At 44.8% G+C, this 70,722-nt stretch overlaps 6 protein-coding genes and 1 long non-coding RNA gene across 8 annotated transcripts; 3 read left to right on the top strand and 4 right to left on the bottom strand.

Moving 5' to 3' along the window:
* Positions 10,790 to 14,447, top strand: LOC8082506. Its single transcript, XM_002458071.2, has 6 exons — positions 10,790 to 11,321; positions 11,417 to 12,649; positions 12,741 to 12,859; positions 12,952 to 13,177; positions 13,638 to 13,681; positions 14,346 to 14,447. The coding sequence occupies exons 1-6, from the start codon at positions 10,790 to 10,792 to the stop codon at positions 14,445 to 14,447; spliced, it is 2,256 nt and encodes a 751-aa protein (XP_002458116.2).
* On the bottom strand, positions 15,094 to 17,284 carry LOC8082212 (protein VAC14 homolog). The gene is made up of 8 exons (XM_021457049.1): positions 17,055 to 17,284; positions 16,532 to 16,626; positions 16,411 to 16,439; positions 16,169 to 16,311; positions 15,993 to 16,087; positions 15,740 to 15,826; positions 15,560 to 15,630; positions 15,094 to 15,445 (listed from the first exon to the last, which is right to left on the bottom strand). The coding sequence occupies exons 2-7, from the start codon at positions 16,580 to 16,582 to the stop codon at positions 15,610 to 15,612; spliced, it is 426 nt and encodes a 141-aa protein (XP_021312724.1). The 5' UTR covers positions 16,583 to 16,626; positions 17,055 to 17,284; the 3' UTR covers positions 15,094 to 15,445; positions 15,560 to 15,609.
* LOC110433455 lies at positions 20,836 to 23,047 on the bottom strand. 2 transcript variants are annotated; one of them, XM_021455626.1, is made up of 4 exons: positions 22,571 to 23,047; positions 21,744 to 21,880; positions 21,340 to 21,402; positions 20,836 to 21,193 (listed from the first exon to the last, which is right to left on the bottom strand). In XM_021455626.1, exons 1-3 carry the CDS (start codon positions 22,892 to 22,894, stop codon positions 21,399 to 21,401), a joined length of 465 nt encoding a protein of 154 aa, XP_021311301.1. In that variant the 5' UTR covers positions 22,895 to 23,047; the 3' UTR covers positions 20,836 to 21,193; positions 21,340 to 21,398. The 2 variants fall into 2 exon arrangements, with proteins under 2 accessions (XP_021311301.1, XP_021311300.1); XM_021455625.1 differs by lacking the exon at positions 21,340 to 21,402.
* Positions 34,492 to 35,325, bottom strand: LOC110434052. The gene is made up of 2 exons (XR_002451510.1): positions 34,935 to 35,325; positions 34,492 to 34,744 (listed from the first exon to the last, which is right to left on the bottom strand). It is a non-coding gene; the product is annotated as an uncharacterized LOC110434052 (long non-coding RNA).
* LOC8082211 (translation initiation factor IF-2) lies at positions 37,193 to 39,887 on the top strand. Its single transcript, XM_021456242.1, has 3 exons — positions 37,193 to 37,355; positions 38,640 to 39,235; positions 39,336 to 39,887. Exons 1-2 carry the CDS (start codon positions 37,193 to 37,195, stop codon positions 39,155 to 39,157), a joined length of 681 nt encoding a protein of 226 aa, XP_021311917.1. The 3' UTR covers positions 39,158 to 39,235; positions 39,336 to 39,887.
* LOC110433723 lies at positions 57,878 to 58,712 on the top strand. The gene has a single exon (XM_021456241.1). The coding sequence runs from the start codon at positions 57,878 to 57,880 to the stop codon at positions 58,517 to 58,519; it is 642 nt and encodes a 213-aa protein (XP_021311916.1). The 3' UTR covers positions 58,520 to 58,712.
* Positions 61,277 to 65,385, bottom strand: LOC110433722. The gene is made up of 2 exons (XM_021456240.1): positions 65,241 to 65,385; positions 61,277 to 62,982 (listed from the first exon to the last, which is right to left on the bottom strand). The coding sequence occupies exons 1-2, from the start codon at positions 65,383 to 65,385 to the stop codon at positions 62,531 to 62,533; spliced, it is 597 nt and encodes a 198-aa protein (XP_021311915.1). The 3' UTR covers positions 61,277 to 62,530.

The following is a 70,722-nucleotide window of genomic DNA, read 5'->3' as shown; positions in this document are numbered from 1 at the left end:
GATAACTTGCATGCTTGGAGAAATAGTTAGTGGAGTTTAGGATTACAAGAGTTATAGACACTACTACAAATTTTATTTTGCACAACGTTTCACATAAGCCCTTCGAGGCGGGCGTTGGTTTCGCCCGCCACGGTTATTCACTGCCGGTTCAAGCCGGCCAGGCCAGAAGACAACCGCCACGGTTAATAATTAACCGTGACAGGCAATATAAGACAACTGCCACGGTTAATGGGTATTGACCGTGGCGGGCAATGTAACACAACCACCACAGTTAATAAATATTAACCGTGGCGGTTTCTTATATAGCCCGCCGCGGTTAATAGCTCATTAACCGTGGCGGTTTGCTTACAATGCCCGCCTCGGTTAAGTACAGCTGCACCCACCCTTCTTCCCCGCGGCTGCTCCTCCATTTTTTAGGGTTTTGACCTCAAATCCCTAAAAATGGCTATTTTCTAGAGGGGAAGATTTTGCCCTTATATTTAGTGAAGGAGGACACAACAAGAGGTTGATTTACGTTCTCAATTGCTCGATCCTATCTCTTTTCTATGATTTGGAACCTTTTTCTTTAATTCTAGATCTAGATCTATTTTGAGTTGTTTATTTTCTAGATTAGTATGCTTACATGTGTTATTCTTGTTGTCTCTGCAAGGGAGCGAGAGTCATGGACAGGGAATGGATGTATAAGATGTCAAGATTGGATCCAGCTTACATTGAACATTTGACAATGTTTATTTCCACCGCCAAAAGTCATCATCTTAGTCTGAAGCGAGAACTCACCATCTGTCCATATAAGAGTTGCAAGAACCTTTATGCCCATGGAGATGACACGGTGAAATCTCATTTGGTCCGATACGGTTTTGTCAAAGATTACACTGTTTGGAAGTTTCATGGGGAAATAGAAGATTCAAGTGCATTTGATGGAGGCCGAAAGTCGTCATCAACAACGGCTAATAAGGCGGCAGTGAATACCGAACCACATACCTCATCAGTAGCGGACGACGGACATGGTAGTGCTACTACCGAGCATGACTACATCACGATGGCTGATATGCTCCAAGACATGGCTGACGGCGACGAAGGATACGATGATAGTGATGAGCCAGTGAGGGATCCTGATACTGTGGAGCTGTTTGAGTCAATTCCTAATCATCTTTATGATGATGACATTTTATTTGGGAGCCCAAGGTGGTTGGAGAATTTTAGAGAGATGAAGCAGGAAGCCATTGATCCCCTCTATAAGGACTGTCTGAAGCACTGGACAACACTACGTTTTAACCTCCAAATGCTAATGGTAAAGGCTCGTCATGGGTGGTCGGACAGTAGCCTTAACGACCTATTACGTATCCTTGCTGACACATACCCAGAGGGAAACAAGGTGCCCCCCAACACCTATCGGGCGAAGAAGCTCATTCGGCCAGTGGTGATGAAGCTTAAAAAGTTTCATGCTTGTCCTAACCATTGTATCCTCTATCGAGGCAAGTATGAGAAATTGCAGAGTTGTCCGCACTGTGGCGCGAGTCGGTACAAAAGGAATGCTGGTTGTCGCACGGAGGCAGACGATGAGAGAGCGCTGAAGAAGAAAAAGCCTACCGCGAAGAAGCTGATCCCATCGCAGGAGGATGAGGAAGAAGAGGGTTACATGCAGAGGAAGATTCCAGCTTTGACGATGTGGTACCTACCCGTGATTGATTGCCTACGTGCTATATTTGGGAATCCTGAGGATGCTAAGCTGATGTCGTGGCATGCATCTGATGAGCAGGCTGCGGCACCCCACCGATGGCAAACAATGGAAGCGTTTTGATGCTAAGTTTCAAAAGGAATTTGGTAATGACGCAAGGAACGTTAGGTTCACACTGAGTACCGATGGGATGAACCCATTCAGTGACCTTAGCAGCTCACACGACACTTGGCCAGTCATCCTCACCATATACAAATTACCTCCCTGGATATGTCAAAACCACAGGTATCTTTTACTAACCTGTATTATTTCTAGAACAAAGCAGCCAGGCAATGATATAGATGTGTTCCTCGAGCCACTCATGGAGGACATAAAGATACTATGGGAAACTGGGGTCACCATGATGGATGCTTCAGAAAAGAAGAAGTTCACCCTAAAAGCCATTAATTTTGTGACCATCAACGATTACCCTGCTCTTCTTTCCCCATCAGGGCATATCAAGGGTAAGTCAGGTTGTGTAGTTTGCATTGATGGTACCTGCTACACTTATCTTAAATCATCCAAGAAGTTAGTGTACATGAGGCATAGGCGATTTCTATCCAAGAACCATAGGTACCGGGCAAGTACGATGAATAAGTACTTTGACTACAACGACGAGCCTGAACTTGACAAGGCAGAAAGAACAAAGTATGGGCAAAAGGTGTTTGAAATGGTGAAAGGTATAGAAATTGAGTTCGGGAAGAAGAAGAAAGAGGAAGCCGGTACCACATCAAGGAAGAAGAGCAAACGAGATAAGTTAGAGGGTGAACCACCTGTCGCCCCAATCCTTTTCAAGAAGCAGTCATGTTTCTTCAAGTACCTTTCGTATTGGAAGGAGCTAGACACGGCTCATGCAATCGACTGCATGCACCTGGAGAAGAATATCTTCGAAAGCACCATTGGCACTCTGTTGGACATCAAGACTAAGACAAAGGATGGTCTGCAATCACGGATGGATCTTGTCAACCAGAACATCAGGACTGAAATTCACCCAACACAGTCACCACAGAGTGGTAAAGTGGATATTCCAGGCGCAAGCTACAACCTCACGAAAGATGAGAAGAGGGCTGTGTGCCAATGGCTTAGGAGTGTCAAGGTGCCGACTGGTTTCTCTTCAAGCATCAAGAGCTTGGTCTCCATGAAAGACCTTACACTAACTAGCTTCAATGCACATGACTGTCATGTCATGCTCACAGTGTTCCTTCCCATTGTGATCAGGGCTATCGGTCCAGAGTATGTGAAGATGGTCATCACACGCCTTGGTTACTTCTTTAACTTCATCACACAAAAGGTGATCGATAAAGCTGAGCTGCCTGACCTAAAACAGTTCATCGCAGAGACTCTTTGCCAGCTCGAGATGTGCTTCCCACCATCTTTCTTTGATATTATGACACACTTGATGATGCACATGGTTGATCAGATACCATATAAACGTCTTCAAATTGTCGTTGACACTAGTATTTTTTGGTACAGTGCTTATAAGAAGTACGTGGAAGATCCTGAGTGCTATGATCGGAGATCTGAAAAGTCGAAGATCAAGAATGGTAAAAAACTAAAAATCAAGCGTGATTTCTCGGTAAGTAGCAATACTAATAATGTACTACTACACTACTACTACAACCACTACTACTACACTACTACTACTTTTACAATACTATACTCTACTCACTACTAGTTGTATCGTGCAGTGCGTCAAACAACCCTATGGCTCAGTTTCATATGGATTCTATGTTTGTGAGTATCTGAGGACGTGCAGCAGATATAGCAGTAGTTGGCGACAACTTAAGAAAGCACAAGGTTGGTGGGAAAAGGAGAAGGTCGACCCTAGTTCAGACAAACTGTAGCAGATATATGTAAGTTTGTCACCGAGGGCGCACATGAAGGTTGAACATTCTTCAACAAGGAAGATGACTTAGCTCTAGATCCAAAGCTCGAGAGAATCAGAAACTGGAGCGACAAGGAAAAAGGGTTCCAAATGAAAGATTATTTGTTGCCCTCCTTAGATGATATGTAGAACCATGTATGCACGAATGATGTGAATGATATGTGTTTATAAAAAACAATGATGTGATCACTAATATTGGTTGTTTTAAATTAACATGCATGAATGTATGTATATATATATGTCGTCTATTTGCTTCTATTAACATTATCAAAATTTTGCTCAGAAAATAACATTAGCAACATTGAAATCTGAATTTAAAATAGGTTTTGAATCCGAATTAAAAATAATTTTTTTTAAATGTGAAACAAACATTAACAGAGTCGGGTAGATAGAAACAACCGCCTCTATTAAAATTTTAATAGAGGCGGGCAACATAAGACAACCGCCACGGTTAGAGACTTAATCGTGGCGGGCTGCGTAAGGCAACCGCCACGGTTAATGCTTATTTACCGTGGCGGTTGCCTTATGTAGCCCGCCACGGTTAAGTCTTTAACCGTGGCGTTTTCGGAAACCGCCTCGGTTAAGCCATGATTAACCGTGACCTTATGTCCGTGGCGGTTGCAAAAACCGCCATGGTAAATGAAAATGCCCGCCATGGTTAAGTTTTTGTGTAGTAGTGAGATAGATTTCACTTTTTGGTCCCTGCATATATATATGAATTCTAATAATAATAGTAATATATGTACGGTGGACTATATGGCACTTTACTATCTCTCTAATTTCAGCTTCATCTGCATGCAGCTTTCACCGAGCCTACAGGTAATCTCTTGCTTCTTGGTTTCTCTTTTTTTTTAATTTGATATATAAATATAAATGGACACAAGCTTGATTGTTGCTGTTGCCTCAAACGCTACTCTTTGTTTAATAATTATTTTATTATTAGTTGTCACAAGATGTGGAACACATATGCTTCAGTTAGTATAGTGCGCCATTGTTACCTCGCTCTACTTGTGGACTTGTGCCACATAAATTCTTCATTTTTTATTTTTTTATTTTTTACGACGAAAAAAGAATTATCTTTCTTTAATATATAATTATCAAAATTTCCGTCCACCGTAAATTCTGTCCACCAATCTATATCTTCGGTGGAGACTCATAAAAAATAATAACATATTTTTATATAATCTATATCTATTAATAAAGAGACAAAATTTCTAGTATTTTTTTTGTCCAGCCCATTCGGTCCGACCATCCCGGTCCGCTGAATTCGATCCGGCCACTCCCATCCAACGAGTAGCGCACCACACGTCGGACGTCACCCTGTTAATTAAAAACAAAAAACATCTCCCACTATGCCTGCCAGCACCATCCATGCTCACTACCGGATTCAGGTACTTTGCCTAGTGCCAAAGACACAAGGTAAAGGCACTAAAAGACTCGGCAAAGATTTTTGCCGAGTGTAGCACTCGACAAAGCCTAGACGGCAAAAAAAATATCGGCAAAGAAAACTTTGCCGAGTGTTTTTGTAACACTCAAAATTTGCTTTTCAATTAATAGAAATTAATTTGATTTAATTAAGTATTTTTGTGAGCATTTAAATTTAGCACTTAAATAATTTTTGTGGAAAATAAAATTTATCATAAGCTTAGCAACATGTTTTTTTGCATTCATGCTAGAGCACATTTTATTCTATGCTTGTTGTTTTGGAGAGAATTTATTTGCAATCAAAATTCTTTTTGGAAAAGGCTTTGGAAAATGAAATAAAAAAGAAAACAAACCACCCCCAGTGGCCCAGCACGCCTCGGCCCAGGAGCGCGGCCCATCTTTTTTTTTTCCCGCTCGGCCTTGATCTCCCGCCCCGGCCCAACTCGCTGCGGCCCAAGCCGAGCAGCGGCGCACCCTTCCCCTCTTCTTCCTTTTCGCTGACACCCCGGGCCCGCGTGGCAGTGTCCTGTTCATCTTCTCCGCGCCGTCACCGAACACGGCCGGGGAGCAAACCCACCTGGATTCTTTGGGATTTCCTCGCCCTAAGTACAAAACCGAGCACTATAAGGCGTGTTTCCCCACCCCGCAGTTCCCCTTTTACATCTAAGGCGCCGAATCAAGCCCAGACGCCCCGTCGCGTGCTCCGTGGATCTCGCCGAGCGCAAAGCGAACTTCCACCGCAGCGAGCCTTCCCTGTCCTCTCTCGGACCGAACCAGGCGCATAGACGTGCTCGCGGAGAGCTCCTCCCCCGCCTGGTTCTTTCTTTTTGTTTCCTAGCGCTCAGAATCGTAGGATCCGTTATCTCCGGCGAGCTCGGCCTCCCTGGCCATGGCGCCACCGCGCCGTAGGCCAGAGAGCCGGCCGGCCGCCGCCTGGTTTTCCCTGGATTAAATCGCGACCGTTGGATCGAAGATCAACGCCCCAGAAAGAAGGATACCTCTTCGCTGCGTTTTTTTCTTAAAGAGACCCTGGAATTCTTGATAATTTAACCCGCGGTCCTTGGAGGCTTGCGCAGAATACGTTTTCTCTGTTTAAAAGCGTATTCCGGTTTGGCTTAGGCAGATTACGTTTTCTCATAATTACATAATTGTCATTCAAAGTATTTTGCTCATAATATATTTGTTTTAAATCCGATTTGACCCGTTCAAATTGCGTTGGATTCGTCTTAGAAAGATCTACATGTTGGTAAAATTGTTTACTCAGTTTGAAACTTTTTAATTTCATGACCCTATTTAATTAATTATTTTTCTATATAAAATCTTAGAAAATTCATAATTTATACGTTTTAACTCCGATTTTCATGATCTTTACGTTTGTGAGATCGTAGCGATGCGTAGAATCATTTTATAAACTTTTCATACTGTTTTATATGATTGGTGTACTGTTCTAATTGTAGCCTTGTTTGCTTCGTGTATGTTGTCTCCGATTGTTTGTGTGTTGATGATCGAAATTAGACGGTGAGCAATTCGTGGTGAACAAGAGTGCTTCAGTGATCAAGATCAGTACTTGGACAACTAGCAAGATCAACAAGAGCATTTGGATCAAGGCAAGTATAGCATTTGGGTTTTATTTCTGTGACCATGATCTTGTGGCTAGATTAATGTTAAGTAATAAATGATAAAAATGACTTTTTAGTAACTTGATGATTTGTCTGTACGTGATCACCCGGGATAACAGTGCAAGCATGAGGACTATAATGGCTCTGGCTTTAGTTAAGTATGAGTAATTTTTCTAGCTCGTTAGCGGTTATTTGTGTGGCGCAATTGGGGAATAGTAGACCGTAGATTCCTGCGGGTGGATCACACGGACTGACTAATGAAACCAAGCAGTCCTAACTTGTTAGATGAACCTTTGAAAGACTTCATAGTGATCCCTGCCGACCTTCCTTGGTAGTGGGTTAAGAGGCTGATCACCTCGGGCGAAAGGATAAATCATGACTCATGGGTAAAGATGTACAACCTATGCAGAGTGTTAGAAACTAGTATACTAGCCGAGCTCACGGTCAGGAGCGGCCTTGGGGACATCTACATTAAGGGTGATGATTCTTGTGTGTTAACTATACTCATTATTTATTGTTTAATGCTCTACATTATTTATGTCACATTGATCATGAGATTGTGGGAGCTATACAATCTAGTTGCTATACTTGTGGAGTTCGACATGGACTCACTCTTGCTATTTCCCCATACTTCAAGAGATGTTTTAGACTTGTGATCAACCAGTCAGTTGGATCCTGTAGAGAGAAGTTAATACTCGAAGTTTGGAGTTGTCTATCCGTTGTTTGCTATCAAAGGTTATATCTTTTATACTGAGTACGTTATATATTTATGCACTGTCTTTTGATATTACCCCTTATTTGTAGCTATATGTGAGATTTGACTTCTAACACTCATATATGGTGCATATCTAGTTTTGTCCAATAAATTGGGTATTACAGTTTTTCGTCGAACGCTCGACAAAATATTTTTTAAGTGCTGTTGTTGTGACCCTCGGTCGGCAAAAAAAGCGACACGAACGGAGACCAAACGGCTAACAGAGACTTTACCGAGTGCTAACACGTCGAGACATTCTTTTTTTTGCAGAAATTCTTTGCCAAGTGCCTTAGGGGCACTAGGCAAAGAAATTATTTTTTATTGCAGAAATTCTTTGCCGAGTGTATTTTCTCTTGAACTAGGCAAAGCCTATATCTTTGCCAAGTGTCTTTGCTCTTGCACTAGGCAAAGCCTACATCTTTGCCGAGTGTCTTGGTTGCTGCACTCAGCAAAGCAACTTTCTAGGACCATTTTTTTTTGTTTTTTCATTCCAATGAATCAAAATAATTTGTACATCACACATATATAACAGATATCACACATATCACATATATATCACATTTGTGACACATATATCACATTTATCACACATCACATATAAGCAGAAGTGCAATAAGTATATCACCAAGTGAACCAAACAATCCAAGTGCATCACCAAGTTAACCAAATATTCTAAGTCCAAGCACAAGTGAACCAGTAATGCAAATCTAAGTCTCCAAGTACATAAGCACCAACACAATAAGCATGAACCATTCACTGCCAAGCTGGCCACCCCGGCTGATGTGGTGGCTGATGAGGCATATTATTTGAAGCCACCGATTGATTCTGCAAAAAAAAAAGAGAAGGTTACTTGCCTGTGTGAGATTGCATGGTTTTTGTATTGTATTCTAATTGCATAGCTAATCTAGGAATTATTTGGATAGCTAATCTAGGCCATACAAGCAAAGCACAAGCAAAAGTATTAAATATTTACTCACAGGAGTGCCTTTAGGAGGAGGCAATGGAGCAAGTAGCTCAGGTGGAGGAGATTAACCCATACTCGCGCCAAGATTTTGCATCCACTGAAACATCAACTCCATCCTCTGTCGATCGGCCTCCATCCTCTGTCGCTCGGCCACCATCCTCTGCTGCTCATGCTCCGTCCTAACCTCCATCTCCTCCCGTTGCCTCTTCTCTTCTTCCAACTGGGCCTAAATATTTTACCCCAATATTACAATGTAAAGCAAAGGTATGTAAAAATCAATGAACGATGAATAAAACAGAAATAACCTGGGTTGTCTCCATCCGGTGCTGTGCAGTGCCTGGTCGTGGGCGTATAGGCGGGCATGAGCTCGTGCTCCTTGCTCGAATCTGAGCTAAAGTGGGAGTAGTAGCCGTGTCGAGCGTGCTGTCGGCAATCCAGTATCTTCCATGCTTCTTGCCTCCTCCCACCCTCATGATGACTTCTGGATCAAGCTCAGCGGTGGTCGGATCGTACTCTGGCCCATGGACCGACCTTGCCATCTCAGTGTACTGACTGAGGCGGTTGTGGACAGTCTCATTGGTGTATGTTGAGGGCGGGTCCTCTGGGTTGTAGTCGACGTCGGACGTCGTCTTGCCCTTGTGGGTCATAGCCCATGCCTTGAACTGGGAGCAAGGCTGGCCATCATGTGCGGCCGACTGTGAAAAGAACAAGATGATTATAAGTTATGCATAATTGAGCGTTAGAATGAATAAATGAATTGTTATACCCATCTAGCCGCGTATTGGTCGAGGCTAAGGTTGCCCTGATGGTCTGGTGCACCCGGCATCATCAAACGCCACTCCCGACAAGCGTTGTGCATCTCTGCCCACTCGGCCCCACACCACTTGTGCACCATCTGTTCCCAGCACTGGGGATGGCTATTGCACCACCACGGAATCGCCTACACATCATCAAGTTTGTGACAAAAAGATAAAATTAAGCATACTTAATCTCAGAAGAAATCAGTATTAATGTTCTTTATATAATTTCAGTCTTCAGAAGCCACCAACGATAATAACCTATCTACTTGGAGACTAATCTGAACTTACATAATGCCGCAGGACCATATCACTACAAGCTACCTCATTTTGATTGATAAATCAAAGTAAGAACCAAAACAATAAAAAAGATTCAGAAGCACACCCCATCCTGCTGATAGTTGTAGATTTAGATAATAGTCTTTTATTCTTTCTGGACCAAAACATAACTGCAATCACTGAATAGGCAATATAACAGTGGTTTTCAAAGGAACAGACCTACTGCAAACAAAGAACTAAAACAAACATTCAGATAGCTCTTTCACCAGCAAATAGAGATAGATAGCTAGGAATTAATGCAAACATTCAGATAGCTAGGAATTAATTCAGATAGTTGTAGATTTAGATAATAGTCTTTTATTCTTTCTGGACCAAAACATAACTGCAATCTCTTTCACCAGCAAATAGAGATAGATAGCTAGGAATTAATGCAAACATTCAGATAGCTAGGAATTAATTCACATAGTTGTAGATTTAGATAATAGTGTTTTATTCTTTCTGGACCAAAACATAACTGCAATCACTGAATCAAGGTTCAGCTAGGCGCTCGCCTAGGCGCGACTAGGCGCGACTAGTCGCTAGTCGAGACCCGTCGCCTGGCCTAGGGGGTTAGTCGCCGTTCTGGGCGCTGGGCGGAGCTGGGCGGCGCTAGGCGGCGCGGAGGCGGTTCTAGGCGGCGCGGAGGCGGCGCGGAGGCGACGCGGAGGGGCGCGAGGCGGACGAGCGCGGGGTTCCGTGAAACCTGCGCGCGAGTCCGCAAAGGATTCCCGCCCGCGCGGCGCGATTTCGGGCGCGGAGGATAAGAGGGAGAGGACGGGTTCCCGCCAGCCATTTGGTCGTCTCCGCCGGTGCTCCTCCTCGACACTGGACGAGCTCCTCCCCGCCGGCGAGCTCCACCCGCGGCCAGCCATTGTTGCTCCTCCCCTTCTTGTCCCCTGCTCCTCCCCCACCCGCCGGTCTTCCTCCTCCCCTGCTCGTCGCGAAGCTGCTCGTCCCTAGAAGCTGCTCGTCGCGAAGCTGCTCGTCCCCGGAAGCTGCTTGTCTCCGACGGCGTACCCCTCCCCGCCGGCCACCCGAAGCCTCCAAGGTGAGTTCCCTTCCCTCCCTGCTCTTCTCCCTTCCTCCGCCGGCTCTCTCCCCTGCTCTCAAATCCTCTCCCTCCCTGCTCTTCTCCCTGCTCTCAGATTCCCCTGTTCTTCTCCCTGCTCTCTCCCCTCCCCTGCTCTCAGATTCCCCTGCTCTCTCCCCTGTTCCTCTCCTTGCCTGTTTGTTTGAATCTGAAATTCTGAATGTGCATGTAATATGCCTCTGTATTTGTATTTTCTTTTTTGTGATTGCATGAATGTAGGATGTCATCAACTGAGAATGGAACAGAGGGATCAAATGTCCTGAAAAGGAATTCGGATGATGTTGGATGGGAATATGGTGTTCTTGTTGATGCTAACAATAAGGACAAGGTGAAGTGCAAGCTTTGTGATAAGGAGATGAGGGGAGGGATTCATAGGTTGAAGCAACATTTGGCTCATGAGGGAAAGAATGTGAAGAAATGCACAGCCAGAACACCACAGGCTACGGAGGCTAAAGAGAAGTGCAAAAAGGCACTAGCTGATGCAAAAAGGAAGAGGGAGGAGAAGACTGTTCGTGAGCTAGAAATTAGAGAGGAAGTTCATGTATCTAGGGTTGGAGTAGATTCAGATGAAGTCACCTATGTTGGAAGTTCAGAGCCCCACAAGTTAGGACCCATTGACAAATGGACACGTGTTATTGATCCTAAAGCTACCATGTCTGAATCTTTGAAGCAACAACAGCTGAACAAGGAACTTTGGAAAGAAAGAACCAATGAGGTGCATAAGTACATTGCAAAATGGGCCTATACACATGGTAATTTGCTAGTATACTATTCTGTAATCTGTATTTACATTTCAAAGTTCATTAGATGGTGCAAAATGGGCCTAATTTTCATGTTCTGTTGGCAGCTATTGCTTTCAATGCACTTGATAATGATGAGTTCAAGCAAATGTGTGAAGCAATTGGACAGTTTGGTCCAGGTTTTGTACCTCCAACTCAGGATGCACTGCTGGGGAAGTTGCTAGAAGAAGAATATGAAAGAACAAAGAGTTTGCTGCAGGAGCGTGAAGCCGAGAAGATGAAAAATGGTTGCTCTATTATGACTGATGCTTGGTCAGATAGGAAGAGGAGAAGCATAATGAATGTGTGCACCAATTGTGCTGAGGGAACATCCTTCATCAGCTCTAAGGAGATGTCAGATGTCTCACATACCAGTGAGCTCATCTTTGAACTTGTGGACAAAGCAATTGAAGAGATTGGTCCAGACAATGTGGTGCAAGTAGTGACTGACAATGCCTCTAACAACATGGGAGCAAAGAGGCTATTGGAAGAGAAGAGACCACATATATTTTGGACATCTTGTGCAGCTCACACAATCAACCTTATGCTGCAAGGAATTGGCAACATGCCTCGGTTCAAGAAAGTGGTTGACCAAGCAAAGGCATTTACCATATTTGCCTATGGCCACACAAGGACATTGGAGTGCTTGAGATGCTTCACAGAGGGGAAAGAGGTAGTGAGGCCAGGAGTCACTAGGTTTGCTTCAAACTTTCTCACTTTGGCTAGCATGCAAGAGAAGAAGGACCAGTTAAGGAAGATGGTGGTTCATAGTAAGTGGGACACATTGAAGGATGTGAAATCAAAGAAAGAAAAAGAGGCAACAGCAACTATATTGAGTCCAAGCTTTTGGAGGGATGTGAAGCTAACATTGGCTGTTTTTGAGCCATTGGTCAAAGTCCTCCGTTTGGTTGATGGTGATGTGAGACCATCCATGGGTTTCGTTTATGGAGAACTACTAAAGGCAAAGAAACAGATCAAAGATGCATTTGGAACTGTTGAGGCTCGGTTCAAGGATGTAATTGCTGTTGTTGACAAGAAGATGAATGGAAGACTTGATTCTCCATTGCATTTGACAGCCTATTTGTTGAATCCTCACTATAGCTATAGTGACCCATCAATATTTGATCAGCCCAAAATATCAGAAGGGTTCATAGCTTGTGTTGAGAAATTTTATTACCATGATGAGGACATGCAGCATCAGGCTGCCAACATTGAACTAAAGAAGTTTCAGAATAGAGAAGGGCCCTTTAGCAAAAAGCTTGCTAGGACTTTTGAAAATTTTGATTACAACCCAGGTAGAGGTACTTCCTGTTCCTGATTCCTAAACAACATGGCTGAAGGTTGTTTGCTGCTGTTTTCTAAACTAATAGAGGTGTTCTTTTTTTATTTCAGTATCATGGTGGAGATTGTATGGATATGAAACACCAGCTTTACAGAAGATGGCTACAAGGATCCTATCTTTAACATCAAGCTCTTCTGGTTGTGAAAGAAATTGGAGTGGGTTTGAAGCGGTTAGTACCTATCTATTATGAACATTTCATTTTCAGCAGCATTACAATTAAATTGTAGAAGTAGAACTAAGAATCCTCTTTTTCAATTGTAGATACACACTAAGAAGAGGAATAGGCTTACTACAGCCCGCCTCAACAAGCTGGTGTATATCCAATTCAACTCCAAGCTGCTTAGTAAGAGAGAAAAGATCAAGTCAAAGAAAATCATTGATGTTCTTTTATCTAGTGATACATGTGAAGCTCAAGGTTTTCTCCAAGAAGGTGGGGATGATTGTGCATTGGTTGAATTTAGAGATGGGGAGGAAGATGAGATGGAAGGTACAGGGATACCTTGGTCTGTCATTGGAGAGGCAGTGGGAGCAGATGAACAGCTTGAGAGGCGTAGAAGTGCAAGAGTGAGGGAGCTCTATGAAGGAGAAGAATTTGAGTCTGAAGAAGAAGAGTATGAAGATGAGAATAGGGACTACAGTGAAGAAGAAATATGATATGTACTGCAGCTGTGTCACCTTGTTTATGTGTCTGTGTGCCTTCTTTTATTATTTGTGAGACCTGAACTAAGATGTTGTGCTTTATTATAAATTGTGTTGTGCACTTCTATTATTGTCCTATCCACTTGTATTGTAATCAGTTAATCACCAGCTGGAGGTATGGTGTGCTCATGGATGGGAGGCTGCTGAAATCATCGAGATAAGTCATAATTTAGTGTCCTATACTCCTATCTAGCTGTCTATTGAGTATTGAGTTATTGACTAATACTAGCTGTAAAAATGTGTTGCAGTTGCAGCCATGCAGGAGCTAGGAACGGGCAGGAGTAGGACTCAGGTATGTCTACTACTCTACTGGCACAAATACTGAGTCTTTGACTCATATATAGTAGTTATATATATATATATAGTCAATAGTCATATATATAATATATATATATAATTTATGGCTATATTGCCAAAACGCCTAGGAAAACGCCTAGGAGCGCCTAGGACCGAGTACTCCCGACTAGGCGCTAGGCAATGGGTCAGCGCCCCGATTACGCCTAGCGCCTAGCTGAACCTTGCACTGAATAGACAATATAACAGTGGTTTTCAAAGGAACAGACCTACTGCAAACAAAGAACTAAAATAAACATACAGATAGCTCTTTCACCAGCAAATCATCTACCAAAGGACCATGTACAGAAAGAGAGGACGAGCGAAAGAAACATCTGCTTGTTGGAGCCATGTACAGAAAGGTTTGTCCTGAGAACATACTCCGAAAGCTATGAAGATACGTGCTAGTGCTACTAGTTCGTGCATGCGTGCATCTTCGATGATCTCAATATTGTCAGGATAGCGCATTGATGCATATACTATATGCATGTGTGGTGTACGTGGTACCCTTCCATGTATTTAAGCTAGGGAGGTCTGAAATGTCAGGCACCAACTCAACCAAAACAAGCGTCCAGCCACTCGCTTTTGCTACCGGTCTGTGGCATTCTCTTGCTGATGGACAGGACATGTATGGACGTGCATGTCCCGCACTGACGGATTGGAGGTTGCACTCCAGCACCATCCAATCTGAAGCAATGGAGATTGGAGAAGCATGGCCTGAATGAAATTTGCAGATCATCCAAGCCATGATGAATGTGTGCATCGATCGTTCGTCTCAGGTAACCACACTATGCTAGCTGATGCAATATTCTTCTTCAGTTTATTTATCGTAGTAGCTGGCTAGTTAGTGGATGAATGATGATTGATGAGTTCAGTAGATGAAATGACAAAACGTGCATGAGTTCATCAAACTATCACTACTGGATTCGTCTTCTTTGCCGAGAGCCGGGGAGCCCTCAGCAAAGGCCTAAAAGCCCTCGGCAAAGTCTTTGCCGAGAGCCTGTCATGTGGCTCTCGGCAAAGAAGCTCTCGGCAAAGAATTCTTTGCCGAGAGCCACGTGGCAGGCTCTCGACAAATACTTTGCCGAAGGCCAGGAACGTCCTCGGCAAAGCCCACGGCGCCGTCGAGGAACGTCAAAGTTGACGTCGTCTTTGCCGAGAGCCGAGCTGGCCAGCTCTCGAGAGACGAGAGCCTTCCAGCCAGGCTCTCGGCAAAGACTTTTTATTTTTTAAAAAAAAAATCTTTGCCAATGTTTAAAATGCAATTATAGAAACCAGAGCAGTTTGGAAGGCTTTTAAAAAAAACTCTCCGAAGGATCAGAAAGTGCATTTAGGAGTGGATCAAAAATATCGTTCAGGTACACCAAGAACTGTTCCAGAAAATATGTAAATAAACCAGGTCCAAAAGGACTTGTGTTGTCAAAATGAATTGTAACTGTCACATGTCCAACTCTAAGTTGACCAAAAAAACATATAGCGATGTAAAAACTTAAAAACATGCAGGTACGCATTGATGCCTAACAGTTTGCAAATTACCAGCACAGGCAGAGCATAAACAACTCAAATTACCACACAGATAGATGCCTGATAGTTCTACATAATTTCATTTCCAAGGTACTTAGAGAACCTTTTTAATTGCGATTGAAAGAATTGCTCCGATATCAAATCCCTCAGCTGGATCAGCTTTTATAGCACGGAGTTCCTCATTTGTTTCGCGTGCAACCTTGCAAACAAAGACGTCAGTAACTAAAGTAAATGCTAGTCCTGAACAGGCACACACCACACAGTTTACATTTGCAGTAATTGTATGAATGAAAAGCATAAGACGGGAAAGTACCACTCGGATTTTCTCCTTCTCGTAAGGAACAAGTTGTTCCCCACCAAGCTTCACAAACTCGTTGATATGCACTTTAAAGAATAAGCCATAAGCCAAGGCGTTCTTAAAAATACTAAAACAGCTTCTGCAGTCTAGATTCTAGGTTTTAAGATCACAGAGAAAACATGAAAGACAAATTACCCATGTGATAGACGTCAACCAAGTGAATTCATCAATAGAGCCTGCTCTCCGAACAAGTATTTCAGCCATACGACCATAATCTACATTCTGTTCATTTAAGTTATGATAATCAGCATTGAAAGCATAAAAAATGAAGACAACCATTAAGAGTTTATACAAAAAAAATAAAAGGATAACTGAAGGAATAGACATCCCACAATGTCTTTTGCGTCTAATCTGTTAATAGACTGATAGCGATATAGAGCAGCTTTACTGGTGAGTTCTTTATCTCCTGCAGAAACTCAGAAAGTGCTGCATCAGCTTGCTGCCTTATCTCATGACTGGAATCACTCAGCATATTGAATAAACCTGCAAGGGTAGTGATAGAAAGGTTGTTGAGCAGTCAATAAAAGTATAAAAGTAATCCACTTGGAGACAAGGGAGGATTACCATTGAGAAAATCAGGAAGGAAACCAAGCATGTCAATATCAGAAACACTGTCTAACACGGTTATCCACCCCACAAGAAATTGTCTTACATAAGGATTCAACACATTCAGGCGCTCTCTCAAGAGCGGTATGAATTCTTCTATGCTAAAGAGCAAAAGCAAGATATGGGGCCAATCAGAAATCAACACTGACATAAAAACAAGCAAGGCACTAATAAGGAAAAGCCAATCATACACAGCATACCTGCACTGATCACTCTCAGTTACAATATCCTGGTGGGTAAATAATTATCTTATCAGAGATAATTAAGAAGAGAAACAAGGGACAAGTTGTAGATATATGAGTACAGTCCAGGCGATTATACCTTGACATGCCTATCAAGAAGGTGAGCTGCACTTTGAACATTAATTAGCATCGGAACGTCAAAGTCAACGACAAATATCCAGGTTCTCCATCTGTCTATAACACCACGACAAACAAATAGATCATTCGATGATGGAACAAGAGCTAGCAATCAAGCATCTATCCTTTCATCAAAGAAAATTACAGATATAAAAAATTCCAGATATTTTATTGTGAAGACATACATACAATGCACCAACTGCAATCAGAGACACACATATAGGATCTCAATCGATACAACAAAGGCAGCAGATATATGTATATACACATCTTTTGAAAAAGTTTGATTGATTCTGATCTTTCAAAAAAAGGGTTTGCTTCTAATAAATTGGATGAATATGGAGAGGCCATATACGACCTAAGTACTAGTAGGAATCCTAGTTATCTAGATGGGCAGTAGCACACGGATCATCATCAGAAGGATAGAACAACCAAATTGAAGAGGCACCTAACGAATTTCAACAAAAAAACACAAAAGCACATACCAATCTTCTGCAGCAGGGCGATCCAGTTGCCGCCAGTGTCGTGCTCCTCGATGTAGGCCTTGACCTTGGCGTCCTCCTCCGGCGACCACGGTGCGGGGCTGCGGCGGTCTTCATGCTCGCCGTGCTCGCCTGGTCGCAGCGGTGCAGGGCCGCCGCCGCGGCGCGGGGCCACGGCGGTCGTGCGAGGCCGGGGAGGGGCGGGACAGGGGCGGGGGCGGGGCTCTGGTCGGCGGCGGGAGCAGCGGTGCGGGGGCGCGGGCGTCGTGGGCGCGTGTTAGGGTTGGCGTCTGATTGGGCCATAGGTGGGGATAAGTGGATTTTTTTAAATATCCTTTACGGAGAGCCACATATAAAAGCTTTTGGCAAATAAATAGCTAGTTTTTTTCATGCAAATATCCTTTGCCGAGAACCGGCCAGCAAGGCTCTCGGCAAAGAACCGGCAGGCTAGCTGTTGACTTTTTTATTATTTTATTTTAGAGCTGAGTTTTTTTTGTCTTTGTGACATAATTTCTAAATACATTTCAAATTTTTGCATCAATTTGACTTCTTTTTTGCTATATTTAACTAATTAATCTTGTTTCTTTATATTTTTTATATAATTCAAATTTGAACTGTAAGTACATGTAATATTAGAACTTAGTGATTCAAAAAATGATAGTCAGGATATTTGGTGTATGTTGAGGCCGTATCCACAACCACACATGAAATCTCAACCCTCTCGCTAATGTAACATGTCGAGGAATATGAGGGAAAACTGATTTTTAATTATATAAATTCAAAATGAAGTCCAAAAATCACGAAACTTGGTGACATGTCGTGTTATCGCATGTTGAGGGTGTGGTAAAAAATTTATAAGATTTCGAGCAAGTTGGGATACCGGATGTCTAAAACCCATACATCTCCACATGTGATCAAATGTGATCACATGTGGAGATGTCTGAGTTTTAGACATCCAGAGTTGCAACTTGCTCGAAACCTTATAAATTTTTTACCACAGTGTCCACATGTGATAACACGGTACGTCGCCAAGTTTTATGATTTTTGGAGTTTATTTAGATTTTTTTATAATTAAAAATCACATCTACGACACATGGATGATCATGTTTCGTATACAAGATATTCAAACGTTTGGGTGAGTTTATGGATACAACCTCAAAATGCACTCTCGAAAATGAATATCATTTTTTGAATGGCTATATTTTATTATTTCATGCACCTCCAGTTCAAATTTACTTTTTTGAGAAAATGCAAAGAAAATAAATTAATTGATGAAATATAGCAAAATGTTATAAAAATCTCTAATCTTTGAACATGTGCTTGTCTACAATATGCAAGGGCAACAGAAAAAGTTTGGGTCCAAAATTCAAAAAAAAAATTCCCAGAGTGGCCTGCGCTCGACAAAGGTTGTTGGCCTGGGCCCAGCTTTAGGCATGTGAGATTTGCCACCCTCTTATTTGCCGAGAGCCTAACGGGGTGGCTCTCGGCAAAGGCGACGACTACAAGAGCCGTTCACGGCGCTGCACCTTTGCCGAGAGCCTTCCTTCGCCGAGAGCTAAACTTTCGGCAAAGCTGGCCTTTGTCGAGTACTCGGCTTTGCCGAGAGCTTAGCCGTCAGCAAAAGGTCTTTGCCTAGTGTCTGCCCTGGCTCTCGGCAAAAGGTGCTTTGCCGAGGGTCTGGCTCTCGGCAAAGCTGGACCCTTAACAAAGCTTCTGTTTCCCGTAGTGAAAGGTCTGTATTACTATTTACACTAAAATAATGAATGTGTTAGATTTCGATTTAACTCCCCAGCCTATGTCGGTGCATGCCATGACATATCATGAGCGTTTGCAGCGATGATGGGGCGACTCACCAAGTCACCATACAGGCATACACAAAACTTGTCAGGTTCTCAACATCTGACAACACCCTTTTTTAGAATTAGATGATCCACAATTCCACGCATACATGATTAGTGATAGTAGGAAAATGATGGTTAAAAGATTGTGTAAGAAAAAAATTATCTGCAAATATATTACACATATTAAGGATGTAGATTTTTTTTTAGGAAAACGGGAGGGGTTTCCCACTGCTGGGATGTAGATATTCTGTTCCCATCTTTTACAGCTACTAAAGTGCTAACAAAAATCATGTTAACTTTCAATGCTAGGAACTAGGAAGTAATAACGGGAGCAAGGTGTATATGCCAATTAACATATGACCAAAGATGTATGGGTGCTGTTCCAGTGAAGAGTAAATATTCCTTGCTGTTCTGAAGACACAAGTCCTTTCAAACAGAACATGAATCCAAATAGTATAACTGAGCACCTAAAAACAAACACGGAAAGAGGACAACATGATTCAAAATCATGCATGCAAAGGAGGGCTAAAAAATAGACTGGCAGAAACTCAAGGCGCAATGAACAGACTACAGTGGAAAACTTAAAACATAAGATTGGAATGACATAGAATTGAACCTTAAGCATCCTGCAACTCTGTCGGATTAATTCAATCAATGCAATCTTTAAAAGAAATTGGCTACAATATCTAGGCATTTTGATTTACTCAAGAACAAGAGATTTTGGTTCACTATTGTTTCCGTGCAACACGCAGCACTGCATATCACGGAGCATCTTCCAATGCGAACTGTCCACAATTACTAGCTAACAAGCAAGGTGGCCAAGGCATGAAAAACGCATCAGCATCGCCGTCGTACCTCCTCTCGAACATCTTCTCCACTTCCATCGTTGCCAGGCACAGGGACATGAACCAGCATGGTCTTTCGGGATCATGCAGCATTTCAGATGTTGCAAAATACACGTATCCATCCCTTACTGCCAAAACAGAAAGCTTGTGAGGACAATATGGCGTTCCGAGATAGAGTCGTTCAAGCTCTCCTTCCAATTCCAAGCGGAGCACCCTGTCAAGAACCCATCTGTCAACACCATCGTCGCCCCTGCTGTGCTTCACGACACCAAACTTGTTGGATCCATCTGAGTATGAGTAAACAATGCATGCAGCACCATCCTCTGTTTCACCGCCTTGGAATTGGAATTCAGCGCTCCGCAGGCGCTGTGGCAGGCTGGCAGATACATCATCCCATCCATGGACCCAGTTTCCCCACGCCAAATGTAAATCCAGTAGACGAACCCATTCGCATGCATCTTCTGTTGCTGCAAAATCCAAATTTTCTCACCAGATTCGCCTGGTAAGGTACCGTCGGCTGACCTCGCCGGGAAGTCCACTTCTGGGAGAGCTGACCATCCCCCCGTGTCCGAGGAGTAGACGGAAGGCTGCAACGTACAACCGCTGTAAGCGAGAAGCACGACTCGGAACGACGACAATGGCTCCTCATCCTGGCAGATGAACCGAGTAATAATCTGGTATTGCCTTGGAGTTGGACCTGGGTATTGGAAGTCGGAACTCATGTGCGCTGCTCCGCATCAATGGGTTTAATTAACCCCTGTTCTAAATAACGGTGCTATAGCGGATGCTCACTACAACACGTCCCATTATAGGAGGCGTTTACAAATGCCTCCAAAAGAGGTCAAAACGCCATCAAAGACCTTTTAAGACATTTTTTTAAAATGCCATCTAAAATAGGGAAGTAAAAGGTCTTTTGAGGCATTTTTTTCAAAATGCCTTTTAATATCAACATTTAAAGGCATTTTTTGGCTGCCTAAAATACTATTTAGAGGCGTTCTATACAACGCCTTCAAACATTAATGGAGGCATTATTATAAATGCCTCCAAAATCATGCTATTCATATGGAACTGCTAGCAATATAGAATCGACACAATCCATTCGAGAATGAACTAATAAGAGCATACGTTAACACTATATACTCCAAATATTTTAATCTTGCAAACATACATAGTTACATTTCTAACTAGATTGCATTGCTCCCTTTAAGAGAGATAAAAAGATAGACATGTTCACATTACAGTTACATACATATGCAAGCTCCTGTCCTCACTTGGCAATTGCTCCCACTTGAAACTAAACATGTCCCAATGAGTGAAGGTTAAGTAGTGTGCTAATGTATTAGTGTGCCTTGGAGGCCATGGGGATCACCACCATACCACGCTACAGACCCCACCGGAGGACAAGCTGCGCCAACATCTTGCCGTGCTTCTCAGCCAAGCTCTGCAAATTGTATTGCTGCCACAATGCCAAGTTAGCTGATCACATTAGCACCGAAACTGATGATATTGCAAAGTATCCAAACAAAATGTACTCCTATTTGTTAAACAAAATGATGGTTGACAGTCTAGAGGGTTGTAATGGAGATTTGAAATAACATCCACCTTGATGACTGGTGCGCAGCTGTGAGTGCATGAGTTTCCTTAATCTGTTAGCATTTCTGTTAGCTGCAGAGACACATATTTTTGTTCAGTTTTTGCAGTAGAGCCATCCAAGGTATGCGCTGTGATGGTTGATAGTATTACTATTGCTGTAAAAAAGTGACTTCACCAGCATGAAAAGTAAATTGCCAAGCATGGAAAAAGTTGCAGCAAGAAAATTTTAGTGTAAGACTTATTATACTCCTCAGGATATTTCGAAACTACACTACGCTTTGAGTACCTCCTAGTACAAAAGGAAATGCTGCCAATGCAATGAATCATAATACAAAGGGAAGCTTTCCAATACTAAATATTTCAAATGTCAAACCGGTGCTAACGAAACAGAGAAAATTATTGGTTTGGTTTACCTGATTCCAATGATGTGCACCAGTCCCATGGAAACAAGTTCTTTCATTGCATAACATGTTGTTTCCAATGAAACAGAGGAATCAATGTCTACCACGCCATCATCACCAATTGAGGTCACGACATCTTTATCACTAATCTGAGCAAATTAAGTAAGGCATCAGCAGATTACTCAAAAAAAAAGTAAGGCATCAGCAGCACTAACCCAGCACCCATCCATATATAGGAAGATAGCTAGTACTAGTACGTGTATAATAATATATATAATACTATACTACTCCTGTAGTAATCAAATAATATAATGAAAATATTGTAGAGACACTCAGCTTCAAGGACAAACATATATAGTCAATCCAATTGGGGTCACACTCAACGAAAATGTTGTAGAGACAAACATCTCTGAGGTTATTGAATTTAGGGGAGGGATGCTATGTAGGCAGTCATGAGCGAGCGAGTGTGGGAGATGAGCCCATCACCAGGACCAGGAGAGTGTGCTGGCCTATAACAATCAAGTGTTTATTTGGCCTATTAGCAAACATCAGGCATTGATAGTACCAGATATCTACTAAATCTATTAGCAAACATCAGGACACTACAACTTCGATTCATATTTGGATATTCCATGACCGCGAAAGAAATTTCAATTATGTAGTACATTAAGGTGCACACTATCTAATCGCTGTAGATATTGAGATAATGGAGATAATCTAGTGTGACACTTTCTATAAGCATTTTCACAAACAGGTGGTGAGCATGAGACACTAGCATTCATAGATTCAACAAAGTGAAACAGATTAAGTGCATAACAGAACTTGATTTAGTTCCTGACCTGCGCATGAACCAGGGGATGAGGAGCCTTAGTAGTCATAGCAGTAAAGGCACGGTGACCTCGGTGACGGGCGGTGGCGGCGATTGATAATGGAGGCGCGGTGGTGGTACACTGGTACTGATGGGATGGTGTAGTCGAGAACCTCGTTGTCGGCGAGCTCTCGCGAGCACTCGTGGCCGCCTCAGGCCGGGATGTAGGGGAGGACCTCCTCGTCGGCAAGCTCGCGAACCGAACAATCTCACCGCTTTGCCTCCTAGCAGCTGCGCCATCCCTCCCCGCGCCGCCCGACGTAGCTGTGCTGCCTCCTCGTCGCTGTCGCGCCATCCCTTCTCGCGCCGCCCGATGCAGCCACGCCGCCTCCGTGCAGCCGCGCCATCCTCACGGCAACGTCGGCGCAGCCGTGTCGCGAAACCCTATCACAACAGGTGAAGGGGGAGGATAACAGAGCGAAGCTTTTTTTGCGACACATACGGTGAGGATACGGGTCATCCTTTATTTCACGAGCTGGAGCTGGGCCGGGGCCGTCATTTGTTTTCTCGAAATTAAAAAAAAACTGAATATACGTGGCTGTATGCGCACGTACAGCATTACGTAATGGACTAGTAGGAGTTGTCATTTTCAAACAGAGCTATATGCACGTATATCGAAGGCGTTCTGCACAAAAATGCCTCAAAATGTTGTAAGTAACTAAGGCATTTTTTATAAAATGCCTCTAAAGATTGTAGTTATTTAAGGTGTTTTTTAGTTTGCCTTTAAAAATATACTTTTAAGGGCCTTTTAAGAGAAATGTCTTTATACAATAATAAATTGAGGCACTCTAGAAAAAATTCCTTTAACAAAATGCCTCCTATAATGAGACGTGTTGTAGTGGCTATAGCGCTATTTAGCGTTTCTAGAAGAGAACGGCTAAGGTATGAAGATTTTAACGTTAAATGATTGATCCCGCTATTAGCAGTTAATAGCGCGCTAATTTCGCTAAATTGAGTTAGTTTAGCGCCGCTATTTGGCCTTGGGCTTCATTTCCATCGGCCCAAAAATAACTTGGAGGCCCAAATAGCAGGGATATGTCCCTATGTGATGTATGTATTATTGATGTATCATTTATGAACTTAACACTTTGAAATATCTATCTCTATTGGTTTTCATAATGTTTTTATCTTTATTATGTGTAAAATTACATGACGTTTGATATATTTTTTGCTCGGCCGTTAAATGGCTTAGACCGCTATTAGCGCGCTATAACTTTTCTTAGCCTTTTAGAGAGGCTGCCGATTAGAGGCTTAGCCAGCTATTTAAAACATTGGGTTTAACACGGCGAGGGGATTGTCTTCATCGTGTGCATTAGCGAGAAGGATTCTGCCGCCGCGGCAATCGAGGATCTCCCAGTAGGGATCGGAGCTCTTGGTGGAGCGCTCCAAGAGGGAGGTGAGGAAGAAGTCCCCGCCGCGAACGGCGCCGGCCAGGTCCCAGGCACGGAAGCCACCAGGGACGAAGGAGGGGACGCAATGGGGCCGGTACAGCGCGTCGGGGCCGTTGTTGCAACTGTCGATGAAGAACCCGAGCAGCGGCGGCGCCGGGTGGAGGGCGCGGAAGCGGCGCTGGAAGTCAGGGGAGGAGGCCACCGCGCGGCGCCATGCCCGACAGGTGAGAGCGGCGCGGACGAGCGTGGCGAAGGATGAGAGCCCTGTTCTAAATAGCGCGCTATAGCGGACGCTATAGCGCTATTTAGCGTTTCTGGAAGAGGACTGCTAAGCTATGGAGATTTTAACGCTAAATGATTATTCCTGCTATTAGCAGCTAATAGCGCGCTAATTTCGCTAAATTGGGTTAGTTTAGCGCCGCTATTTGGCCTTGGGATTCATTTTCATGGGCCCAAATAACTTGGAGGCCCAAATAGCAGGGATATGCCCCTATGTGATGTATGTTATTATTGATGTATCATGTATGAACTACGAACTTTGATGTAATATGTTAGTAACCCTTTGAAATATCTATCACTATTGGTATTCATAATGTTTTCATCTTTATTATGTGTAAAATTACATGATATTTGACATATTTTTTGCTCAACCGCTAAATGGCTTAGCCCGCTATTAGCGCGATATAGCTTTTCTTAGCCTTTTAGAGATGCTGCCGCTAAGAGGCTTAGCACGCTATTTAAAACACTGGATGAGAGGCGGAGGAAGATCTCCAGCACCATGTCTCCTCCAAGGGAAGATATGTGTGTGGGCGCCGTCGGAGTCGAACGCGCTGGGCTACTTGCGGCGGCGGCTAGGGCTGAAAACCACAACTTTTTCTGATTAAATTAATTAATCCGTCCAAAGGTTTTTCTGATTATTCGTGCAAAGGGTTATAATATATGGTTTTATGACATAGTTTCTGACTCATCAATATTTTGGAATATAGTAAAGAGTTCTACACTCATGAAACTTTTATAATCTCTCTTTATTAATATAGTGTCGCATCAGCATATTTAATATTTATAAAATTCTAATAAAACTTGATTGAGATTGACCTTATCAACATAAGCCTTCAGATCAAGTGACTCCACACGATATTCAGGATCGTCACAACCATGTGCGATATTGCAGGGGCGGCTATGTGCACAATTTTCTTGCTTTTGTTTTTGTTTTTGGTTTCGGGTTCTCGCCCCTAGAATTACTTGTTAATCGTTTGTATATGTGTTGTGGTCTTTCTTTTAGCCCTTCTCTTGATGAAAAATGGGTAAAAAACCCAATAGCGAAAATTGGGTAAAAAACCCAATCGTAAAAAACACAATCGCGAAAATTCTTTTAGCCGTCCGTATTCGTGGGCACGGCTAGTATACCAGATTTAACACTCTGCAGAGGTTGTACATCTTTATCCATGAGTCATGATTTACCCTTTCGCCCGAGGTAGCTAGTCTCTTAACCCCCTTCCTAGGAGGTCGGCAGAGATCACTATGAAGCCTTTCAAAAGTTCGTCTCACATGTTAGAGCCGCAAGGTTTCCTTCGCGAGCAGATATAGATACCCTCTTCCGAATGGCACAATGACGCGCAGCCTATACATATAGGGACAGGGGCTCGCACTATACCCGTATCGGTTCAGCCCCTCTAGCTCTCTTTCGGGTAACCTCTAACAAGCTAGAAAATGTCTTCATACTGAGCGAAAGCCAGAGCCATATAGCCATCATGGTTGTACGAGTTGTCCCAGCTTTTGCCAAGTGATAAGTCCTTATGGAGGGTCAAGATCAATCCAACAAAAGCCAGAGTTCTTTCCACCCTTTATTCAAGTTGCTAGAAAGCTTATTTTATTATTTATTGTATATTCAAATATTCATGTTACAAGATCATGGATTAATAATCATGCACTAGCAAGAACTACCCACATGCATATCCAAATAGGTAACAAGGAATTCAGGATAACAATCATCTATGATTTTGCTAAGGTCATCAAGGTGGAAGCATGCATATGATATATATGTGTATTTATAAGTGAATAGGTAACAAGGATGATCCCAAGTTATACTTGCCTTGATCAAAACTCTCTTGAGTCTGCTGCTGATCTTCAAAAGATTGACCTTGATCACCAACGTACTGTTCACCGTCTATACCCGATCATCAATCAACAACACGCAATCCAATATAGACAATCATACACGAAGCAAACAAGCTATAATTAGAACAATACACCAAATAGTGGTAAATCAAAGATAAAAGTTTATGAAAATATTCTACGCAGCGCTACGATCACACAAACGTAAAGTTCACAAAAATCAGAATTAAAACGTAGAAGATATGAATTTTCTAAGATTTCCTATAGATAAATAATTAATTAATTAAATGCTACTGCGAAAGTAAAAAGTTTCAAAACAGTGAACAAATACTTCTAACACGTAGAGCTCGTAAATACGAATCTAACGAAATTTGAATGGATCAAATCGGATTTAAAATGAGCATTTTATGACCAAAATACTTCCGGTGGCAAACATGTAATTATTAGAAAACGTATTTCGGAAAACATACTGGGTCGGTTTACGCTTTCCTAAGGACAAAACAGATTTGAGAAAGGCGCCAGGAGGACTGTGGGTTAAATATTAAAAGAACGCAGGGGTTCTTTAGCGAAATAGCCCCGAAGGGGTATCTTCTAATTTCCGCCCTTGATCTCTAATCCAACGGCTCGGGTGCTTCAGAGGAAGAGATAGGCGGCGGCCGGCCGCCGGAGCCCAGGCCCGGCGCGGTGGCACCATGGCCGGTGCCCTTGAAGCTCACCGGCGCCACTGATCTCCCGTTTCCGGTCGCTAGGGAACAAAAGAAAAATGCCAGGCGGATGAGAAGCTTACCCCGAGCTCACCTATGTGCTTGGTCCGGCCAGAGAGGGAGCGAGACGCTCGGTTCGCGGTGGGAAAAAAAACACGCTTCGGCGAGATTCAACCGCGCGTGGCTAGGGCGGCTAGGGCTCCTGGGACGCAAAGAAACAACAAAAGAGGGTCGCGGCGGAGTCTTAGAAGCTTTATAGGGTCTCGGGTAAGCGATTCGGCAACGAAATCGCGATTTCCCAGGGATTGGATACGGCGCTGAGTCCGGTTCTGCTGCGAGCAGAGGTAGGAGATGGGGTGTTGTCCCGTGGGCCCCATGCGTCATAGGAAGAAGGGTGGGACCCGACTGTCGGCCAGAGAGAGGGGAAAGGGGAGGAGGACGCGCGCTGGGCTGCGCTTTGGGCCGAGGCGAGGGAACTGGGCCGCGGGGCACTAGGCCGTTGCGCGATGCGGGGGGGGGGGGGGGGAGAAAGCAACTGGGCCTCGGCCGATTGGGCCATCAGGCCGAGAGCAGGTGTCTCTCTCTCTTTCTCTTTTTTTTCTAATTTTCTTTTCTGTTTTTATTTTTCCAAAGGTCTTTCAATAATAGTTTTGAGTTCTTTTAATTCTCAAAACACACAGCACAAAATAAACCATGGCCAGCATGAATGCACAATTACATTTACTAAACTAATGATGAATTTTTAGTTCCAACAAAAATTATTTAAGTGCTAAATTTAAATGCTCACAAAAATACTTAATTTAATCAAATAAATTTCTATTAATTGAAAATTAAATTTTTGGGTGTTACAGACCGGCTAGCAGAGGGCAAACATTTCTCCTAAAAAAAGTAGAGGGCAAACATTTCAATCATCCTATAAATTAAATTTCTCTATATTAATTACATGAAAGTTTCATGCTTTGTCAGGTTTTGCACCTGGTCAAACCAATCACTCAAGCAGTTGCATCTGCCACAATATACTACTAGTATTGTTCATAACTTTTATAGGTGTACCGCCATCGCCACACCGTCACCGGTTGACGACCGTGCTCCTCCCCTAGCAAGAGCGGGGGCATCGGCAACCCGCGGGTGTCACCAGCTAGCAGCACCCGTCTCGCCGCCATGGAGCCTGCGACGCTCGTGCCAGTGGTGTCCAAGGCGATCCACCTCAAGACGTTGTGCGAGGGTAAAGTAAAATTTACCTTAAGGGCACATGCCCTCACAATGTGGAACACAGGATTTGCTCTAAGATTTCTGCCGAGCAGCTCTCCTGCTGGGCATGAATCTCAGAGCAAATCCTGTGGTTTACAATGCGAGGGCATGTGCTCTTAAGGATAAAAAAACTGTGTTCATTGTGCGAGGGTCTAATCTCCTGCTCTACTAGCCTCAAGCGGTAGGTTGTTGGCTGCAAGCTGATCTAGCGCAAGAAGCCACTAGGCGCGCTAGACCTGGGCTGCCTGGCCAAGGCCGCTTGCATCGGGTGTGCCAACCGCACGGTAGTCATGATGGTTGAGAGGAAGCCGGCCACGGCTCCATGATCGAGCCCCCTTTGAGCCTACTCTGTCCTTGCCTCTACCAGACACAAGGGCTCCGTGCGCACTACCGCCGCCCACTTTTATCACCTTCATCACCGGTAGTAGTTTGCCTATCAGTGTGCAAGACATTTTTAGCACCCTCTCCGGCAGCATACGTGACGGTGGCTACCTTTGTGACTCCACCTACATAGTGTGCTCTGTGTCCGTCATCTTAGCATATCGTGCCATCACGGTTGTCTCTACCTCCATGCTCTTGTGTACTACTAAGGGTGTCCGCCTTGTTCCGCCATGAATCTAAACTATTTCATCTATTGGTCCTCTCCTGGAACATGAGAGGCGCCTCGACCTATAGGAGAAATGTGATGGCATGCATGACACCATATCCATCGTTCATCCCTATGTCGCCTACCTCTAGGGGTCCAAGATCCACTCTATTGACGCTCTCAAAGGCAAATCATTCCTCCCAACTTACCGCAGCGACCTCGCCTACATCCCCGTGGATGGCTCTTGGGGTGGCATTATGACGGCCTAGAATCTGAGCGTACTCTTAGGTGGCACGCCCGTCCGCCGCAACTACTCTCCCACCATCCCCTTTACTTCCACTATCTCCTCCTACTCTTTCACCCTCACCAACATCTATGCCCCGTCAGACCACCGCGACACGGATGCCTTCTTAAGCGAGGTCACATCCCTAACCCCTTGATGAGGTGGCTTGGCTCGTTATTAGGGACTTCAACCTCACTCGCTCGCCAGAAGACAAAAACAACTCCAATTATTTCAACTGGAACCTAGCCAACAAATTCAACAGTGCAATTGGGAGCATGGTCCTCATTGAGCTCCCCTCCTGGACCGCCTCTACACCTGGTTCAACATGAGAGAGACGCCCACTCTTGCCAAAGACCATGCGTTTGTCAATAAAGAGTTCACCACCAGTTTCCCCAACTCTAGTCTCTCTTCCCCCTAGGGCTCCACGTTCGATCACATTCCGCTCACTCTCACCATCCCCACAGCCATCCCTAAAGCTCACCGCTTCCACTTTGAGAATGCTTGGCTCAAAGATGCCACCTATCTCCCCTCCATCCTCCTCGCCTGGTCTAATGAGCTGGTTCCATGGATGTTGCTGGTGGCCTGGTTGCCTGGATCAAAGCCCTCCGCCGCGAGTTGAAAGCTTGGTCCCACAAACACCACACCCACCATGATTTTTACCATAAGCTTCCTTCATTGTGATGCTACTTGACATCTATTAGGAGCGCAGGCCCCTCTCTGTAGGTGAATGGCGGCTGTGACGACTATGCCATGACAAGATTGCGCTGATCATTGCCTAGCGCACTGTGTACTAGAAGCAACATAGAAAGTTCCAAGCGTGGCAAGAGGGTGATGCCAACACGAAGTACTTCCACCCTCGGCCCTCTAACTGGTTGCGCCGGAACACCAGGTGCAGCTGATCACGCACGAGGATAAGGCGACAGTGCTCATCGCCTACTACATTGACATCCTAGGCGCTGAGGTGGTCACCACCTAGCCGCTCGACATCGATGCACTTTATAGTGCCGCGGAGTGGACCGTCCTCAGACTGCTTGTCGTGTTGTTCATCGAGTCTGAGGCTTGGGCTGCGGTTCATACTATGTCTGCAGACAGCGTGTCGGGGCCAGTGGGCCTTGCTTTCTACAAGGCTGCATGGAGCACCACTAAGGGGGGCATCATGGGCTTCCTCCACACTTTCCACACCGGCGCTGTCGACCTGCAGCGCATCAACAAGGCCCTAATCGTCATGATTCCGAAGAAGGAGGCTGTAGTGGCACCGGGGAATTTTCGCCCTATGTCTCTGCAAACACTAGTACAGAGGCATACAGTACAGGCGGCTGGTAAGCTATTTGTACTGGTGTTTTTCAGCACCGCCTGCGCTGCCGCCTGTAGAAATGTTTTTACAGAAATAAAATCGATTTTTAAAAATAGAAAGAAAAATTTTTAATTACAGGGAAGGGCAGTGGCTAAATCACTCGCCCGTCTCCGTCGAAGTCGCAAGTCGTGCTTTTTTCGCGTAAAATCGCATGCTTCACGACTGGTGGGATTCGAACGTGAGACCTTATCCTTGCGTGTAGCCTCCTCTACCACTCCATCTATCACTCACTTGAGTCTATATTAGAGTTTAGTTCCCCACATATTATCTCAAACCGAGCATATATTAATTATTTGAGACCCTAAGCGGATTTCAATGGAAAGTTTGTCAACTACAAAGTTTCGTAATTTTTCAAGATCTATAACTTTTATATTGAAAGTTTTTCCATCCGAGATCATTTATAAAATTTGAATTTCAAATTTAAGAAATTCAAACGTAGTTTTCGACGACAAGATGATGTCAAATGAAAAAATTATCAACTACAAAGTTTCATAACTTTTCGAGATCTACAACTTTCATTTTGACAGTTTTTTCAAACAAGGCCATTTAAAAAACTCAAAAAATTACATTTCAAATTATTTCTACATGCGGCTTTCTTAAGAAACCGCCTGTAGAAACATGATTTGTACAGGCGGTTTCTTAGGAGAACCGCCTGTAGAAATACATGATTTCTACAGACGGTTTTGTTAGGAAAACCGTCTGTGAAAATTAATTTTCACTGGCGGTTTGTTAGCACAACCGCCTGTATAAATGCATGATTTCTACAGGCGGTTTTGTTAGGAAAACCGCCTGTGAAAATGTATCTTTACAAACGGTTCGTAGTTCTGACACCGCCTTTTTTATACCACAGGCGCGTGATAACTACAATCGCCTGTGATATAAAAAGGGGCGTCGGCGTTGTACACTAGTGAAAATTGCCCGGTGTTCGTTTTCGTGTCCTATATTTTTCTTAGGTGTACAGGGTAGAGTAGCTGTTAAGGTAGCGAGCACGGCTCAAGCTATAATTTTGTAAAAGACATTTTCCTCTCTTTTTTCTGTGTAATAAAAATCCCGCAAAACTTTTGCCGCCTTTCGAAAAAAAAGATCCAAACAAAACTGCTCACCTCTAGATTGCAGCTGCAGATCACAGGGCTGATTGATCCCGATCAGACAGGATTTATCAAAGGCCGCTCCATCTTGGAGAATTTCATGCTTCCAACAGAGCTCGTCCAGCTCTGCCACAAACGCTAAGCGCCAACGCTGGTGATCAAGCTTGACTTCGCAAAGGCCTTTGACTCCGTCAACTGGGACAGCCTGATCAAGGTCCTCCAAGCCCGTGGCTTCCCCAAGCTCCGGAGCTCGTGAACGGCATGCATTCCTGGCTCGTGGATCACATGCAAACAGGGGTTGTGGCAAGAACATGCGCTCCTCTTCCTGCTGGTAGCGGACGTCATGCAGAGGATGATCAAGAGCGACACCGAGATCATGCACCCGATGATGGCCGAGACTGCCCCGGTCCTGCAATACTCGGATGACACGATCATCTTAGTCCGCGCCGACCTCGGTAGCGTGCAGTGGCTGAAGCAAACCTTGGACAACTTCTCCATGTGCACCTGCCTGAAAATCAACGTTGGCAAGATCGACCATGGTGACGCCGAAGCATGTCCTGCCCTCGCCTCTCCTCTCCAGGCGTTCATGGACCATCTGCAGTGCAGGCAAGGCTTTCGCCACTCTGGTCGTCAGAGTCGACCGCTAACTGGCAACATGGAAGGCGCTCCTGCAGAGCACGGCTGGGAGAGTGATCTTGATCAACGCGGTCCTGGATGGGCTTCCAACCTACGCCATGGGGCGCTGGAGCTGCTGCCTGGGCCCTGGGGTCGTTGCTGCTCTGGACGTACGCTCGACGACGAGCTTTCCTCTGGACGGGCACAAGAATGACAAGTGGCGCCCACCACCCCGTGCCTGGTCGCTTGGGAAAATATCTGCCAAGAAATAGATGACGGTGGCCTCGGGATCAAATGCGTTGACACCAGGAACGCCTACCTATTGCTGAAGCTGCTGCACCGCCTACGACACCGACCCGAGGGATTGGCCTGGGCAACATGGGCCAGAGAGCTCATTGACATGACAACCCTCGGCGGCGAGCTCGGGCGACGCTGCGTGACCTCTTCCTGGCGTACGGGCAAATTACCAAGGTCGTCTCGTCGTTGGCGACGGTCGGAGCACGGCGTTCTAGCATGATCAGTGGCTATGCGTCTCACCTTTGCAGACTTGATGCCGGCACTCCACAGCCACTACTACGGGAGAGCAACGTCAGTGCACGACGTCGTCGGCTCCGCAATCCGCGAGACCAATTCCAACGACGCCTCTCCACCCGGGCGGCCGAAGAACCTTGTGCAACTCACCTTGATGCTGTAGGACAAACAATCCAGCTACTTCGAGGATGGGCATCAATATCATCAGCTGATGGTCAGGCTCATCTACAGAGCCTCCACCCGTGGTGAAAACCCGAGCGCCTCCTACAAGTTCATCTGGTGCAATAATTTCGCTCCTCTACGAGTCAAATTCTTCGACTGGCTACTCACCCAAAACAGGATCCACTGCTGCATAGCCTAGCTTGGCGCACAAGAACATCATTGACGACGCGCGATGTGAACTGTGTGGGCTAGCTGACGAGACGGCCGACCGCATCATCTCTGAGTGCACCTTTGTTCAATCCTATTGGGCTTGCATCGGCTGGGTGCCCAACGAGATCGCCAAGGTTTGTGAACTATCGGACACCAAGTGCCAGCACAATAAATTTTTCATCAGCTTTGTCAAGTGCTATTTTTCGAGCATTTGGCCCAAATGCTCGACACTCGGCAAAGATGGATGCCAAGCAATGCATGCACTACCGGACATAGGTGTTTTGCTGGTGATTGCAACACTCGGTAAAGACCACACGATAAATTTTTCATCAACAAAACGGTCTTTGTCGAGTACTATTTTTCGGGCACTCCTCCCAAATGCCCGACACTCGGCAAAGATGGATGCCAAGCAATGCATATGCACTACCGGACATAGGTGCTTTGTTAGCGACTGCAACACTCAGCAAAGACCGCACAATAAATTTTTCATCAGCAAAACGGTCTTTGTCGAGTGCTATTTTTCGGGCACTCGGCCCGATTGCCTGACACTCGGCAAAGATTTAAACGAGAAAAACCCAAAAAAAATAGGAATTTTTTTTTCCAGGGCCCTCGTCAGCCAACGCTCTCCCATCTCCATCAAAGTCGCAAGTCACGACACTTTTCGTGCAATATTCATGGATAAACGGTCGGTAGGGTTCACTTTGAACCCGTGACCTTCCTCTCATGCAAGTCACTCTTAACCACTGCACCATACTATCACTTGTGACTATATTGCATTTTGGTTTCTCATATATTATACTAAAATTATAAATCATTTTAAGAATCTTGAAGAGTCAAAGCATATCAATTTTGATCAAAATTATAGATAATTATAGAAATTTTTGACATCAAATAAATATGTTTATACATGAGTATTCTATGGTAATAAATAAATAAATAAAATATAGACAGGAAAAAGAGACGACCCAAAAAAAAGAATAGAACCGGATATAGTAGTCCAAGACGGACAGATAAAAATAATAGAAAAAAGTTAAACAAGAAAATAGGAAATTTTATATCTTTTTCTATTTAGATTACTCAAAGATTGAAGTAATCTATTTATATTAGGATTAGGATTCCTAGCTATCAGTGTTACCCTATATAGGGCCATATATAAATCTGGAATCGAACTCTTGGATTAGAATTCCTATTTAGCTTAATCAAAAGATTAGAGTAATCTATTGATATTAGTATTAAGACTCCTAGCTATCAAGGTTATCGTATATAGGACCTATACAAAAATTAGAATCGAACTCTATATTATGCTAGACGAGAGCTATTCTAACTTGTATGAGCACGGATTATATATAAATCTGGATGGAAGAAACTCGACATTATTTAGTAGTTAAAGGAAAACGGACCAACAAAATAGATGAACCAAAATATTGGCTGAAATTTTACCTTTTTATTTATTAAAATTAGACTAACAAATATGTCCGTGTGTTGCAACAAGACTACAATCTATTATGCTAGCATAAGAGTAGGATGCGACGATTTGACTTTGCCATCGGTATGCGCAATGATGCAGTCATTGTTAGAGGCTAGACCTATAAGAAGTAGATGGATCTCATCAAGACTTTTGTTCTCATTTCTCATTAATATGTTATAGCTTTTTTCTTGTGTTACAGCGCACAAACATATTTATTTGTGAAGAATAATCTATACCTACTAATAAAGAGGCAAAATTTCAGTCTGTCTTTTTTTTTTCTGCCCGCTCCTCTCTCCGAGTCCACGACAATACGACATGATGGTGCAGCGCTTTGGCCGCGCGCCGCTTCCTTTTTGTTCGGGGTAGCAGGGTTGCGTCAACGCGGCCCTCAATACATATCAAATAGAATACAATACAAAATCAAGATCATCATATATATACTCATACTCTAGATCGAGACCAATACAAAATCAAGATCATCATATATATACTCATACTCTAGATCGAGACCAAATGCATTGCAAATCAAGCCACCAACCACGTAACAAAAAAAAACCACAAACGACCAGGTCCTCACCCGACATCAGCTGCCACAATCAACGATGGAGCGCTCCAGTCCTGCAACGTTGTTGGGCTCCTCACGGCTTGGTTGCTGCGTCCCCAGGTCCGGTGCTTACCAGCAGCTCCATTGGCGGTGGCTCCACCGGCGATACCTCAGGCACCTGCCGCCACCATATATCCCGGAACACGGCCGGGAGCCGGAAGAGGGATGGAGAAATCAGATCTGGAGAGATGGAGCTCGATCTGGGAAAGGTTGGGAGCTCTGGATACGGCCGGTGCAAGAGGCGGCGGAGGATGCGATGCGGCAGCAGAGGAAAGGTGTGGATACAGAGAGAGAAGGCCTGCACGTGAGGATGAGGACGAGTGAAGTGCAGTCGATTTGTTTTTTTTTTACCGATGCTGGACAAAGCGGACACGTCCGCTCCCTACCTCGTCCCGTCGAGTACACAACAATCCCTTTGCAATACTCAACAACACTTCTTGATTAGAATACAACATGGACAAGAGTTCTATTAAACAAAGGCTATTTTAAATTAAAAAAACTGGATAACACTAGCAAAGGAGTCCTAATAGGAATTTCTTTGTAAATACTAATCAACACAAATCGAATGTTCTATAAAACAAAGGCTATTTCAATAAAAAAAATTGGATAGTACTAGGAAAGGAGTTCTAATAAGACAATAATTTCCTTTGTAAATATTAATCAACACAAATAAACTATGTGCGAGTCTCCCCTATTTAATAGTTTTTCTTCTCCTATTGTATGGTGTATTTAGTACCAGAATTTTTATTATTTTAATAGTTTTTATATTAACAGTGACAGCTCACTACCACTATACTCTCCTACCGATAAAATAATATTGAGCATTTCATGATTGTTCATTATCTCATATACCGTACGGGTTGAAACATTGTGGTCAGAGGTGGCACAAAGTTTAAATTGAAATATGAAATGTTTTCATAGTTTTCTTTATATGAGTTAGTGGAGTGCGTTCATGTTACATCCACATCTGATGATGTTTCGATCTAAGATGAATTGGACTCATGACATGATCGATCATTCTATTAGCCCCTAAGTATCATTAAATAATGGTTATCCGAACACAGTGCAGAGTGATTCTAAACTAAATTAGAACTAATGATGCAAAAATAGAATAAATCTTTGGGCTGAAGTTGTCTACTGTTTGGCGATCTACATATCCCGTTGCAACGCACGGGCATGTTTTGCTAGTAAATATAAAAAGTCAAATCACAGAAAGAAAACATAGACGAAAGTGGAAAAAAAAGGAAAACAGACGAAAAGGAAAAACAGAACACGAAAATAAAAACTTAACCGAAAAAACACCAGTATGGAAAACCAATAGAAATTAATAAAAAGGCAGGAAAGAAAAAAAAAGAAAAATTAAAAAAGAAGAAAAACTAAGAAACTTCTCGTGGCTTATATTAGAGTAAGATAAGGCATAATTTCATGATTTATGGGGCTTTGCAAGCAGAGGCAATTGTAAATTCGGCAGGAAATTTTAGTGCTCTTCCATGATCGATTCAATTTAGAGTTCTCCCCTGGTTGAATTCATCTTTTTTGCTCGTCCTCTCTGTTTTCCGTTTTCCGTTTGGACTTCAACTTTATCGTGTTGTGACTAAACTCCTATGGAGATCTCCCCATAAGACTGACATACAACATCGTTCATAGAGTCCTGATACAGATTATGTCTTTTACAAAGAAGAGACGATTATCTAATACTTGGTTGGACCTTAGAAGGAGAAGATGGTCAATGGACAAACCTCTGATATCTTTCGATTAGGAAGAGCGCACGTTAAAAAAAAAAGACAACAGACAGTCGTTAGAAAAGAACAAAAATAAAACAGAGCTAGGAAGGGAAAGATGGTCGACGTAGAAATTAGGAAACCTCCTATTCTCTCTTTTCCATATATAAAACAGAGCTAGGGCGGCTGCAGGGTACTTTTTCCATATAAAGCTGATTACCGAAACCAAACCGTTTTAGGATTAGGTTGGACGCAACGAGTCCAGGACGTCCATTGAAATACCTGGAGGTCTTTCCTCGTTTTGGGGATCGAGATCCACCCATCCCTAGCCTCGTTTTGGGGATCGGAGGACGCAGATCGACTTCGATCGACGAGGATCATCACGGGGAGTCACCGAAGTCTGAGGCGGCGCCGATGAAGTCGGAAGCCAAAAAAGTGTTTGTTGTTTTGGGGGACGAGGTATGGGAGAGCGAGGAACCAAAGCCTAAATCGCGGCCAAAAAGGATACCGATGAGAGTCGCGAAAGTAGACATCTGGAGCATGCTGGGGCCTGAGGAACCGGAGCTAGAGGAGATGGAGCCGGGCGACGAACCACACTGGATGACTGTTAGCCGTTATCGCATTCACTGGGACGAACGATGGTCTGGCTACCACGGCTCATTTGAGGACACCAGTGAGTTTTTTTTTCTTTCCCAATTGATTAATCATATATCTCAGGCCTGCCTTCTTGGCTTAATTTCCTTGTCCTTTTAATAAAGTAGTTGTTGATGCAAAAGCTAGATCTGCAAACACAAATGGCTAATACCCGATTTAAACGTTAAGGCGTGCCAGCCGATTTGACCTTACTATCGGCAAAGGTGATAACTCGAATACTTTGGTCCCGACAACAGCGATACGCCCGGATGCCACGGCCAAGAGGTATTCACGCGGAACTTGAGAACACACCGAGCTTAAGTCGACGAATTCCTAAGAACTCGTAGTAAAAAGGAAAAAGGATGACGAAGTCGTCGAAATAGTAGATACTGGAATATGAGTAAAAACCGGTATTTGATTGATTGATCGATTGATAGATAGATTACAAAGCCCTAGGGTCTACATTTATACTGTAACATTCCGGATTTTTACGAAAACCAACAATACGAGCTTTTTAAAATTTTTCATGTAATCGTGTGAAGCATATAGTTTTTAGATCTAACTCGATCCTAACCTGCTAACAAATCGTAGCATACATATAGATTTGTTTGTAGACGAGTGTCTTTGTTCGTGAGTCGATTTGGAGTTGAGTCTTAATTAGGGTTTGGAGTGCACAAATCCGTAGCAAAGTCCTCTCGAATCTCTATCGTATTCTTTCGAGTCCGATTCCATATCTATATATTTGAATCTCCCTCAAATTCCCTTGCTCATAAATGGAGGATTTCCTTTTTCATTTCTCTTGGGCCGAATCTCCCTCCATTTCTTCACTCGGCCCAGCTAGCTCTCCTTCTCCCTCTCCTTGCTCTCGCCCATTTCTTCTCCCCCTCATTCCAGCCCACGCGCGCGCCAGGGCCTAGGCTGTGGCCCACGAGGGAGGCAGCGCCCCCGGCCCGAGGCCCAGCCGCTCGCTCCCCCATCTCCCTCTGCTGGCCCAGCAGCCAGGCCAGCCCACCTCGCGAAAGCTCCCGCCTAGCCCATCCCGCGCGCGGCCCAGCCCACCTGGCACGCCCTCACCTGAACCCTAGGGAGCAGGAGCTCCCCACGACGCCGCAACCGCCCAGGGTGGGCAGAACCGCCCGCGCCTGCCCTCTCCCCCTCGACGTCCGTGCTGATGCGCTCCACGTGTGCCAACGTGGGCACGGACGCCTAGCAACAGCCGTGCTCGTCCCTAAGCCCTAGCGCTCGCGTATAAAAGCAGCTGCAGCCGCTCGCCCTTCTTCTTCCCTGCGCCGCCGCCGCCATAGCCGACCCGAAGCTCTGTGAGCCGCGCCATCACCTACCTCGCCCGCAACCACGGCGCTCGAGCGCCTCGTCACACCACCCCGCGCACTTGTCGCCGTCGAGCCGGCCAAGCAGGAGCCTAGCACGCCCCGCGGCGCCGAGCCCCGTCCCCGCGCACCCGCCGTCGCGACGCCGCGTCCACGACCTCGCCATGCTGTGGTCGCCAACGCCTCCGTCTCCGTCCACGCCGAGCAGGAGGTCCGCGCCCTCGCCGCGCCGAGCCCCGACCCCGCGACGCCGTCGTCCGCAAGCCGCCACCGCGCCGTGGAAGCTGCGTCCATGCCGGCCGTGGTGACCGCGACCCCGACCCCGATGTCGGTCTGCGCCACCACGACGACGCCGTGCTCGTGCCCCGTCGACCTCGTCCCCGGAGCGCGTCCTCGTCAACAACACCAGCGCCGAGCCATCCACGACGCCGAGCAGCAGCAACGTCGGCCGCGACCCCGAGCAGGAGCCCCGCACGCCACGACGGCCGACCACTGCAGGAATGTCGCGGCATGACCACGGGCACGCTGAGCCCGTCCTCCACCAGCTGCCACCCCACGTTTGTGATGTCGCCCAGAGCATCACCACTATGCCGTGAGTCACAAGCCCAAAACTTTGCCTATTGCATCTTCCATCAACCTCGTCATTGTTGTGCTGAGATCGGCCTTCGTGCCGTGTTCTTCCACTATCGCAGGGAGCAGAGGCTTCGCCATACCATTTTGCTAGGCTGCGACGTTTCCTAGGTCTTGCTGCCATGCCATGGCCAACTTCGGCCTCCAACAGCAAGCCACAGCGGTCCAGGACACGCTGCAGCTAGCCAAGTGCACCTGGGCGCTCTGCGACAAGCCTCGCCTACCCCGCCATCGTCAAGGTCGACCTTTTTGCACTTAGTTGACGCCCTCCGTGACGTCGGCAAAACCCTTGCCCTTCATTCTTGTATCTTGTATATACTTGTTAGTTATCATCTTTATCCATCTATCTATACTTGTCGATACATGAATTATTTATTCTATGCCTGTGCCGAGCCTTCGCGCCGGTCTACTCTATTTATCTCTTGTGCTATGGAAATGTGCTACTCCGAGTTGTCATCGTGTCTTTATGTTGTCAGTGGTCGAGTCGTGATTCTTGTGTGTTTGTCGTTGTCTGTGGACCGTGCCGTCGAGCCGGTTGAGAGAGTGATATGTTTGAATGTTGCGATCGCGAGTTTGTCTCGCCATGGCCGTAATGCCAAGCATGTCCCTCCTCTCGTGTTGTCGTTCTTGTTTTGTGTTTCGTTGCCCTTGAGGACCGAGCCTTCGAGCCGGTTAGGGAAATGGTAGTGCGTTCAACCATTTCAATCGTGGGTTCGACCCGCCGTGATCGCGATGTCGAGCGTCACTCGTTTTCCCGTGTTTAGTTGACTTCGTCACGCTACGCTTGTTAGCTCCTACTCCCGTCCCTCGGACATGGTCATCGTGTGTCGTCATCGACGCGGTTCTTACCCGCACACTCGATACCTAGGTGGCCTAGTCGAGTGGGATACGAATTAGGGGACAACCTTCGTGGAATTGTCGGAGACCAACTCGTTAGGTGGAGCTCATGGCCGCGAGTCGCCTCGCCATGGTCATCGGGCTTTACCTTGTTTCTCGCATGTTTATCTTATCCGTCTCATATGCTTATGCCACCTAGACCCGGACATTTCCCGTAGTTCCCGCGGTGACAACCGCATCGCCTGGAACTATAGGAATGACCCTGTGCTGATTCAGAGGCACCTAGGTCGAGAAGTGTTATGAGTTGGAATAGATCATGGGGTCGTATCTCTTTTCATCCAACCGTCGTTCATTCCATGATGAGTTGGTCGAAAGAGAATGAACTCCATTCTTCTTCTCTCTTGCTATTAATTCCCGTCGATCCAGTAAGATGTGGATTGAGCTCCTTTTATTTGTTTGATGTTTTGTTTCCAATCTCACGACTCCCGTCGTTGTTATGGCGAGCGGATCAATGGAAAGTGAAACCCGTGTCCTTTCTTTCCTTTTGGGTTCTTCGTGCTTAAACTCTTGTATGCTTGTACCTATTCGACCGTAGCATTTATTTGGTTCTCGCGGTGACAACCGCACTGCTATGGACTCGAGGAATGTCTTAGTGCATTCAGTGTACCTAGGTCGTGGTACCCTATAAGTAGCTTGAGCACTCTTTTTCTTTGTGCGTCACTCTTTCTAATTCCCCGTCTCTTACCGTGGCGAGTGGACTGGATGGAGTAGACCACTCCCCTTTTCTTCTCTCTTTGTTCCACCCTCTCTTGACTCTCGCCAATCATAATGGCGTACGGGTTGAGAGAGATCAGAGTTTCTTGTGCTTACAACCGTTTGGTTCTCGTCAATCTCTATGACGCTTGGATCGAAAGTTCGTAAGCCCTGGTGTTTACTTAAAATAAGTTAGAGTCTACACCTTTGTTATTAAAGCCGTACAGGTCGACACGATCGACCCGGGAAGTAACGGCTAGGCGAAGACTCCAGCTTGTACTTAGTAAACAACCATTCTCATTTCTTTTAGCCCAGGGATCGGACCTCCACCGAGAGGGCTAAGTCATTATCCTTTCGGTGCTCTTTTAGTGTAGTTGTTCTTCAGTGTTCTTCGTCTCTTTTCGCAGTCTTTGAGGTCTAGTGGTTTGATTGTTTCGCTTTGATTGTCGTTTACGAGGTAGTTGCTTCGGTTAGCGATGATCGAATCGGAACCAGTCGAAGGAAGGACATGCCGAAGGAGGATCTCGGATGAGAACAACTACAAGTGCACTGTGGATCTTGGAAATAACATTTAACAGGTGCCACGTCCCACCCAACCTCGTAGAATCCTATTAGACATGCAATATTATAGATGCTAGTGCTTTACTTTTATGCAAATGAACTATGATAGGTTGCATGGTAGAAATGCTTGTGAGCCATTGCCTTGTTGCAACCTATAACCCTCGCACACCCGCTGTTAGGTTAGATGCTTGCACACTACTTGCTACTGTTCCTTCTATGCATTATATCTGTGATGTGATGCATTGGGGAGGATTGGATGTGAGTGGATAAGGCACGTGGTGCCAATAACTGGATAAGAAATGGATAATGGATTTGGGGAGATCTTGGCGTGCGTCTTGGGTGTGTAGTGAGGGTCGAGTCGACCGAGCAGGATTTACGACGAGTCTTGGGACAAGTCTTGCCGGGGAATGCTACCTGGGCGTTCTCCACGAGAGGTACCTATGGCGGGTACATGTGACAGGGAGAGGTCCCGAAGTGGAGTGTCTTCGTGGGACGAAGCACCGGGATAGGAGGTGCTGTTTAGCACGGGGTAGCCGGGTGTCCCGTCGAGAGGGGCATCGGCTGGCCCCTCGTGAAGATGTCCTGTTCGGTCACCCTAAGGACTGAGATGTTCTGAGAACCGGTTCGTAGGAAGCCTTACACGCCACTCGCCTTATTATGGTGCGGGACGGATGTACGACCAGCTAGTGCGGTGCCACTACTACTAGGTTGATAGCGGATAGTGTAGGGAGGTACGGGCATGAGGACCCACACCCTCCTAAGACAGCGTAGTGACCTTTGGGGGCCCGGTACTACGCCTCATAGTCTCAGCATGCCGGTGGTACTCCGGTATGGCCCCAGTCCTGAGTGGTAGGGTGGCATCGTATTTAGTTGGAAGGCAGCCCGGTATCAGCCTAGACGAGCCGGATCGTCGATGATGGTGATCTTGTGGTTAGTGTAAACCTCTGCAGAGTTTGGTTGATCGATCGATACATATGCCGTTTTCTCGGCTATGGACCTTTCCTATGTTCCGCTTCGCTTGACTAGTGAGAGGAGTCCCTTCTACCTTCCCCTGGGTTTGTGTTGGATCCGGCGTTGGCCGTTGAGGCAAGGCACGAGCGGGAGTCGTACTTGCCGCCTAGAGAGTGAGAGTGTGGTGAGATGTGTGTGGTGGGATGGATGGATGGATGTGTGGATGAGATGGAATAAAACTTGATGAATTATTATTATTAAATATTGATGAACTTGCATAGGAAAAACTACAGCCATATATAGGCCTCTTGATGTACCCTTTGCATTTCCACCTACCACAAAGCTACGCAAAAGCATAGGGTGGGAGCCAGTGGCCAGTACAAATCGTACTGAAAATTGTTTAGCAGGTTTTGGACGTGGTCTATGACGATAACTACGGAGAATAGAAGGATTAGGTGGTCTCGTTCCTGCGCTCAAGTTTGGTTCGGAGATGAAGGCTACGCCCGCTGATCAACTACGCTGACTCTGCTGATTGCCCGTGAAGGAGGAGCCTTCACCGTTGACGCGCTACATCGACTCTGATAAAGACTCGCGTGTGTTTTCGCTAGAAAAACGATGTAATAGGTTGTTGACCAAGAGTTGTAAAGTAAATGTGATGTAATCTTGTCTTTCACGATGTATGACCATGATAACAGCTGATATATGATAATGTGATGGCTCAATTTCTGAATTATCACATTATAATTCGAATCTGTGGATTTTCCCCTTTGTGGAAAAATCTAGGTCGTTTCATATACCCTGCTCAAAGAGCTACAATCAGACATGACTAGGACTCGAATTCTAAATTAAACAGAATCCGTATACAAAACGAATTTAAATAACTAAGGAAAACATAAAACCACCCCCTTGTAACCGACCGGGACACCGCCACAGATCAATCGGCAACCTTCACGCTTTCCTTCAGAGTCATCGGCAATCTTCCTGTTATGGCCATCGACAAACACCAATATTGATCATCGGCCAGAACACGTCACCACCTTTGGATCTAGTCATATTCAATCTTCTCTTCATCGGCACCCATCCTCATCGGCAACTCTTCTGCAAGCTAGTTACTCTTGCTCCACCTGCCGATCTATACTCTGCTGGTCTCTGGGTACGTGCCCAAAAACGGTGTCAACACATGCCCCCCAATTTCGGAGTATGAAATCATTAATGCTCCGAAATTCTCTGCAGTAATGATGTCTTTCCGCAATCAATGCTCCCAATCTGGCAACCGACAGCCTTAATTTGAACAACTCTGATCCTATTCCCCTGCAGATTTCTCGAAATCCTCAACCTCCCAAACGGACATTTCCACTTTAGTCGCGCATCGGCAATATTACCGTTACAGGGACTTGCCAATGGACTAACCAGGACGTCCATATCTTATCCTCCCAAACGGCTATCTTCACTTTATTCGCCCATCGGCAATATGATCGTTACATGGCGCTGCCGATGGACCGACCAGGAGATCTCGCACAGTAAAATATCCCTGGATAATGACCACTTCCTGTCAAATCGCCTGCACAATCCCTTGATCATCGTGCAAACAGTTACCATATCTACCTGAGTACCCTCGGATTTCACGGATACGGCGAGGAGATAAGTCAGATTTGCCCCTGCCCGTTTTGTCCTATAAATAGTTCCTTCTCGGGTACTCCTTCCTCATCACATCATTCCACAGCTCCAACTTCACTTTCCCGGCGGCGGCACTGTTCGAGAGCTCCAAGATCTCCGACGAAGTCCTTCTTCACCAACTCCGAAGCCTCGATCATCCTCTCCGTGGCAAGATGGCCATCAACTTCACCGTTCCTGAGGTCAGTTCTTCACTCCACCTTTTGTGCTTTTTCTCGCATCCCTGTTCATCCACAATCTAATTTACTGAACATTTTCTTTTTCTTTCTCTGTTTTTTCTTTTACCTTCAAAACCATTAGAATCTGTCCAACAAAATCGTCATCCCCACCGATCAACCACACCTCCAATATCTTGGTCCGTTAGGGAATCCAGATCCAACCGACCTCATTAACGCAGAAACCAACAGGATCCCTTTTAGAGCCGAGAACTTCTCTTTGGATCTATGGAAGAATACTTTCCATTCTTGGCCCAGTCCTACTGTGGGATGGAAAGACTGGTTCTTGAGGGTTAGCCACTCGAATGAAGTCAAATGGGGCGAGAGAAAACTGGACCAATGCATCATATTGTCCATCACCGATATGCATAGGAATGAGTCATTGTTGATAGCTGCATCCTACTTCTGGTCAGACACACTCAATGCTTTTGTCTTCGGCCACGGCCCTGCTTCCCCTACTCTTGCCGATGTGGTTATGCTTACCGGCCTAGACGTATCTTCTACCGATAGCACCCACTTCTTTGACACTACGCCTAGTGCCAAGGTAGAAACCCGCTCCATCGGCGGCTGGTCCGGGTACATCCAGAAGTACCGCAAAACAGGGTCCGTCGATATAAAGGAACAAACCACCTTTCTGAACATGTGGCTGGACAAGTTCGTATTCTGTGGCCGATCGGCAGGCCCGACCTCCGTTTATCTATCGGCAGCAGAGAGACTGGCTAACGGTGGCCGATTTCCCCTCGGCCGATACCTGCTCGGTGCAGCCTATCACCTCCTTCACCAAGTGACCAGAAAACTCCTACTCGGCCAGCCCATCGGCAACTTGGGAGGTCCCTTGAAAGCCCAAGTTTGGTTTTGGTAATTAATGACACCAAGTTGCTAATGCCTTTTGTTTAAGTGACTTGAGTTAGGCATAGCAACACATGTGATGAAGGGGCATGGTGGCATGGAAAGGTGGCCACACGATCACAAAGGGATGAAGCATGAAGTGGAGATCATGGTGATAGACGAGGAGCAAAATTATCAAGGCAAAGGTATAAACATAGGGTTTTACTTTTGCCGGTCTAAGATGAGTAGAGAAGTGATTGACCGGGTTTAGGATAGATAGCCGACTATCAAGAGGGGAAATCACGGTCATCTCTCGAATCAAGTGCTACTAGGTCCATATCTTGAGCATATGCATTAGGATCTAGTAAAGTGCTAACTTAACTCCTTTGGTGAAAATGTTTGTGAAAAGCTAACACACATGCACTTTGGTGGAGAACACTTGGTGGTGTTAGCACATTAGCAAAGGAGGTGGAGTTCCTAGGGTTGAGAGGGGTGTGGGTTCCTCTCTCCCTCCCGCCGAGCTTGCGAAGCGGGATTCGGCGCTTTTGAGAAAAATATGTGTATATTTTCTATTGCGCCAGTGGGAAATTTTGGAGAAGTCGCGGGAGTGTTTTCTCAGTGAGAAACACTCACAGGACGCTGAGTGCGGAGGCACTGGACGCTGAGTGCTAGGGTTGAGCACCGGACGCACTCTGAGAGCGTCCGGTGGTTAGCGTCCGGTGTGAGGGGTTTTTGCAACCCTCTCTGCGCACGAGTCCGGTGAGCACCGGACCGTCCGGTGCCCAGCGTCCGGTGAGGTCGCGAGTTTGACAAACTCTCTGCGCATGAGTCCGGTGTGCACCGGACACGTCCGGTGTGGATTTGCAGAGCGTCCGGTGTGTTGCAGGTAGCCGTTAGAGCCTGACACGCGAAATTCAAAAAGGACACGTGACCTATCCCTGAGCACCGGACGCTGGGGGTCAAGCGTCCGGTGATCACTTAGTTGCGTCCGGTGTGGTCGACTGCAGCACACTAAAAACAGCTAACGGCTAGTTTTTTTGTGGGTGCTTATAAATAGTTGGTGGCCGGCTTTGGGGGGTTCTCTCTTTCACTTTTGAATACTTGAGACATACATTGAGCTAGAGAACACTCCCTCCACTCATCTCCTTGCTTGATTGCTAATCCTAGTGAGATTGAGTGAGATTCAAGTGCATTGCTTTGAGAGTTGCATTTAGTGGCACTTGATTCTTGAGTTTGCTGCGGATTTCTTGTTAATCTTGGGTGTTTCCCGACGCCCTAGACGGCTTAGAGCAGCGGTGGTGTTGAGCTCATGATTGGAGATTGTTTCGAGCCTCACCAAGTGATTTGTGAGGGGTTCTTGAGCCTTCCCCGCGGGAGATCGCAATTGGCTACTCTAGTGGATTGCTCGTGGCTTGGAGGATCCCCATCTTGTGAGTGGATGTGCAGCACCCGCTGAGGGTTTGGCTTTGGATTGCCAATTAGCTCGTGATCCATCAAGTGGGTGTATCGCCACAACGAGGAGTAGCTTGCTGGGAAGCAAGTGAACCTCGGTAAAAAATCTTATGTCATCTCTTGCCGAGAATTCTCTTGTGATTGTGATTGATTGATTGGATATATCTCTACTCTACAACGTTGGTATAACAATCACTCTCCACTCCTTTACTTACTTGTATACCTTGCTAGTTGTTTAGCTTGTTTAGTTTAGTCTTCTTGTTTAGGAGTGTAACTAGCCTTCTCTTGTTGTTGTGCTTTAGTGTTTAGCCTTGTACTAGTTTGTATAGGTGGCTTGCATAGCTTAGTTGAGCTTGTGCTAGATTTGCTTCGCCATTTGTTTTACTAACTCGCTTGCTTAGTGAAGTTTGTAGAAATTTTAATTAGGCTATTCACCCCCCTCTAGCCATTTGGACCATTCATCCCTGGTGGTTCATCGACATGTGGCTTAGCCTCCACATGCACAAGCGTCTCGAGTTTGATCTTTTTGCACAGCGTTTCCCAAGGGACATAGCCGAGGACCATGAACTGGATGAAGAAGAATCAGCAACACGTCCTCCCCTAAACTTCGGTGAGGCTGTCATAGCTCTGCCCGGCACAGGAGGTAATCCAGATCAGGTCAGCCGATTCTTCCAAACCTTGTACGAAGGCTTGACCAGAGAGCAGCGAGCATGGTTGCCTTATGATGATCCAGACACCATGTTTCCTCTGGTTTTCAATCCGTTCAACGACACACTAAACAAGGATCATGAAGTGATGATGGCACTGATCACTCCCAGAGCTATACCAGTGAATTTCTTTGGCAGTGGGAAAACCTCCGTCCAGACCTATGAGTTTTACAATCCATCGGCACTAGCTCGTCAATTAGCTTTCGGCCAGCTGCCGATTGCACTCTATTATGCTGATGTGATAAAACCCAGGGAAACCATCACCAGCCTCCTTGAATGGACGCGAGTAGCCCAACTGCCATCAAGTGCCGATACAGATGCAGACTTGTTAGAGTGGGTTCCAGCCGCCTTCATCACTCAGGCGTACAAGCAATGGTGGGCAGAATGGAAGGAGCATCTGTTCTGCAGATCGGCTCTTACGTACCGCGACATGATCGACCCCGAGTATAAAGCTCCCGATAATACTGTAAGTATATTCAAACCGATGTTTCAATTTCCTCAATTTTATTTCCATCGGTGATTCACCTTTGTATCATCTTGCAGGTTGACAACACCCCTCCATCGGTTAGCAGGAGTGGCAAGCCGATTGACCTGTTTCCATCAGGCCCAATCTCTTCAATTGGCAACAACACTCCCACCCTGGCCGCCATCATGCATCGAGGTGTTCGCCTCAAGAAAGTTACCACCAAGAGGACTCAGATATCCTCATCGGTAGCTGCCTCTACTTTGGCACAGGCTTTCAAGGTATACCTTCAATTTTTATACCGATCTGATTCTTATATTTGTCAGACTTGTACTTACGAGTCTTTCTTCTTGTATCAGCACTCCAGCGCATCGGCAAGGACCAAAAGCAAAGGTGCCGATGCCCCCCAGTCCAGCCAGCAGAAGAGAAAAGGTACCAAGAGTACCAGAGCACAAACAAAGCGCCAGAGAGTGGCAACTCCCCCTCCTCCTCCGGTATCTCCAATTCCGGTGGGATCCTCTCCTTCTTCTCCAGAAGCAGAGACTCAGCAAGTACCACCTCCCCCTCTAATGCAAGAAGCACCACAAGTGGAAGAACCCCAACTAGAAGAGCCTCAACCAGAAGTACCTCAGCCAGAAGGCACATCGGCTGATGTGCATGAACCAACTACCGATTCAGCAGGTTCCATCATAGCATCGGTAGTCTCTTCCATCCAGACAAGTACTGCTCTTCCTCAAGGTAACACACTTTTATAAAATTGTTGCCGATGAACTTATTTTTTCCTGCCTTATAACCACTTCTGTTAATTTTTCAGCTGAGATAGTTCCATCGGCAACTCTGGCCGATCAACCCATGGCTCCATCGGCATCTTCGAGTCAGAGGCAAGAGATTGCCCTGAAGCAAGTAAGTTATCCAACCCCTCTTTGCATCATTTATCAATACCTGACCATAGAATAACTCGTTTTATTTCTTTTTTAGGAGCAGGACTCTCCTGACAGCTTGTTCTCTTTCACCATCGACATCTCTGAAGATGAGGGTGAAGAAGCAAGCTCTTCTCGGGCAGTTATGATCACATCGGCAGAAGTCAGGGCGAAGCTGGAAGAATTATCGGCTCTCCTCCACCAAGACACAGCCCAGCTAGTCGATGATTCTGATCCGGCCAAAGCTTTATTCAAGACTCTGAGAGGCCAAATTCCCGCCGATGCTGAAGAAGTTCTCTTCCAAGCAGCACACCTGGAGAGCCGTCAACTGCAGTACCAGAGGGCTGCCCAGCGCCTTGCCGACAGAGCCGCTCAGACTCGTCTTTCCGAGGAGATGATGAAAGAAAAACTTCTTACCGATGAAAAGCATAAGACCATCGGCACCCTAAAGTCCTCGGGAGACGCACTGAAGCACAAAATCTCCGATCTGTCGGCAAAAAGGGAAGCTCTGTTGGCAGAACTTAAACAAATAGAGGATGCTCTGTCCCAAGCCAGACAGGAAGAAAGCCAGCTGCCGAAGACAATCAAGCTTCTTGAACAAGAATGAAATATCCATGGTCGCAAAGCACTGCAGCTGAAGAAGAAGTTGAAGCCAGTAGAAGGTTCTGCCGATGAAGACGTCAAAGAGATAGAAGCAGCCAACCAAATCCGCCTGCGTGCTATATCGGCCATCCAAGCGCTGCTAAGCATATGAGCCCTTCATCGGCAACATACTCACCTCTTTTTGCTTCCCTGATAGGACTGTTATCGGCATCTTTTGAAACATTAAATCCGGCCCCAAACATATTCCAATCCAGCCGATAGGAGTGTTATCGGCATTTAAACTTTTATGCATCGACCCATATGTTGGGGTAGTACTTCTTTAGATATTTGCCATTTAATGCTCTGGGAAATTCAACTCCTTCGAGAGTTTCTAAAATATAGGCATTACCAGGAGCCGATCGACTTAGCCGATAGGGACCCTCCCAATTGGGAGACCACTTTCCAAACTTTGAACTTTTAGTCCCGATCGGTAGGATTAATTTCCATACTAAGTCTCCATCGGCAAATTCCTTAGCCTTTACCTTCTTATCATACCATCTAGCAACTCTCTTCTTATTCTCTTCTATACTCATCAAAGCCCTCAGCCGATGCCCTGCTAGATCATCCAACTCGTCTGTCATCAAAGTAGCATAATCATCGGCAGCCAACTGATCTTGAAAAGATAATCGCCTAGACCCAGCCTTAATTTCCCAAGGTAACACTGCATCATGCCCATACACTAACTGATAGGGTGAAACCTTGGTCGATCCATGACAAGCCATCCGGTATGACCATTAAGCTTCGTTTAACAACGTGTGCCACCGTCTAGGATTTTCTTCAATCTTTCGTTTAATAAGCTTAATAATTCCTTTGTTAGATGCCTCGGCCTGCCCATTAGCTTGAGCATAGTAAGGAGAAGAGTTTAACACTTTAATCCCCATACCGATTGCGAATTCATCAAAATCCCCTGATGTGAACATAGTGCCCTGATCGGTAGTGATTGTTTGAGGAATCCCAAATCGGTAAATGATGTGCTCTTTCACAAAATCAATCATATTGGCCGATGTGACTTTCTTCAAAGAAATAGCTTCAACCCACTTGGTGAAATAATCGGTGGCAACTAGAATAAACTTATGCCCTTTGCTAGATGGTGGATAAATCTGGCCGATCAAATCAATAGCCCATCCTCGGAACGGCCAAGGCTTTATAATAGGATTCATAGCCGATGCAGGCGCCCTTTGAATATTACCAAACTTTTGACATCCTTGACATCCTTTGAAATACTTAAAGCAATCTTCAAGTATAGTCGGCCAATAATATCCATTCCTCCTAATCATCCACTTCATCTTGAAAGCCGACTGATGTGCTCCACATACCCCTTCATGGATTTCTCCTATCAAACTTCTAGCTTCATCATCACCCAAGCATCGGAGAAGAATCCCATCAACCGTTCGGTAATACAATTCATCTTCGAGGAGCACATACTTGGTGGCTTGGAACCGAACCCACCTTTCAACTTTCTTAGATGGATCCTGCAAATAATCAATGATTTCTTTTCTCCAATCACCAGCACTGATTGCCGATATTACATTAATCATGGGCTGATATCCCCAGGCATGCTGAGCCAACCGATTGGCCTCTTCATTATGCAATCGAGGAACATGCTCTAATCGGAAATCTTTGAATTCTTTTAACAGTCGCATACTCCTTTCGTAATAAGTTATGAGAACTCCACTTCGGCATTCATAGCTTCCAGCCAATTGATTTATAACTAGCATAGAATCCCCGAAGACCTCAACAGCATCAGCATGAACTTCTCTTAACAACTCCAATCTCTTTATTAAAGCTTGATACTCAGCCTGATTATTCGACGACGTGGCAACAATCGGCAAGGAAAACTCATACTTCCTTCCCCGAGGGGAAACTAATACTATGCCGATTCCTGCCCCCCGGTCACATGTGGATCCATCAAAGAAGAGCGTCCAAGGTACAATTTCCAAAGCCTCCACTTCACCGCAATGTTGAGTTACAAAATCGACCATAATCTGTCCCTTAACTGCTTTAGCCGATTCGTAACGCAGATCAAATTCCGACAGCACCAAAATCCATTTACCGATCCTGCCACTCATAATCGGCATAGATAGCATGTACCGGACCACATCATCTTTGCAAATAACAGTGCATTCGGCCGATAGCAAATAGTGTCTTAACTTGATATAAGAGAAATACAGGCACAAGCATAGCTTCTCAATAGCCGAATACCTGGTCTCAGCATCAATCAACCTCCTGCTTAAGTAATAAATTACACGCTCTTTCCCTTCAAATTCTTGAATTAAAGCTGAACTGATGACCATCCCATCGGTAGACAAATATAATCTGAAGGGCTTCCCTTGCTGAGGTGGAATGAGAACTGGAGGATTTACTAAATAATTCTTGATTTCATCTAGAGCCAACTGTTGCTCTTTCCCCCAAACAAATTCTTGATCGGCTTTTAGCTTAAGAAGAGGGCTGAGAGCACGAATTTTACCAGACAAATTAGATATAAATCTCCTGATAAAATTTATCTTGCCGATCAAGGATTGGAGCTCAGTCTTGTTGGTAGGGGCAACTATTTTGTTGATGGCCTCAATAGATCTTCGACTGATTTCAATCCCCCTTTGATGCACCATGAAACCAAGAAACTGCCCTGCCGATACACCAAATGCACACTTATTGGGATTCATTTTCAAGCCATGCTTCCTTGTGCATTCCAACACCTTTCGTAGATCGGCAAGATGCTTTGTGAAGTCCCCAGACTTAACCACCACATGATCAATATAAATTTCCACCAGCTTGCCGATGAACTCATGAAATATAAAATTCATGGCCCTTTGATAAGTAGCACCAGCATTCTTTAAGCCGAAGGTCATAACTATCCATTCAAACAACCCGACATGACCAGGACATCTAAATGCAGTCTTTGGAATATCCTCTTCTGTCATGAATATTTGGTTGTATCCTGCATTGCCATCCATAAAGCTAATGATCTGATGCCCAGCCACAGCATCAACTAGCAGATCGGCAACTGGCATTGGGTAGCCATCCATCGGTGCAGCTTTGTTAAGATTCCTGAAATCAATGTAGACCCGAAGTTTCCCGTTCTTCTTGTAAACCGGAACAACATTGGAAATCCACTCGGCATATCGACATTGCCGAATAAATTTGGCTTCAATAAGTTTAGTTATTTCGGTCTTGATATTGGGAAGAATATTAGGATTACATCGGCGAGCTGGCTGCTGATGTGGCCGGAATCCAGACTTGATAGGTAACCGATGTTCAACAATCGATCGGTCCAAACCAGGCATCTCAGTATAATCACAAGCAAAGCAATCTTTATATTCCTTCAACAAATCAGTTAACTGTTGCTTACACTCAGGACTCAACTTAGCACTAATAAAAGTAGGTCTAGGCTTATCACCACTACCTATATCTACTTCTACCAAATCATCGGCCGATGTGAACCCCTGGCCTAACTTTCCATCATCGGCGAACCTATCCATTAAAAACCTTCGTCAGAACCGACTGCTTGGATCGGTGGAATTTCATAATCAGCCACTTTGAGAAAATCCTTTTCCCAAACTTCTCCTGAAATACACCTAGTCCTTTCGTAGGTGTCTGCCTCTGCCGATGCAATAACATAGGAAGAATCTCCCGGGACAATCTCAATCTTGTCACCTACCCACTGGACCAAGCACTGGTGCATTGTAGACGGGATGCAACAATTGGCATGAATCCAATCTCTCCCTAGCAACAGATTGTAGGCACCTTTCCCACTGATTACGAAGAAGGTCGTCGGCAAGGTTTTGCTGCCGATGGTCAATTCTACGCAGATAGCTCCTTTAACTGGAGACACATTGCCTTCAAAGTCTTTGAGCATCATATTGGTCTTGGTCAAATCCTGATCTCCTTTTCCAAGCTTCCGATACACTGTATAAGGCATGATGTTGATAGCAGCCCCACCGTCAATTAAAATCTTAGTCATCGGCTGACCATCAACCCTTCTTTTGACAAACAGAGCCTTAAGATGTTGCCTTTCATCATCGGCAGGCTTCTCAAAGATGGCTGTCATCGGATCTAGAGCCAACTGAGCTATCTGGTCAGAAAACTCCAACTCATCATCACTGGATGGCGCAAGGAACTCCATCGGCAACATAAAGACCATGTTGACATCTGCCGATGGACCTTTCCCCTTAGGATCTGGTTGTTGCTGATCCCCAGACTGCTCAGAGTTCTCCCCCTTGCTTAACTCTTCTTGCCTTTCGCGCTGCAGCCTTATTTTCTGTGTCCTGGTCAATCCTTCTAGACACCATGGAGGAAGTTGCTGCTGCCTCACCGCTGGGCGACGATTTTCCTTTGACTCCAACCGATAAGTGTTGGCATCCCTGCAAAATATGAACTCATCGGGAACCCGCGCATTAGCCATTTCTTCAAGTTCTTCCTAGCTCCTAGGGAAATACTCGACACGATCTCCAAGCCTGTCGTGCACGCTGAGCCTGCCCCCCAACCAATCATGAACGGATGCTCTCCCCCTAATCGGCCCATCAAATCGCCGATCATTTTCATGATAGTACCGGTCGGATCTGTCATACCGGTCATAACCGTTGCACTCAGGACAATCTCTGACAGTGGGGAGTTTGATATTTTCCTCCCAACAATGAATGAAGAACGGGCAATTCCAGTGGTCCCTATGCCGATTCCACTCCTATCGGCGTCTTTCCTCTTCCCGACGATAATTCTCTTGCTGGCGCCGACATCGATCTTCACATTGCTGCCAAGTCTCCTGGGGCTTCCTGTGAGTTATCACAATGCCGGATCGGGGAGGCCTTCCTGAGTTAGCTCTCTCCTGGATCAAGCCTTTCCCCTTCGCATCGGCAGTAGTGATTTGATGCTGAGGATCCACCGATGCACTTCTTTCAGCTGCTTCTGATGTTAAGACCTTGGCCTTTCCCTTAGCATCCAGCATGTTTGTCGGGAAAGGATGTTGGTCAATCTTCATCGGCTTCTGGGTCTTGGAGCTGTCAAATTTGATCCTTCCAGATTCTATAGCCGATTGCAGCTGCTGTCTGAAAACCTTGCACTCATTAGTGTCGTGAGAAGTTGCATTGTGCCACTTGCAATATTTCATCCTTTTTAATTCTTCGGCCGATGGGATCACATGATTAGGTGACAGCTTGATCTGACCTTCCTGAATTAGAAAGTCAAATATCCTATCGGCCTTAGTGGTGTCAAACGCAAACTTCTCCGGTTCTTTATGTCCAAAAGGGCAAGACATTGGCTTCTTATTTTTACCCATTCTGCCAAACTGATGACTGGTTCTTCATCAGAGTCCGAGCTTGTTGCTTCATCAACGAACGACACCTTTTTGTTCCATGCTCTCTTAGGCTCGAACGGCTTGATATCTTGATCAGAAATCCTCTGCACCAAGTGACTTAAGCTTTCAAACTCCTGAGACGCATACTTGTCCCTGATGTGTGGCAACAAACCCTGGAAAGCCAAATCGGCTAGCTGCCGATCATCCAGAACCAGGCTATAGCATTTGTTCTTGACTTCCCGTATCCTCTGCACAAAACTTTCAACCGATTCATCATTACGTTGCCTCAATTTGACCAAATCGGTGATCTTCTCATGGACCCCAGAAAAGAAGTATTTGTGGAATTGTTTCTCCAGATCAGCCCAAGTAATCACTGAGTTGGGAGGTAATGATATAAACCAGGTGAAAGTCGATCCAGACAATGATGACGAGAATAAGCGAACCCTTAACTCGTCCCTGTTAGCAGCTTCCCCGCACTGGATGATGAACCTGTTGACGTGCTCCATGGTTGACGTGTCATCCTGCCCAGAAAACTTAGTAAAATCCGGTACCTTGTACCGATTTGGAAGCGGGATCAAATCATATGCGGGAGGATACGGTGTCCGATAAGAGTAAGTGTTGACTTTGGGTTTTATCCCAAATTGATCTCTCATTACTTCAGCAATCTTATCGGCCCAATAAGCATCGGCATCTTGCCGATGAGGTGGTTGCGGATCCGACACCTGCTGGTAAGCTTCCACGTGTCTTTGCGGCGCACGATCTGCATGGAACATTGGATTAATCATTTGGCCCCCAATCTGTGGACCACCAAGCTGTTGCCCGCCAATCTGCTGTCCGCCGATCTGCTGCCCAAAATTCACCGTCTGGTTGGGCATTCCCTGATTCTGGAACTCGGGATAGATCTGGCCTTGCTGGAACCCTGTAGCCTGATGACTCTGTTGGGGTGTTTGCAGAAAGACTTGCTGCCCAAGCCATCCACTATTAGCATTCATCGGCATAGGTCCTGCCGATGACTGGTAATTGGGCATCATCATCGAATTGACATACCCAGGCTGAGTCATGCATCTCTGTTGCATCAGCATTGAGTCTGCCGATGCAGTAGTAGTTGTAGTATACTGGGGACTCTGGTTCATCGGCATATTGGGAGGCGCCGATGCCATAGGAGCCTTGCCTCTCATATCAGTTGCTTGAGATATACCGGGTGTCTTGAAGTATTCCGGAGGCATACCAAAACCCCACCAGTTAGGAGGAGGAACTGGTCCTGACATTGCCGATGCTAATAAATCTGTAGTAAGCTTAATCTGTTCTGAAGTCGGCGGATTCGTCGTCATCGGTGTAGATTGTGCATTGATAGCTCCCATCGTACTTGGAGGAACGGGAATCTCCATGCCCGCAGCGGCCGTAGCAACCGATGGAGCTGTGACCACCGGTGATCCTGGCTGATGATGAGAAGGGCCCACATAATCTGGTGGCAATTGTCCTTCCTTGAAAGTTCTAGCCACGGCATTGAAAACCGTATTGGACAGCACACCAGCTTGGTTGATCAAAGCACGGTTGATAGCACTATCAACCATCTCTTGAAGTTTACCAGGATTGGCTTCAAAAGTAACCTGCCGAGGTGCCGGCAGTGTATCCTTCTGGATCACCTCGCCGCTCCTGTTCATGCTGAAGGACCTCAGGCATTGCTGCTTGTAATCCTCCATGGCTTTAGCAATAGCATGCTTCTGCTCGTCCTTGAGATTGGCTTCCGTCACGGGGATGACGTTCTCCTGATCAAACTCGGAAGTCGACATGTTGATCTTGATCTTGGATCTGTCCCACTGGGCGTGCCAAAAGATGTGTTGATGCAAAAGCTAGATCTGCAAACACAAAGGGCTAATACCCGATTTAAACGTTAAGGCGTGCCAACCGATTTGACCTTACTATCGGCAAAGGTGATAACTCAAATACTTTGGTTCCGACAACAGCGATACGCCCGGATGCCACGGCCAAGAGGTATTCACGCGGAACTTGAGAACACGCCGAGCTTAAGTCGACGAATTCCTAAGAACTCGTAGTAAAAAGGAAAAAGGATGACGAAGTCGTCGAAATAGTAGATACTGGAATATGAGTAAAAACTGGTGTTTGATCGATTGATCGATTGATAGATAAATTACAAAGCCCTAGGGTCTACATTTATACCCTGCTCAAAGAGCTACAATCAGACACGACTAGGACTTGAATTCTAAATTAAACAGAATCCGTATACAAAACGAATTTAAACAACTAAGGAAAACATAAAACCACCCCCTTGTAACCGACCGGGACACCGCCATAGATCAATCGGCAACCTCCACGCTTTCCTTCAGAGTCATCGGCAATCTTCCTGTTATGGCCATCGGCAAACACCAATATTGATCATCGGCAAGAACACGTCACCACCTTTGGATCTAGTCATATTCAATCTTCTCTTCATCGGCACCCATCCTCATCGGCAACTCTTCTGCAAGCTAGTTACTCTTGCTCCACCTGCCGATCTATACTCTGCTGGTCTCTGGGTACGTGTCCAAAAACAGTGTCAACGGTAGTAGTCTTGTGTTTCTTCTTGATATCATGTAAAAAATTTGGTGCGTCCTTACTACTATATCTGCTGCTGACAGCTAGCTTATTCCAACAAAATTTTCTGCACCATGTGATTTTGCTTTGTGCCGTCCGTGTGATCTGGTCGTTGGGTTTTGCTTCTCTCTCTATATATAATTTAATTATTTTTTCTTGTATGATTGTACCATAAATGGGTCCCAATTGTACTTGACCTTGACCCATTTGAAATATACTTGCAGCCAAGGCCTTGTTTACTTCCCAAATTTTTTGCAAAATGGACACAGTAACTATTTTGTTTGTATATGACAAATATTGTCCAACCATAGACTAACTAGGCTCAAAAGATTCGTCTCGTCAATTTCGACCAAACTGTGCAATTAGTTTTTATTTTTATCTATATTTAGTATTTCATGCATGTGTCTAAAGATTCGATGTGACGGAGAATCTGAAAAAATTTGCATTTTTGGGGTGGAAGTAAACAAGACCTAAATTTTGAATGGTAAAACACTAGGAGAGAAACCCACGTCACTGGGAGAAGAAGAAAATTCTGATTGTGTAAGACATCTCTAGGCCGTGACTAGATTGTTTGTGCACCACAGATACCCTATCCTCTGTCACTCATGCGTTATGCTTGCATTTTGCGACTTACACTGTTTATTTTGATTTGATTTAATTGCGCAGCTCAATACTAATTAACCCCTTTGCTTCGGTTTCATATTGTGGTGTTATATATGCAGGATCCATATTTTGTACTGGAAGGTCCTACCCGTGCTGTTATGTTTTCAGATGTATTGTCCGATCCTTTGATCATCGAGGTTGACCTCAAAGTAAAAGGTGCTACTGAGTCTGAGGATGGATACTTGAGCTTTCTAGTTTCTCCATTAACATGCTCCGGCATGCTTTCACGTGTGTTTAAATGTGCCTACACTACCAAGCATAGCAGACTGGAGTTTTCGCTTGGCCACATTGTTTCCTCTGTGGAGGCTACGATATTTGTGAGAGTCATTGATGGGTCATGGCCACATGGTTTGCATGGTCTATTTACTGTTTCTACTACCGGTTTCAGTGACAGAAATACCACAAAGTATAGCGCTGGTGTTGGTCACGAGAGAATCGCCTTACTTGATTCTGGAGGTCAGGAAGTGCCTATTGCCGGTGATGGCAAGATAAAGCTTTCACGGAATGTTATCTCAACTGAAAATTGTGGAGAGGTGATATTTCAGGTCAAGGCACTGGAAGGTGACATCAAAGTTGTGGAAAAAGATACCATTTTTCACCCTTTGGAAGCTAGTAAAAGTATCAGTGAGCTTGACATGGGGTTCTGTAAAATGGAGGTCACTGTTTTTTGGTCGCGTGTTTCGTGCAATCCTTAGGTGAAGAATTGAAGTTGTGAGGGCAATCACGTGTTCCATACTACCTGTGTAAGATTCATGGTATACTTGGATGCTTTTGCGAGATGCATATGCTGTGCAGTGGTATGTGTATTGCAATCTAGGAATTGATACCCTAGCTATTTATGTCGTAACTTGCTTGTAAGTAAATATTGGGAGCTGTATTGTCTGCCAATGAAGAAAAGTATGGACGTTCTCAATTTAAAGTATTTTATTTATTATATTACACATGCATGTCTTAGCTACTATGGTTCTGGAATTCTTTTCTTTTTGTGCAAAAAATTTGGAGCCCATCAAAATGGATGAAATTCAGCAATTTCGGACCACTCGACGAAACTGTTTTCTTGAAGATGTTACAATGGCGTAGGCTATTTTTCTTTTCAATCTCTGACTAATTGAGCCTTGCGCCTGATAGGGCCTCCTAGATGTAATAGACTAGAAGTTGCTGGGTTTTTTTCCATTGACTTGTCTTTCTTTTACTAGGACGCCGCTAATGGCGGAAGCTCCCTCCATAAATGATAAACATCTTAATAGAGTACTCCTATCTACAGCACTAACATGGTATTAAGACGATCTACGAGGATAAATCCTATATTATTCTAATTATAAGTCAAAGCATCCGATGATTAGTACAATTACATTTGGCAATCATGGCAAGACAAGTTTATATCTTCACATCAGGAGATTACTAAGGAAGATTAAGAACAGAGCTATCCTTTCCTCATAATTAAGTTCTACACGATCTACATTTGGGGGAACTATATAAGACTCAACGAGAGTGTCACATCTGTGAACTACATGGCTCGGAAAATAGGGTGCAAATGAAGGTGAATACGGTATAGACACCACATCTACACAATATCGAGGTGATAATTATATTTAGGTCCTTTTTCATACTTCGATGATTAAAAATGACACTTATCTACGTCAACAGCCCAGCAGGGGCGGCGTGGCGCAAGGCTCGGCCGGCGCCCCCACTCCCACAAAAATTATGCAGAAAGGCCCCCAACAACAAGCCAATAAAATGACCTAAAAAGAATTACTCTCCTCTCTAGCTCTTTTATAAAAAAAAAAACACCCCAAACTTCTCTTCTTTTTTCTAGAGAGCCCTTCCCGCATCCCCCCAAACCTCCCGAACAGGGGAGCACCCGACTAGCCACGAGGATGGGCAGAGAGGCTCACAGAGCTCAGTAGCATGAGGCTAGCACGAGGCACGAGTGGTAACTAGGGATGAAAACGGATCGGATACGAACGGATATCATCAATATCATATTTGTTTTCATATTTGTGGTCGGATTCGGATTCGAATACGGATAATATCAATCATGTCGGATAAGATATGATTGGATGTCGACATCATAAATATACGATTTAAATATTCGGATACGGATACGGTATCGGATGTTGAATATTCGGACTCGGATACGGACAGATCTAAACCGCTCTAAACGAATTCGGTCTTGAATACGATCGGAAAATATCCGTACCGTTTTCATCCCTAGTGGTAACAGAGGAGCTTGTTGGAAATCCAAAGAGAGAGAGGATCACGCAGAGCGTGGCATGGTGCGAGGGAAGGAGCATTAAAGCCTTGAAGTGACAGTGTCTGTTTGGATTGTGGTGAAGCCTATAAAAAATGTGTGAGCCATTGATTTTAGGCCTTGTTTACTTCCGAAAACTTTTCAGTTTTCGGAACTGTAGTATTTTCGTTTTTATTTGAAAAACATTAACCGATCATAGAGTAACTAGCTAGGCTTAAAAGATTCATCTTGTGATTTACATGTAAACTATGCAATTAGTTTTTATTTTTGTCTATATTTAATACTCTATGCATGTGCCGTAAGATTCGATTTGACGGGGAATCTTGAAAAGATTTTGGATTTTGGGGTGAACTAAACAAGGCCTAGTGTTAGTTTGTTGGGTTCACAAACTCATCTTTGTGAGGGACACAATATATATAAGGTTGCTTGCCATTGTTCATTTACGGCAGGGATGAAAACGGATCGAATACAAAAGAATATCACTGATATTATATTTATTTTCATATTTCTTTTTAGATTCGGATTTGAATACGAATAGTGTAAACCATGCCGAGTAGAATATGATTAGATGTCAATGTCATAAATATATGATTTAAGTATTCGGATATGAATATGGTATTAGACGTTGAATATCTGGACTTGAATACGAATAGATATAAACCCCTCTAAACAGATTTGGTTTCGAATACGGTGAAAAATATCCGTACTGTTTTCATCTATACTTTACTTACATCATATAGAAGACTTAAATAACGAAGCATGCGCTAAATTTTGATTTAACTCCGTACCACAGTCTACGTCAGTGCCATGACATATCATGAGCGTTTGCAGCGATGATGGGACGACTCACCATGCACAGCTTATCAGGTTCTCAACACTGGACAACACCCTTTTTTTAGAATTGGATGATCCACAATTCCACGTCATGCATGCATGATTAGTGATAGTAGGAAAAATGTCGATTAAAAGATCGTGTAAGAAAATTTATGTGCAAATATATTGTACAGAAAGGATGTAGATATTCTGTTGTCATCTTTTACCGCTACTGAAGGGCTAACACAAATCATGTTAACTGTCAATGCCATGGCTGGTCTGAAAAACACAGTTGGCTGACAGAAGAAGTACGGCTTATAAGACAAGCGAACAAGCTTGAAGTAATAACTAGAGCAATGTGATGCCAATTAACATGACTAAACGGTGTTATGAGGACACAAGTCCTTTTAGACAGACCCAACATAAAGGGAATCCAAATACCATAACTGGGCACCTAAAAATAAACATAACAAACAGGGAAATATGACACTGTTCAGAATCATGCAAAGTTGGACTAAAAGATATGATAGACAGACAGAACTCAAGCCAATAAACAAACTACAGTGAAAGATTAAAAACTAAAAACATAAGATTGGAATGCCATTGAACTGAATCTTAAACAGCCTGCAACTCAGTCAGATTTGTTAAATGCAATCTAGCTTTGAAATGAAATTGGTTATCAATAATTATGTCTAGGCATTTCGATTTACTCAAACAAGAGATTGCATTGGTTCACTATTGTTTTCGATGAAAACACCGCAGCCCTGCATGTCACGGAGCACCTTCAAATAAGAACTGCCCATAATTACTAGCTAACAAGCAAGGTGGCCAAGGCATGATATACGCATAAGCATCGCCGTCATACCTCCTCTCGAACAGCTTCTCCACTTTCATCGTTGCCAGGCACAGGGACATGAACCAGCATCCTCTTGTGGGATCATGCAGCATTTCAGATGTTGCAAAATACACGTATCCATCCCTTACTGCTAAAACAGAAAGCCCGTTGCAAAACGGCTCTCCAAGACTGGTTTGTTTAAGCTCTGCATCCAATTCCACGCGGAGCACTCTGTCAGGAACAAATCCGTCAACACAATCGTCGCCCCATGGGTGATTCACGACACCGAAGCGAAGCAGCCTGTCAGGAACCCATCTGTCAACACCATCTTCGCCCCTTGAGATGCTTCAAGACACCAATATTATTGTTGTTCATGTTGGATCCATCTGAGTAAACAATGCATGCAGCACCATCCTCTGCTTCACCGGCATGGAAGCTAAACCTGAAATCGTTGCTCCGCAGGCACTGTGGGAGCTTGGCGAAGGAGAACTCCATGGTGGTGGTGTCAAGCGATATCAGATACCTCCCATCCACGTCATACCCAGTTTCATCAAACCAAACGTAAATCCAGTAGACGAACCCATTTGCATAAATCTTGTGTTGGTGCTCAATCCAAATTTGTTCACTAGCTTCGCCTGTTAACCTCGCCGGGAAGTCCAACTCTGGGAGAGCTGACCATTCCCCCGTGTCGTCCGAGGAGAAGACAGAAGCCTGCAACGTACAACTGCTGTAAGCGAGAAGCGCGACTCGGAACGATGACAGTGGCTCCTCATCCAGGCAGATGAGCCGAGGAGCAGTCTGGTTGTGCTATTGCTTTGGATCTGGGTATCGGAACTCGTGTGCACTGCGCCGCATCAATGGGTTTAACACGATGAGGGGAGTGTCTTCATCATGTGCATCAGTGAGAAGGATTCTGCCGCCGCGGCAATCAAGGATCTCCCAGTAGGGATAGGAGTTCTTGGTGGAGCGCTCCATGAGGGAGGTGAGAAAGAAGTCCCCGCCGCGAACGGCGCCGGCCAGGTCCCAGGCACGGAAGCCACCAGCGACGAAGGAGGGGCCGCAAGGGGGCCGGTACAGCGCGTCAATTTTGATACTGTCGATGAAGATCCCGAGCAGCGGCGGCGCCGGGTGGAGGGTGCGGAAGCGGCGCCGGAAGTCAGGGGAGGAGGCCACCGCGCGGCGCCATGCCCGGCAGGTGAGAGCGGCGCGGACGAGCGTGGCGAGGGATGAGAGGCGGAGGAAGATCTCCAGCACCACGTCTTATCCAAGGGAAGATATGTGTGTGACGACCGTCGAAGCATCGCGGCCACCGGTAATGGCTCCAGGTCGGCGAAGATTGCTGGGCTACTTGCGGCGGCGGCGGCTAGGTCTGAAGACCGGACGTCTATTTTCTGATTATTATTATTATTATCCGTCGTACAAAGGATTGATGACTTGATGTATTATATACTACTAGCAAATATATCTATGCGTTGCAATAGAAGAAAAAATATCTAATATTTTTAGAAATGACAATATGATTAATACATATCTTATTTATGTTTAACCGTTTTAATGTGTAAAATTAAAAGTTTGCATTGGCAATAATCTGACAATTTACTATTTACCTATATCAAATTAAAGTACAAACTTGTTTTTTCTTCTATCACAACTATATTTTTTATTATTTATATGTTAGTATAGTTAATATCGAGCTCTTAGAGGACCTATAAAAATCTGTAATTTTAATATTTGATTAAAGCTAATAAGAGTTAGCTCTCGTTAAGGATTATAGAGATACATTTATTTAGACCGGATTATTATAACAAATTGCTCAAGATTTCAACTCAGTTTTAGTTTTTTTTTTACTTTTAGTTAATTCAACTATGAACTCACGAATTGCTTAAGGCCCATCTGCCAAATAGAGGCTGTAAAGGCCCAGGTCATGTCATACATATATAAGTTAGCTAATCCTATCTCTATCGTTTCATTCACTTGTCCGTAGAACTCCCAAGGCCAGCCCATGCCTTCAATATGTCAATGCTAGCAAAACAAGGTTGGCGGCTGATCCAAAACCCAGAATCCCTCTGCGCCCAAATTTTAAGAGCAAAGTACTATAGAGAAGGACAGGTCCTGGATGCTAAACCAAGAACAGGCATGTCCTATACATTATTTTGAGAGAGCTTGAGTTACTGAAGAAGGGGGTGATCTGGCGAGTGGGCAATGGCGATAACATCAGAATTGGGAGGATCCATGGGTGCCGCAGGGCAGAAGGCCGATCACGCCCAGACGTGGTAACATTTTAACAAGAGTGTTCGAGCTGATTAACCCCTTAAGAGCAACCACAATGTATATGGACCAAGTAGTCCATATATATGAGACCCACATAACTAGTCCATAGCTATTGTTTTCTTCTCACAATGTATATGGACTAAGTAGTCTATAAGATGGGACCCAAAGGGGATAAAAAAATATTTATCTTCATTCCACCAGCCACTACAAGAAGAGAGAGATGGAAAGAAGTAAGAAAATAAATTTTTTTTATTCTCTATGGGTAGTCCATAAGCTTATGGATACCTTTTACTATGGACTACTCTATGGACTGGTCTCACAATGTTTCAGCTAGCTGATACAGATTATTATAATGTCTATGGACTACTTTTGAGCAACATTGTGGTTGCTCTAACAGAGGACTGGGATGAAGAGATGGTCCGCGCCATTTTCTGGGAGGAGGATGTTCCAAAAATCCTCTCAATACCGGTGCATGTGGAGATTGGCGCTACGACCCAAAAGGCATTTTATCAGTGAAGACAGCCTATAGAGTTTTCTGTGATGATCAGAACCGCAGCAGTAGAAATGATTGGGCAGCATCTAGTTCCCATAATGGGGGTGATCCTGAGAAGGTTTGGTGCATGATCTGGAAAATGCAAGCGCCTAGTAGATTGAAACACTTTTTATGGCGCCTGGCACATAACTCTCTGGCGCTGCATCTAAACCTGAAACGCCGAGGAATTCTGGTGGATGATGATCGGTGTATCATGTGCAACAGACTAGGTGAGGACGGTGCTCACCTCTTCCTGAAATGTAAGCAGGTCCGAGAACTATGGAGAAGAGCGGGCTTGGAACAAATCCGGCTGGCAATGGTGAAATGTGCTACAGCAAAAGAAGCAACTCTGAAGCTGCTGACAATGGGCGATGAGCTACAGTTGAAAGGAAGCTTTCTTCTTTAACAACTGGTGGCATGAAAGAAACCAAATCGAGAAGGGACTAGGAGGAGGTCTTTAGATGATATTGCTAGTTTAAGTGGAAGACAAGCAATAGAAATTTTCAAGCTGCAGAAGAACATCCAATCTGTACCCAACTTTCAGTCTACAAGGAGGAGATGGGAGAAACCACCAACAGGTCTGCTAAAGGTGAATGTTGACGGTGCATTCAGAGAATCGGATAAAAATGGAGGCTAGGGCTATGTCATCCGAGATGAAAGGGGTGAAGTGATTCAGTCTGGTTTTGGAAGGGTAATGTATGCTCCATTACATACAGAGCTCATGGCGTGTCTGGAAGAAGCGAAGGCTGCTCTGTCCATCGGTGCAGGCCATTTCATTCTGGAGACCAATGCCCAGCAAGCGGTTTGGGCAATGCAAGGTGACGATTTCAGATTGTCTGTGGTGGGCGGCATCGTCCATGAACTGAAAGTCCTCTTGGCGGAAAGTTCAGGCTCCTTTAGAACTACATATACTTCGCGTGATTGTAACAGGGTAGCGCATGAGCTCGCTTCGATAGGGTGCAATAGTAACGACCTAGCACCAATGGTGCAGGCCGGAGTGCCAAGTTGTATCATGTCTATGGTGTCAAGCGATTTAGCCGACGTCGTTGAGTAATGGAATGCAAATTCCAATCAAACAAAAAAAAAGGCCAGCCGCCGCACCCAGGTCTCCCACCAGTAGCAGCACGGTACTGCAGTAACCATGCACCCATGCCCACTCACCGGAGATGGAAGAGAGGATGGGGTTTGCTAGCTTCTTCCCGGTGCCCTTGATATTTGCCCACTCCGGCAGCTCCACGCAGCAACACCCTAGCGCTCTCCCGCTCTGGCAGCTCCACGCAGCAGCACCCCAGCGCCCTCCCGCTCCGGCAGCTCCATGCCGCCATGCCCTGACGCCCGACTTCCGCCTGCTTGCGTAGTTTCACGCCCCGGTGTCCGCGTCATCACACGGCTCATGGCCTCGATGTGGCTTGCCTCAACAACCCCTGTTGCTATGCCTCGCCCCTATGTCCGAGGAGGCGAGGAGGTTTATGCGTTGGCCTCGATTCAGTATATTGTACTCTTTTGATTTTATTCTCTGTATCGTTTTCTGATTTTGATCTCTATGAATTTATAGTGTTGGAAAAAAGAGCGTATCTCTTTCAAAGTTGAGATGAAACTCTATCCGTTCTTTATTTTGGGACATGAGTGGGGGCTGTAAAGTGGAAAATTTATCATTTGATTCTGTTTACTCTCTGGTTCGATTCGATTTGTAGCATTGTTGTATTTGATTTTGGTTCAGTTTGAAAAATAAGTTGACATTCATTTGGAGATCTGTACGACATAATAACTCGGGCAAGGAGGTTGCAATGATTCGTTCGACATGGGGATGGAACCAGTAATGGATCGGAGAGGGGACGCGTGGTGGTGGTTTCAATCAGTGGGATGTTTTTTCTCTTTGGTTTGACTAGCAAAACATGCCCGTGCGTTGCAACGGAAGATTAAATTCTTATTATTTGCCTAAAAACTCATGTGAATTTGACAAAGAGGACACCATGGTTATATTCGACATGTTAGTATAAACATCTTGCTCTTTGCCAATTGCTCAATTAGCTCTGTTCTTCCTAGAATGCAAGAAGCAGATATAGTTCACAAAATATCTTATAAGGAAACAATATTGAAGGTCTAAGTGTATATTCCATAATCGCATATTAAACAATGGTAAATCTAGAAGTCAGACTTTTTCTTTTTTGTTTCGTGTAGGTTGTATGCTTTTATGTAGAAGTCCACAGTGATAACTGTAAGCATTTTTTCCAAAATTGATGCTTGCGGCAAAATCTCAAACAACAAAAAGAAATTCTCTATCCCGAATACAGCTCCTTGCTCTCACCCATATCGGACCCACACTTGGGCAGAAGTTTACAGAGCCTAAGTGAAGCAATCCTACTCCTAGATTGGTGGTCGTCTCTGCCAAACTGCGGTAAAGCATGAAGAAATCAAATCCTGTAAGGAAAGGCAGTAAATAAATTTTATCCATGTACATGTCCTTCAGAGACATATCATTGGATGGCCACTGGAACTGCAAATCAGAAGAGAATCAAAGCAAAGTTTATCCATCTAGAAATTAGGACCTACCAACTGAGTTACTTGATTGTACTCATACTATGCATATTTTGAACTGTAATCACATCTCCCAGTTAATTTCCCCAGGAAAAGGCATATATTGTTGGTAATTAAATACTATGTAGGAAAAGGCATATGTGCTGAAAGTAAATGTTTTAGCACTCAACTTTTCAGTAATTAAATAAAGGCACCTAATTAATATGAGCTGAAGACAAATGAAAAATAGGCATAATATAGTTTATGTTGTATGTACATATGCATTCTAGTGATTAGTGATCCAGTAAATACTCAGTAGTGCAAGAAAAGACATAATGCATAGCTAGAGCTTGATGATGAAGCAAAGGCATAATACTCACCAGTAGCCATGTATGGACTCTGAAGCCGTGGAGGTTGAGCAGTGTAGGTGGTCTGTCGTCTGCACCTTTGAAGATAAAGCATCAATAGGAGTATAGTCTGGGCCTAGAGTTCTAGACTCTGGTCTCTGGATCGGAGCAGAGGTAGGCAGGTAGCAGCCGTCGGCTGACACCCTAACAAGCAGCGACGTTGACGCGCACCTTTGCTGCGGCCCGCTCGCCACAGCCGCCTTGAGGAGCAGAGCGCACCGTGAGATCCTATGAATCCTGCAAGATCAGGATGCCTGATTGGCAACTTTTAATTTCCGTTTCAACCAAAATCGATGCCCCAACGAATCCTGCGAGATCACGATTGCCCAATGGCAACTTTTAATTTCAGTTTCAACCAAAATCTATATAAACAGAAAAAATAGTGGAAGGAGTTCGTGTCGAACTTACTCTGGGCTTTTGTGATCCGAACTGGTGTCTTCGAGATTTAATTTTGACTTGATGTGTGGATGAAGTGTCCGGCAACACCACGTATGACGACCAACGCGGCGGCTCACCTTACGATGGTCGAGGGACTTGAGCTAGGAGCTTGGGATAGGGAGGACCAGAGGCCAGAGGGGGCCGATGGCCAAGGGCCAGCCGGCGAGCGCGCAGCCGGCGCAGAGCCATGGGGCGTGGGGCACGACGCTTCAGGTTCGATGCATGGGGCAGGGGCACGACCTGGGGCTCGGGGCCGGCCATGGCCGACGCGGCCAGAGGAGGAAGCTCGTGTGACGGTCATGGCAGAGTCAGCGCGTGTCGAGGCGGTGGCGTGGCCGGCGCATCGGGCCGGGGGCAACTGGGGCTTGTCCAGGGGTGGCCGCGTGGCGAAGGTAGGCCATGGCTCGGGGGCCGGCGGAGAAGCGGCGCAGCGAGGGGGTCAGGTCGGCTTCAAGAAAGAACATAGGCGGATGGGGTGAGCGACGGTGCTGTAGGAGGATGGTGGGAGTGGTCCGAACAGCTGGGCTGAAGAATGGGCCAGACGAAAAATGGCCCAGACGAAAAAAATAGTTGAAATTTTGCCTCTTTATTATTAGGGATAGATTTGGATTTGGATTGGATTGGTTGCATTAGATTTGAACAGTTGTAAGAGTCCGATTTTCATGGATGGTGGATAGATACCTTGGCAGCGAGAGAAGGAACAGAGACGGAAACCGTAGACAACACTATATCATTATTCGCTGGCGGACAAATATCTGGTGGACTGAAATCTTCACAATTATATATTAGGGAAGAAATATATACTTATTTAGATATTCAATGTTCATATTATATTTATATTTTAATCTAAATACTCAAAATAGAATATCTATTCGTGTTGGACTTTAAGTAAAAAATAAACAACTACCATATCACCCTAGCAGGGCATGAGAAAGAGTAAGCGATGTGCTACAAAGAATATGAAATTGACTTAAAATTTTATGTCTGCCACTAGTAAATTTTTTTCATCCACTTAACCTAAAATGGCTCGGTTTCCGTAAGCCAAAAAAAAAGAAAAAAAACTGTGTTCGTGTTTCTCCCTAGGATAGAAACGTTTTGGGCCAAAAAAGATCCCTTTATGCAAATCTCCTCCCGTGAAAGACGGTCCCCTTTTCCGGTTCCCTTTTGGGTTCTGTACGTAATTTTTTTCTTTCTTTTTAATTCCCATTTTTATATAAAATCAAAAAAAAAATAAAGGCTGAATACTACGAGACCCTGGGTCCACTGAATTTTATTCATAAGTAAAATCTCCTATCTCCTATTACAACTAAAAAGACTAAAGAATGAACATTTTTTGGTGCAACGATCTATCTTCGTCCATCCGTCTGCCGGCCTGCGACGCCCGCTCCTCCCTTTTGCTCCGCCAATCACGCGCTGCGAACATAATCACGGCGGTGCACACGCATCTCCATCCCTGCGCCTGCATCTGCTCCCTGTCTCCTTTCGCGCAATAACCGCCCGGTCCATGGACCGACCAGGCGAGCGGCAGACCACGTAGTTGGTGCTGTCCGCGGCGGCAGCTTTGTCTTGTTTCTTGTCGGCGCCGACGAAGTCGTCTTCCACCATGCATCACCCCATCCTGTCGATAGATCGAGCAGAGGGCTCCATCTTGCGGCCGTAGGACAAGGTGCAGAACGTGCCGCCACCGGATCCATGGACATCCTTGCGGCCTATCTCCGAGTGCCAGGCCGTGCCGCCGCCGCCGGTGACCGCACGCTGCCTGTGCCCGCTGGTGTCGCCTCGGGTGTTCTTGTATTTCTTGGCGTGGTAGAAGTACCAGATCCTGCTGAAGCCGTCATCGTCGAGACCGGTGGCCGGCACCGGCTCCAGATCAGCGACGAGAACCTCGGAGGAGCGGCGCAGACGTCGATGCGGTGGACGAAGTGGACGTCGTTGCCTCACCCGTTGATGTCCATGTGTTAGTATATTGCAGCTTGCATCTGTATAGCAATATACATACTTGTTTTGTACATACGTGTATTTTGCCTTATTATTATTATTATTATTATTATTATTATTATTATTATTGTTATTATTATTATTATTATTATTATTATTATTATTATTATTATTATTATTATTATTATTATTATTATTATTATTATTATTATTATTATTATTATTATTATTATTATTATTATTATTATTATTATTATTATTATTATTATTATTATTATTATTATTATTATTATTATTATTATTATTATTATTATTATTATTATTATTATTATTATTATTATTATTATTATTATTATTATTATTATTATTATTATTATTATTATTATTATTATTATTATTATTATTATTCGTCAGCATGAATTCAGTTTTCTCCTAATATTTCGTCAATTTGGTGCACTCTTCGTCCTCGGCTCCTAATATTTCAGTCACATTCAGTATAATTTCTGCATGACTGATGTGTTGCTCGTTGTTTTTCAGTTGAGAACTAGAGACGGATAGATCAGACTCGTCTTCCTGAAACACAGGCAACAAAAAAAAGTTTTATTTGCTTCGCCTTTGTGCCTTTTTTGTTTCCATCCTATCTCTTTGACAAGTTTTATCTGCTAAGAAATAATGCATTGATGCAGATTTCAGGAAGCTTTCATTCAGGCTATATTACAGAAGATCTACCTTTCTAAGTATTATAAGACTTTCACTCTAATTAGCTAATTGTTTAGTGTGCACAAACCATCTTATTGTCTAAATATATTTCCAAATTTTGACTTTGACATAATTTTGGTCATGTGGGCATAAGATCCATGACCAAATGTCAAGCAATGAGTAGTCCTTTATGAGTT

This window comes from Sorghum bicolor, chromosome 3, assembly GCF_000003195.3.
Source record: "Sorghum bicolor cultivar BTx623 chromosome 3, Sorghum_bicolor_NCBIv3, whole genome shotgun sequence".
In the NCBI taxonomy this organism is placed as follows: domain Eukaryota; kingdom Viridiplantae; phylum Streptophyta; class Magnoliopsida; order Poales; family Poaceae; genus Sorghum; species Sorghum bicolor.
Note: the sequence above shows the minus strand (reverse complement) of the source record. Positions and strands in the feature narration are given on the sequence as shown.

Excerpts from the sequence above, each read along its gene's own strand:
- LOC8082506 (XM_002458071.2), top strand. The coding sequence starts at position 10,790 with ATGTCATCAACTGAGAATGGAACAGAGGGATCAAATGTCCTGAAAAGG. Across the intron at positions 11,322-11,416 it reads AAAATGGGCCTATACACATG|CTATTGCTTTCAATGCACTT; the intron begins GTAATTTGCTAG and ends TTCTGTTGGCAG. Across the intron at positions 13,682-14,345 it reads CGGGCAGGAGTAGGACTCAG|GACATGTATGGACGTGCATG; the intron begins GTATGTCTACTA and ends GCTGATGGACAG.
- LOC8082212 (XM_021457049.1), bottom strand. The coding sequence starts at position 16,582 with ATGCTAATTAATGTTCAAAGTGCAGCTCACCTTCTTGATAGGCATGTC. Across the intron at positions 16,312-16,410 it reads ACTGAGAGTGATCAGTGCAG|CATAGAAGAATTCATACCGC; the intron begins GTATGCTGTGTA and ends TTTGCTCTTTAG. Across the intron at positions 16,088-16,168 it reads CCTTCCTGATTTTCTCAATG|GTTTATTCAATATGCTGAGT; the intron begins GTAATCCTCCCT and ends CTACCCTTGCAG.
- LOC110433455 (XM_021455625.1), bottom strand. The coding sequence starts at position 22,894 with ATGGCGCGACAGCGACGAGGAGGCAGCACAGCTACGTCGGGCGGCGCG. Across the intron at positions 21,881-22,570 it reads ATCCCCTGGTTCATGCGCAG|ATTAGTGATAAAGATGTCGT; the intron begins GTCAGGAACTAA and ends TAATTTGCTCAG. Across the intron at positions 21,194-21,743 it reads GTGCACATCATTGGAATCAG|CAATACAATTTGCAGAGCTT; the intron begins GTAAACCAAACC and ends GCATTGTGGCAG.
- LOC8082211 (XM_021456242.1), top strand. The coding sequence starts at position 37,193 with ATGAGAGTCGCGAAAGTAGACATCTGGAGCATGCTGGGGCCTGAGGAA. Across the intron at positions 37,356-38,639 it reads CGGCTCATTTGAGGACACCA|CCGCGCCATCACCTACCTCG; the intron begins GTGAGTTTTTTT and ends AAGCTCTGTGAG.
- LOC110433723 (XM_021456241.1), top strand. The coding sequence starts at position 57,878 with ATGCAGGATCCATATTTTGTACTGGAAGGTCCTACCCGTGCTGTTATG.
- LOC110433722 (XM_021456240.1), bottom strand. The coding sequence starts at position 65,385 with ATGGACGATGCCGCCCACCACAGACAATCTGAAATCGTCACCTTGCAT. Across the intron at positions 62,983-65,240 it reads CCAGACACGCCATGAGCTCT|ACGTGGTGCTGGAGATCTTC; the intron begins GTATGTAATGGA and ends CCCTTGGATAAG.